The sequence below is a fragment of the Parasteatoda tepidariorum genome, chromosome 12 (assembly GCF_982258835.1).
Source record: "Parasteatoda tepidariorum strain Cologne lab strain chromosome 12, Ptep-v5.0, whole genome shotgun sequence".
In the NCBI taxonomy this organism is placed as follows: Eukaryota; Metazoa; Arthropoda; class Arachnida; order Araneae; family Theridiidae; genus Parasteatoda; species Parasteatoda tepidariorum.
Window position 1 is genome coordinate 6,051,711 of NC_141766.1, and position 72,089 is coordinate 6,123,799.

Below are 72,089 nucleotides of genomic sequence, written 5' to 3' on the forward strand. Positions count from 1 at the left end.
ATCAATAATATCTTATGAAATGCTGCAGATTTGAGCTCAGAAACCATACAATTTATGTTTTTTAATAAAAAATAATTATCTGTTTGAAAATAATAACCCTGTCTGAAAATATCGCCTCGCAGAATAACCTATAGTAGGCAGCTGTATACTTTCTAAGCGGAAAGCGAGCAGGTCAAGAGCTCGAGATTATTGTTGATTACATTTATATTGAAAGCATCATCCATAGCAAAATATTGATTTAAAAGATTTCAAACGCATTTATACAAAATTGTAAGAATAAAAAGTTACATAACTCATCTTAATTTCACCTATATTAAACAGTCCCGCAGTGGACTGCAGGTTTGGTTCCCAGCAGATCACCGAAGACAAGCATGGCTGGTTGCGGTCAGTGTGAGGGTGGGTGATCGCTTAGATCAGTTTGTGTAGGGACCGAGGGTGTGCGGTATTGGTCCTCGTTAAACTGTTCTACCGTAAAGTGCTCAACTTCGAGTGCAGGTCGTTGGGCTACCGAAGCAGGGGTGCCATCCCCTCTACAGAGGATCAAAATTGCGATGGCATATCTTCGGATCATCCTCAGGGATGGTTCCCAGACAGTCTCCAATAGTTTATTGTGCAGCTCTAGTGCGACGTAAATGAACTATAACTACAACTATATTAAAGAGCCGTGTGCCAAAATCGATTTACAACCGCTCGTATTCCAATAACCTTGGTCGCAATCTACATCCATCCATATCTATCCATAACTCTCTGTTTTGAGAGCCAGCTTTCACCGTCAAAACATATTAAAGGCGCATGCGTGAGTGCATAACAATAGGAGCCGTTTTTCTGTGGACCCTGTCTCGAGGAACTAGCTTTTGGTGACAGAATTCGCTTAGCGGCCATCCATTTCAGTAGATCACCAAAGAATGGGTGGTGTTTTCAATACAAATGTAAACAATAACAATCTCGAGCTCTATACCTGTTCTAGTTCAGGTTAGAAAGTTTGCCACTGCTTACTACAGCTTACTCTGAGAGGCGATATTTTTAAACGGATAATTTTGTTTTCAATAAAAGAAGTAAATCAGATAATTTCCGAGTTCAAATCTGCCGTACTTCATAAGATATTAATGTTATTAAGCAATTCTGGTGAGTTTGAAGTAAAAATTTGTTTCAGTTATTTATAGATATATTGCTAAAAAAGGTGACATGGTTGCTAGATTTTGAATAACTCGCTTTTTTGACAGTCCTGATTTGGCCTCTTTCCATTTGTTTGTTACTGTTAGTTCTTGTTGCAAGCTGTGCACCACCTTATGTTTGTGTAAGCACCTTTAGCATTGCAAACACAAGTATTGTTAGCATTGTAAATACAAGTAATAAGTAATCAAATACCACGTTTGCAAGAATCTCAAAACACAATTATCACATTGTGAGCCAAATGGCTTTAAAATACATTAGAAACAGTAACCCGGAAGTATAGGCGGTATGGAGCTTGCAGCGTTTCCTAGTGTGAAAAACACCATCCATAAAAAGTCAGGCATTAAAGACATTGCGTTCCTAAATAGCGACCCGTTAAATATCAATAGAGGCATAGAACAAAAAACAACTTGAACTTCAACTTGAAGTTGTTTACTTTTACGCTATATTCTGTTCAAGGACTATTTAAAAATTCTATTTTAATAATAAGGCAATCGATCATGTGGCGGTCACTAAAGCAAGCTGCTGTAAAATCTAAAGTATGATGTGTTATTTTGTTAATCTGTTGTAGATATATTTTTTCCCTTCGAAATATTGTAATATTTCATATTGTGAAGTCAAGAAATGAAAAGATTGATATTGCTGTATAAAGAGGCGATTACTTTCAATGATCGACTTTAAGTTATAATTCATTAAATATTTTTAACTTAGGGTGATCTACTAATTTTTATATTTTTCTTATTAATTAGTATATATGATACTCGATTACATTACTTGGGAAAGTAATTAGAGTAGGGTGCTAGTGGAAAAAATAAAGCCCTTAATTATAATTATAAAAATTGCAATTTTTGAAATTAAAGTCGTTATTTGATAGATTATAGTGCAATTATTTACCAACATTGTAAATTTGTGGGTTTGAGTCAAGGCCATAGAACCAGGGGTTGGTTATGTAGGAATTCAACCCTCCTCCCGAAATATTTCATTTTATTATATTAGAGAAAGTAATTTTTACTTGAGATTTTTATAAGTAATACATATTATTTATTTTTAATAACAATTACTATTTATTTGTTTTAAATAATAATATAATACATTTAATAATTATTTGTTTAATAAAAATAATTATTTGATGTTCTTCCATAATATATCAGTTGTGAGAAAAGGTTTACAATTTACTTATAAAAAGCTTTCTCGTTCAGGAGGAAACAGGACATCAGAACATTCCAACATTTGACCTTCTGCTTATATTCTATACCTGTTTGACCTACTGTAGATTTTTAAAAGTATGCATTTATTATATATATATATTTACATCCCTTCACCCCTCGAAAAAGAGATCTCGGCTATGGTCCTGATTTGAGGTACCCTGAGAGTTAATAACCAGAGTTTTCCCTAGGAATAAAAAAAGGCAGGGTGTTGCCTCTTAAAAATGGGCACTGTAAGTTTCTAAAGAGCACTCATCAACACCATAAAAATTTACCAAAATGTGGAATATTATGTATCAACTGAATTTGATCTTCAACAATTTTTAAATTATCCTTTTGTACTATTTTATGTGTATATTTTAAAAAATGATTATCTTTCATCAGAATATGAGAAAAATTTGTAGTTTATAAGAATAATTAATTGCATGCTAATAAATAATCAGTAGGCATAAATTTTTTTCAAAACAATTAAACTAAAAAAGAATTATTAATTGGTAAACCTGAAAGATTTTTTTATAATTTGAACTAAAAATTTTGAGAAAAATGAGCATTTAAAGTTGCATTTTTATTTATTTTTTTTAAAAAAAGTTATTTATTTAAAAAAGAATTTTAAAATTTAAAACCATTGAAAAATTTATTAATGTCCCCCCTCCTGAAAAAGAGATACTTATAAAAATTTAACGAGTTTAGAATAATACTAGCAAAGTAAATATTTGTAACTGTAATCAAAATACAGAACTTCTTTTACTTCAAGAAGGGGACTGACAGGAAGGGAACAGAATCGCAGCAACATTGTCGCAGAACGTTACAGAGTTCTTGCAGAAAGATTTTTCTCTTGAAAAGTAAAAATAAATAAATAAAATTACCTTTATTTATTTTTTGACAGAAATTTACCTGTTATATTTAAATCATGCTTTGAGATAATCACTTTTAGACGCGCTCAATATATGCTGATAGTATCGTAAATTGATGTATTGTATTTTCGTCAGTTATTATATTGATTTTCACCTGGATTTTAAATATCCCGATAAACAACATGGAAAATTTTAATCGTGTGTTTGAGTATTTACTTTTTAAGGCACTAATTCTGTCAAATTTTATCAGTTATTGCTATTGATTTCTCCATAGTTTTTAAATCCGATATTTTTTATACGACATTATTTTTATACAACTGCCTAATCAAGAAACGAAACACACATTTGAGGTGTCCGATTCACCTAATTTTGTTGTCTATCTTTTTTTTTCGCGAAGTACTACTACGGATTTAAGGATTTTAAATTTTTTTTTATTGTGATGAATAATTGCAAAAGGTGAAGAAATAATTTCTGCGTCCTCCCTACCAATAAAATACAAAAATGTTACCTATAACATTAGAATAAAAATTACATGTTCAATTAAAAAAAATTATATATGTTTTTTTTTGTAAACACAGCACTTTTGTTATTTTAAATTAGTAACATACATGTTTATTATTATTAAAAGTATCTTGCAGAAAGATATTAGTGCTAGAGAGTTATGTCACAGACAGCTCGAAAAAATTCTGCCACAGGGGGGACAGCCTTATACTAAGTTAAAATGATACTGAGAAACTTTTGACCTTAAGCTAAAGTGTTGATAAATAATCATTATATGTAAAAAAAATATGGGGTATAAACTAATTGAGTTGAATTGTAACAAATTTGAAAAAATTCATTAAATGGTTTTTTAAGATATTAGTTAAATAAAAGTGATATAAAATTTCGTAAAATTATACATAAGCTATATGAATTTTTGATTAATTTTTTAAAGCTTATGTATTATTAAATTTTTTAAAAAAATAGCTTTTTGGGTTTTAAAAATGCTTCAGAAAATTATTGGGCATGCGTCCCCCTGTGCTCCCCTATACTTATGTTACACAATATCCGTTTTATCATATGTTGTTTATATTGTATTACTGCATATTGTTTAAACTAACATATGTATTATTCTAATTTATAATTTATATTCATTTTAGTTTCATAATAAGAGGATTCACCGCCAATATTCTAATGAATCATCATCAAGGTATTTTGAAATATTTTATTTTTGTTTAAAAAAATTTTTAATTATAAAATTGTGAAATTAAAAAAGTTTTATTTTTGAATAAATTTAAAAATGAGTGCTTGTTTTGTACTTTAGTTATAAATAATTATTGTCATATATGTTTTTTATAATTATTTTGTAAGAACATTAATTATACTATCTCAGGTTACAAATATTTCAAACTATTGCATTTGTTCCTTTTTTGTTCAAGTTTTATATTTCTCTAAGAAAGAAATAGTAAGAGTTTGAAATTTTTTTATTTTATTATAGTCTTTGATTATATTTTACTATAGTCTTTGATCTATTATCATTAAAGAATTTTGTTGGAAAATTATTCATAAAAACATAGTTAAGAATATGGGATGGTCATTTGTGGAGAATATAGATGTTAATGGTTTAATAACTGACTAAAAATTCATAACTGATATCAGAATGCACTTGTGGGCATTAGGTTAAGAGCGAGACTGGGAAGTATAGCTGGTGACCACTTGCTACTAGAAGCTAATTTATTGTTTGCCACTTTTAGTGTCCAAAGTACTTTAATAATAATTTTGCTTCTAAATTGTTATAAAAAAGTATTTATTTTGTTTAGTTTAAAAAATACTATTATTATTAATAACTAATAACATTATTGTATAATTTCATTATATGAATAATTCTTAGCACATGACGTTAATTCATTTTCAAAAGGGATATTTTTGTTTTGACAATTTAAAATTGTTATGCATACTCATTCTAATATCTCTACTACACTACTAAAAAAATTAAAATGCAATTCCATAAAAAATATTCTTCAAATACTGCTATACACTAAATATCACTACATATTTATTACAAATTAATATTTATGACTAATTGAGATATTTGAAGTTCTGTACACAAATCGCTAATTTCATGAAAATCAATTATGTAGATATGATCTGTGGATGTATGAATGGATCCGCCCTATAAACGGGTGCGACATATGGTGTGGCAGAATTCGAATTCTTGGCCATAGATGGCGCCACTGAAAAACAAGAAACGCACACTCTGCCTTAAATTTGCTCGATTTCACCAGGCAGGCCCGTGTGGCCAGTGGCATTAGAACCAACCAACCAACATTATTTTTTGGTACCACTTAATTTTTTTAGTCGCCATTGGCGAGTGGCAACTGCTAATCTTGCCATTTAGCTATAGGATTAATAAGTTTTGTATCATAAGATTATAAATTTACGTTCAACATTTTTGAAGATATTTTTAACTCAAAAAATTGATGTTTTTTGTTTTCCCTTTCAAAAATGATGAAAAAATTATTTTTGTCTTAAGGTCCTTTTTCTTAAATTTCTAATATTTTTACTCAATAAAAATGAAATTTTATTGTTTGGACTTATTATATTGTATATTGTTCAAATAAATGAAATTAATGAATTTGTATAAATGACCAATATGTCTACACTTTGTTTAAAGAGTTATTAGACTGACATATACAATGGAAAGTCCCATATCTGGAATCATCGGGACTTCTTCAAGTCTGGGAAATAGATTTTTCTACATAATAGGTTTTTCATTTCAGGACTTTTTATCAGGAAAAATCTACTTTTTAAATATTATTCTTTTACTTACATTATATCCATTTATTACGGATCGCTAACTTTAAGATTAAAGTTTGTTTTTAGAAAAACTTTTCAAAGATTTTTTATTCATTTTGATTATTAAAATGTGTCTTGGAAGCAGAAATTTCGGGAAAATGGATGTCTGGATAATAGACTTAGTACTGTATTGTTTATTATAATTATTGGCTCTGTCTATCCTAGTTATATTGCAAATTACATTCTTATATGCAGTGCTAAGTAAAAGTTTAAAAAATTATATTTCTTTTTAATTCTAGTAGATATTTCAATTAAATAAGCTTTTTGTCATGAAAATAATTGCTTTTCGAATCTATATTTTAATTTCTTTTTTGTCGTTTCTAAAACCTACATATTTTTCAGTAAATCAGGAAAAGTAGCTCTTATAATTGCTGCTACTGGAGCTGGATTAACAACAGCTGCTGTGTATAGCAAGTATGATCCCAAATTGAAAAGTATATTTGAAAAAAATATTCCATATATTGATGAACTATACAAACTGCTACCAGATGCCAGTGAGTCTAAAAGTTCGTAAGTAGGAAAGTATTACTTTTGAACAATATGAGAATAACAGCTGTAATAGTTTTCTGACTCCCTAATTAAATTCGAGTAGGACCTAATAAATTATGGAGAAATATTTTTAAAATTATACTTAGATGATGTAATTTATTAAAGTATGTAGACAGGTTGTATGTGAGATAGAAAGCAACTAAACTAGAAAAGAATAGAACTCAACTTTTAAAAAAATACACTTTTCATTTTCTTCCTTGTTTTAATTAAAATGTTTCAATTATTAGAGTAAATATTTTTACTAAATAACCTTATATCCACTCTCTACATTACAGAGATTATTATAGTTTATGTAAGTGAAGTTAGTCCAGAAGCTTAACATTACTTCAAATTTTGTCTTTGTGTCATAAAAGATGCAGCTCTAACATGATACAGCTCTTTTACAGTCTCTAAAGTAGGCATTGCTGAAAGAACTTGCCTTTTTTTTCTTGTAAATTCTAGAAATCTCTCTGAGACTACCTTTGAATTCCAAAATTTGAGTTAGAAATTTCTTTAACACATTCTTTTAATGCAATATGCTCAAGTTTTAAAGATTAAACATTATTCTCGGATTGTTTTTTTAATACATAGTTGCCATCGATATTTAAGTTGTTTACCATTTGTTCTGAGTCAAGAACTCGAGCAGCTTTCATGAAATTTAACGCTGGTTGGCAAAACTTGGGCCCACAAATGAAGGTCAATCAGGGATAAGTTTCTAAAAGAATTCTTAAAATTAAGAAAGGTGAAGTTGCATGAAAAAAAAAAACATTAAGGAAAGTTTATCTAGCAAATGAAGACATTTTGCTGAAAAACAAAAAGTATTCATACATTTTTAATGCATTTTAGCACAATTTGTAGAGCTCTAGCCGTGAAAAAACAGGCTAAAATGAAAACTTCTTTCTCTTCTCACATAAAAAATGATGAACTCTGTAATTAGTTCAAAGGCATGATATACTAAGTGGTTGAAAATGCATGCTCTCTGTCCTTAATTGCTTTTAATTTCTCTCCAGAATTATGTATCTTTTAGCATGATTTAATTACTTGGTTCTCCTTTTTTTCTTCTTCTTCAGAAAGGTAAATCTATATTTGGGAAAGTTTCTAGAGTGGACTCTTTATTTTCATAACCTCCCTCTTATTTCATGTGTATCATAGTGCTGTTCTAGCAACAATTGGTTTTGTGAGTAAATGACAACAGTTCTTTGCATTGTCTGTGTTCACACATTTTGTTTTTTAATTTCTCTAATTGTATCATTGAATTTAATGACTTCATTCTCAACTTGTTGATTTTTTTGTTTTTTTGCTAGCTTTGTGTGGGATTTAAAGATAACTAATTTGAAAATTATTGTTTTCCTTAATAATATTTTTTCAAAAAATCAATTAAATAAAAGTTTGTGAATGAGATAAATCCATAAAAAATAATTTAGAGACTTGGGTGATAATAAAGATACATCAAAGTTAAATAAAAAAGAAATAATTGTATAAATTATTTATTCTTTATTTAACTTCTTCGTAACACTTTTTGGAAATTTAAAAATTATGTAAGATGATTTAAATGCTCTAGTAAGTCTATTAAAAAGTGTAAAACACAGAGACATAAACATATTGAGAGAAAATAAATTCTGAAAGCACAGAACTTTTAAAAAGTAAAATAAAACTGCAGAACAGTATGTAATGATTATACTTGGAAGAATAAATCCTAAGAGTGAAATAAAAAGAAAACCACACAGCAAGTTAAGCAATTGCTAGTCAGAAAATGCTCTGAAGCTCTAAATAAAAGTACTGAGACTAAAAGGTACTTTTAAAAACTTTTCTCTTTCCAGAAAACCACCCCACAAATAAAACTACTGATAGTCAGAAAGAGTTTTAAAGATCTAAATATAAATACTGAGGCTAAAAGTACTTTGGAAGACTTTTTTAAGGATTATAAAAATGTAAAATACAGGATTTTTTTAAAAAAATATGCATATATTTAGACCAGATATATTGTTTTTATTTGATAATTTTTTTTTCTCCATCCAAGTTGTAAGTTTTTTCTGCATTTTTCTCTTTTAAGTTTTAATCAGGAAATCGAGAAATGGAATAATAGGAATGGTAATTATGTTATATATCATTTACTATTTATAATTTTACTTATATTTATAACAGATTTAGGTGAAACAAAATTGTAAGACACATCTCTACGTACATTAAAAGAAAGTACTAAGAAGAAATGTTTGATAAATTTGTATTCAAATAATGTTTTAAAGTTCACAACCTTTTTCTGCTTATCAAGACTATATGACTATATTCTTTACTTAAAGGAAAAATATATTAATTTGACCTATAGACCAATTTTGACCAAGTATAGCCATTTTTGGCTCTTGTGCCTATAAACTTCAACCAACCAACCTTCAAATAATGTTGTCTGTGTATTCAAGTTGCTTTTTACTATGTTATTATTATTTAGTAAATGTATTTATTATAGTATTTATTAGTATGAGAGCCAAACTATGCCTCCATGCAGCTTATCCATTTTTGTTCTAAATTTAGAAATTATTACTTGTTTTATTTGTTATAATTATTGTTATAGTGTTGTCATATATGTTATAATTTTTGTCTTAGATTTTTTTATTTTTTTTGTAAGAACATTAAATATAATATCTCAGCTTATAATTGTTCAAAGCTATTACATTTCTGCCTTTTTTTCTTATAATATATAATAAGTTATAAAAAATAAGATTTTGAAATTTTTTATACCATCATTTGAAACTAGTAAAGTATCATTAAAGAATTTGTTGGAAAATTATCCATCAAAACATATTTAAGAATATGGGATGGTCATTTGTGCACAATATAGATGTCCATGGTTTAATAAACTCAAAACTAATATCTGATACTATAATAATAATGGATTCATAATGGACAATAGGATAGATTAGTTTTGCATCATAAAATTATAAATTACATTTAATATTTGTGAAGATATTTTTAACTCATAAATATGTTGTATTTTATTTTCTCTTTTGAAAATATTACAATTATTATTAAAAAAAAAAACTACAATACTAGGCGGAGTATTTTTTCTTGTCTTAAGTTTTTGTGCATTTTTCTCCTTTTTTTTTTTTTTTTTTTTTTTTTTTTTTTTAAAGCTTAAATCAAGAAGTTGAGAGCTGGAATAAATAGGGATGATGATGATATTATACACCATTTAATATTTATAATTTCATTTATATTTACTTCAGATTTAAGTGAAACAAAATTGTAAGACAAATTGTAACTGTAAGAGCTAAATTCTGCCTCCATGTAGCTTATCAATTCTTGTTCCAATAATCACATGCTTACAAGTTTCTTAGATCAAAAAATATCTTCATATTCAACATTTCATTTGTAATTTTTCTGATATAGGGTTAGTCGCAGTATTCACAAATGCATTAAAGCTGAGACATGATTTATTGATCCTTAAAGAGTGCTTAAAGCTCAATCAGTTAAAAGAAGTTAATATACTAACTCTGAAATTTCTTTGTATATAACAGACATATTCTTCCTCTGGCTTTTGTATTAAACTTTCACTTTCTAGCTAACAGGCAGGAAAGATCTGCACTTACTCATAGCATCTGATGCTATGAGTAATTCCTACATAGCATTTATGTGCTATGTAGAAAACATTAGCTTTTTCCTGTTTGGCATGTAACTCTCAGGAACTGAGAGCAATTTTATATAGTTTTCTTCCAAGTGGCATAAGAGAAAAAGTGGTTTTATCATCTTCCACTTGTATAATGGAGAACACACTAAACTGGTTTTGAAACTGAACAGATGCCTTATTTTATCTTTGCTTTAGTTCTATATGACCTTGTGATTGACTAGTGAATATTTTAATTGATATTGCCAATCCTTGTTGCTATATGATTCAATTTTTTTTAACCAATTAATGTCCAAGTTGCAATTATATTAATATTTTGCATAATAGTAATGAATTTCCTGAACTCAATTGGAAAATTACTAAAAAATGTCATACATAAAAAATTTTTTGTTTTGAATTTTTGTAAAATATAGAAGTGTGATGCAAATTGTGTGCAACACAATGCAATCATTTTATTTTTTGAAATATTTACAGAGTGTAATTTATTTATTAATAATTAAATAAACATTACCTTTCTTTTAGACATTAAGAAAAAATATGTTTAAGTCTATCTATGTTAAGTTGTAAATTTGTTTGAAAAATCCTTAAAATTGGTATGTGGTCTCTTACTGATAATACCTGTCATAATAACTACTTTAATAACTAGTTAAATGAAATACCTGTCTGTGTCAAAATTGTGCAATTTTACTTATATCTTTCTGTATGTGTTTCAGATCATCCAAAACATTATCAGATGACAAGAAGGAGTCTGCAATGGCACCCAGCTTATTGAAAAAGAAACTAGAGCGTGAAAAAGCTGCAATAGAGGTGTGATCTGTGTTATTTTTAAATATATATTGTGTTCTTTTTTTATGCTATGAGTTTTATTTAGTTTTTGCTGTTACTGTTTTTTCTCTCTTTTTTTTGTAGTTAAAATTAGTTTGGGAGTTTACAGATGTTGAAACTATAGTTATTTAGAGTAATTCTAAATTGTTATATATTCCACTTGAAATAGAACATTTTGTTAAATCTTCCAAGAAATTAAAATGGTATTTACTATTAAGATGCATTTATAATATTATTAAACACTCTGAAACAGCTTAATGAAAGCATTAATATTGTATGTATTTTTAATTGTACTATAATATTAAAAAAAAAAAGTTACTTTTATTGGATCGTATGTAAAGAAATAATTCTTCTAATGTGCAATTTGAAATTCGATGAACGAAATAATATTGTGTTGAAACTTTGACCATGTGAAAATCTATTAAAATGATAAAGAAAACTACATGGATTTGCGATGGAATCGTCGTTAATACAGTGGGTTGAGAAATAATTATATTAAATATTTGATTTGGAATTTACAGCATGCTATAATGGCGTATTAAACTATCGAGATTTTAAAAACCAGGTGGAAATTTACAACATTAGCTGCCTAGATTAATATGTCGTAGTAACATAGATTTACATGTCGTTGTAAAATGAAATTGACTTCAATTATCTTCTATTTGTTATTTTTTTATTAAATGAGGTTGTTTATCTTAAGGACCTTTTATCCAGAAAAATCGATTTCCTGTACTTGCCGAAGTCCCGTCGATTCCAGATATGGGACTTCCTACTGTATAACACTTTAATAGTTTATAATAATAAAAAGAGAAATCAAATCATATCAAATTTTTCTTCTTTGTTTACAATTTGTTAATAGTTTATAATTATTTTTCCTATGTATTCACCCAACGTTAATAAAGTCTTTTGCCTTTAAAATAAAGACATCATGAATATTAAAGAAAAAGACTCAAAATGACACCTTAAGTCCTGGATATGCGATGTAATCAAAATGATTCTACCTGAAAAACGGCTCTGTTAGTCTAAATACCGTACACTCTCGATTATCCGTGCGCGGATTATCCGGTTTGCGGATTATCCGTGCTCATTCAGGAGTCACACAAAAAATATAAAGAGAAATATTTTCAAGTTTTATAACACTACCAAATTTTTCGAAGCAATATTCGTTATTGAATTGCAGTATATGGAATATCAGCAGCATGGTGAAAGGTAAAGTGTTTATCACGATAGTGGAGAAAGATCATACCGCTTGATAAATAATCTTCTTCAAATATTCAAGAAAAATATGATATCAGTATTCTTGAACAAGCAAAATAAATCTAAGGTTTCGAAATTCTTGACGAAGAAAATTTAAAAGTTTGGTTTCAAAGTGATGCATGCGAGCCTGGGTTCTAGTATTTGACAGATGAAGGCATCATTTTGTTGTTAAATCAAATAGTGATAATAGTAACTGATGCAGAAGATGTAGTAAATGAGAGAAATACACTTTCTCATTCTGCTGCTCTGTGGAAACTTTATTAGATTACATGGGAGGATTTGATTACGGTGACATTACTGAGATTCGTAAAATATGTATATCGATATATGGCGAAGACTCATTACACATTTTTTTAAAAGGAAAATTACTTGTTTTATGTTAAACAGCATGCAAATGTCAGTAATTTTTATATTTTTTGTACTGATATTGATTTTTTCTTTAATAAAAGGGAGTTTTCGGATTATCCGTGGTTTTCGATTGTCCGTGCTACCTGTCCCGGTGATTAACCCGGATAATCGGGAGTGTACTGTACAATGGAGAAGAGGGAACCTGTCCAACTGATTTATATTATTTTTTCTAACTTATTTTTGATTCATTTAAAAAAATGCAAATAATTACATTGTAACAAATAAGTTAACTTTTGAATTTAACCTATTATCAAAGAGCGTTGTTACAATGCATCTATTCTTATCCTCATTACTGTTTAATTAAAAATAAGTTTTTCGAAATTATTTTTTACCTTTTAAAAACAGGTTTCTTTTTTGAATTGCCCAAAAATACACATTTATTTAAATTAATAAGACTTGCTATGAGAGCATATAGGATAGCACTGATATGTCCTTTTCAAAAATGTATTATGGAAATTAGAATGTTTTTAAAAATCGCATTTGATTGGTGTATTAAAAATGAAAAATAAATGTTAATTTTTTAGACCACTGAACAAAGGTGGTTTTCCAAATAAATATTCATATTTTCTGCATTTTAATTTTGTGTCTCCTGGTTTGTTTAGGTTGGAAAATAGTCAAAATTTTGAATGGCGATAAATCGTGCTTGTGGTGATCAGAAAGCATTTAAAAATTGTTTTGTCATCCTGTGCAGAAGTTCAGTTAAAAATTGTTTTGACATCCTGTACAGAAATTCAGTTAATATTTGAGTGCTTTAACTTGTCGAAAAATGATCACAATTTTGATTGCGAAATTCTTATTTTTGTAAAGTAATGGTTACTTAATTTTACGTTTGAGTTCCAGATTTGATTTTCTGTGAAGTAGGAATATGTATCAAGTATAAATTTAAAGGAAAGGAAAATCAAATAAAATAGAAAGGAAATAATTCAATATTTGTTTAACTTTTTTTTTTCTTTTTCAAAAATTCACTACTCGTGGAAAAAAATACTTTTCTGAAGAGTAAGCACAAACATGCTTGCAACGTTATATCAGGATGATATAACGATCAATGACTTTATATCAGAGTTTCTCAAAATTTTTGGTCTGGCAACTAGCATTTTAAATATTATAGAAATCTTTATTTTCCATCTCAGTAAATATGTAAACATTGTATTTGTGTTCTTAGAAAACTTTCTCATTTCATAAATTTTAATGTTATGTACTTTTTTTAGTCTCAGAAATCTGGAAAAGAATCAAAATCAAGAGAATCATCTCCCATAAAAGGCAGCGGTAAAGATTTTTGATTCTTAAATATTATTTAGAAACTTCTATTTGACCTATTTTATTTAAAACAGTTCACAAAAGTATGTCAATTTTCAAGGCAAACTATTTAGTGTTAATTTACTGAGCACTAAATAAAAACGGACCACCCTGAATAACTTTTTATCTAACGATTGAACTTTCACATCCTAAGACTCAATCTTAAAGGTTCGAGGAGGTGATCTCAAATATGCTAATTAATTAATGAAAACAATATTTTAACTTATGAAATCAGACACAAAACATACTTACTCTAAATAAGCATAGCTCTTCTTTGATGTATTCTGATTTTTGACCCCCTGAATTGTAGAGAGTAGCTCATAGCTTGGTCAGGAGAGCAATCCAAATTTTGTACACCTAAATGTTAATTTTATTTTTTGCATATTTTGCCATACTCGATAACTTTTTAAGCTGAATTGAAAAAATTTTGTACACAAATATTTAATTTGTTTATCCAAATATCCTTCAAAAACAAATATCTCATTGGAAGTCTGTTTTCATTCTTTCAGCTTTTGTTTCTTTCAATCAAATAAAAGAATGTGAATGTGTGATTAAAATTCCACATCAAAATAGTTTTTACGTAATATGTTTAGTTATATCTGTTACCATTATTTAAATGATTTAATCTAAGAATGTTTAATATAAGTCTAAAGCAACTATATGGTTGATTGAAAAGGTCCTAAATTTACACAGTCTTTAAAAAAAAAAAAAATACATTTCTTTTAAAAAAGAAAAAATGGTTATCTCACGTGAAAAATCTGTTAAAATTAGGCTTAAGAAGAAAAGAAAAAATTAAACTCTAAAGTTGCTAATTCGCTTTTTTTTCTTATTATTATTTCGCTAAGTGTTACATGGAAAATCTAGCTTCAAAAAGAAATAATTATTTACTCTGCCTGTTTTTTTTAAATCCAGTTTTTTCATGGCTATGTGTCAATAATATTTGAATCTAAATATGGCTTGTTCAATATATAAAATTTTTTTCCCCAAAGAGTATTGTATTTTTCTCAACGAACACATTGGAATCAGTAAAGGCTTACAATGAATTTTTTTTAACAATTTCTTTTCTGTGCTTTGCTGTTTTTATTTTGCATGTCTTATTTTAGTTTTAAAAGCATGTTTTTCATCTTTTTTTAGATCAAAAAACTGTTACAAATAGTAACGTAAATAAACTGGAAAGTGAGCCAGTGGAACAGATTATTCCAATGCCTGAAATCCCAGTTTTGGAGCATGCATGTTTGTTTCTTTTTATTATTTTTTCTTTTAGTTTTTCTTTTGATGTGAATAGCTTTAATTGATACTAATTGTTTATTTAAGTTATTATTCATTTTCTATTAATTTTTTTTTTTACGTGAATAAATATTTTTTAATTGATACCAATGAATATATTATTCATTTAATTTCTACCTTTTTTTAGTTTAAGTAGAAAACTTTTATAAATTAGTTTTACAAAAAATTGTGCTGTAAAAGAAATTTATTAGAAGTTGTTTCAGGTGCTAAATTTAGCTTAAAGTTTCGCTTTGGTTAGCATAAATTCTGCATATAAATGGGAAGCATCAGTTTGGATGTAGCGGTGATTTTTTACTCATATTTTGCAAATTCCGTATGTAAATTTTGCACATGTTTAAAAAGAACCAATTTAAACTAATTTGGTTGTGAATTTTCTAAAATGATATACTTTTTGAAGCTATTTTTTACCCAAAGGAAACTTAAATTTTGAACTCTTAAAATTGAGCCTTCTGAGACACAAGGATGCAAAATCAAAAAAAAAAAAAAAAAAAAAAAAGAAAAAGAAAAAAAATTGTTGCATAGAAAAATAGTACAATAGTTTAAAAATTTAATAGTTCAAGTAATATTTTTAATTTTAATTTGCAATTTTAAATATTTCACTTTCTTTGAAATGAATTTAAAAGCTGTAATAGAAAAGTGCCCTGATAAGAAACTTTATTATCTTGAAAACTACATTTTGTAATTTGTTCAAACTTGGTAACTAAACAATACCTAGAACAAACAATGAGTTTATACAGTAGAGCCTCAATTATCCTGAATGCGTGGGATCATCACTGTCTCAAATGTCTGAATTTCCCAGTTTTATGAATTGCTATAAAATGATTCTATGTAGCTTAACTCTATTCCTACTTTAGTGTTGAATAGAAAAAATAGCTATATTTTAGTTTTACAATAAAAAATTTGCATTTTCACTTCACTATTTTTACTTAAAAATATAAAATATTAAAAATAAAATTTTATTTTTCATATAATTTCTCTACTACCTTCTGTTCGCTGATATATCCCTCTCAATCAAAGCAAAAAATGAAATCATTAATTCAATCTCATTTAGTTTTTCATTTTTGTTTACAAGATGCTGATTTTATTTTTGAAAATAAAAATAAATAAGACAAAAATAAGCTTTAAATTAAGCAGATCAAAATTTCTTCTTTCTACCCCACGATCAATCTGGTTAAAACTGATTTGTCAGTGTTTTTTTAACAAACTTCGTCAAATTTAGGTAGGGACAAAGAGGTTGAAACAAGTTCCGAGAGGCAATAATTTGTTAAAGTTACTTAAGATTTTAGGCTTACTTTATTTTCCTAAATCTGCTGCTCCTTTCAGTTTGATTGGCAGCAGCTATTGAAGGACTACTGATACTTTCTAGCATACAGTAAAAATAAAAGATTTGTCCCTTCCCCGCCACCTCCAAGACGAGATCTTCAGGGTTAAGAAAGAAATATTGAAGTTTTCTCTCAATGCAAGGGGAGAAAAAGAATCCCCCCCGCTTTTCTGGAAAATGTTTAAAGGCTCTAAATTGTATGGCTAACTACATTAGTATTTAAAATTAAGATAATTGCATACAGCTGAGTGAAATGTTAAACTACTGCTTTGAAACAAAGATGTCTCTGTCAAACACGTAAGCGCCGGAGAAGCCCATTACCCTAAGGATGAAGGGGGCATCACCCATTTCCACAGATGAAATTTTTATTTAAACAACACTTTTAAGCTATATTAGATGTCTATCTATCTTAACTGTATTCCCTGTTAGAAATATTTTGTGAAAGATTATTTTCAGGGGATGAAATTAACATTGTAAAAAAGAATTGAAAAAAAAAATGAAGAAAAATTGATTGCTAGACATAACTGACATACAAAATGGTAATGTGCTCTTTAAAAATTTTATCAGTTTGACTCAGACCATCAAACCCAAATTTAATGTATTTAAACATGCGTTCAAATGTGACTAGATAATGTTTTTAAAATTAATTTGTGTACAAAGATCAATTTGAAGTGAGTGGAAAGAAATTTTTTAAATTTTATATTTTTTCAATTATATATTTTCATATATTATGCATCAATTAATAATACTCTCTGGGTGTTAATCTTATGATGAGTTTACAAAATGATGAAATATTTCACCACAATAGTTTTTTCTTTAAAAATAGTGTTAAGTCTTAATATTGATATTAGAAAATTTTTTAGAACTGGGAAAAATTTTGCTAAATTCCTGTTTTTTTTAACTGGAATAATTGACTGGGAGGGGGAGCCTTTTATGTGTCCAGAATATAATCAGATATGTGATTGAAGATAGAAGGAATTATCTGAAATGTTTTTCTTAGCACTTAATTTTTTTCTTTTTGTACACAGAAGATAAATAAAAGACTGTCATTTCGAAGCAATATTCATAAAATTTAAAGAGAAAAAAAACTTTTTTTTTATCTAATAATAATAAAGAATATAACGTAAAGAATACATATATTAAAAAAATTATATATTCCACTTTTTCCACACTTTGCGAGTTGTCAGCACACCAAAAACAAAATTTTAAAAACCATGAAATCCGCTGCAATAACTGAAATTTTTTTTGTTGATAAAACCTATTTTATTTATATTGAAATTTCTCCAATCAGACGCGACAAAAAAGGGTGAATTAAAAGAACATTTTGAGATTCATGTGTTGTAATAAATAATATCTAGATTTTAAAAAATATGCAAAAATCATAGTAATAACTGAAGAAAAAAAACAGTGAAGACACAATATAATTAATGCATCTGATAGGGAATACTCAGGTACTCGATTTTAATTTCCCATATCATATTAATGTCTGGATTTTTACAAACATTAAGTGAAGAGCAACAGAAATAACTGCAGATTAAAACAGTTAAATATTTTAATATGATGTATGTTTGTTGATAATGTTTACTGATAATTATAGTGTAGAATATATTAATTTAATTAGTTTAATATTTATATATCAATGCACTAAGTAAGAAATTCTTTGCACAAACATAATAGACATTTAATGAATTTTAAAATTATTACACACAAAATTATTCTGCAATTTAGAAATGTTAAAAAATGTATTTACTTACACATGTTATTTTTAGCAAAAAGTTAACTAATTTTATTAAAGCCCTATTGTTTGTATGCGTAAACCCTATGCTACAATTTTTTTTTTGTATTTAAATATTTTTTTTAACATTACCTCAAACTTTTCTTTTAAAAATAAGTTATTTTAAAAAGTTTTTATTCTGCAATTCTAGGAATGTAAAAAAAAATGTTTTTACTTACATGTGTTTAACATTGTCTTTTCAGTCAATGAAAATTTGCTTAATGATATTAAGAAAAAACTAGAATCTAGCTATGATGAGACAATATCAGCTTATGAAGATGCAGTTAAGGCAATAAGAAGACATACAAAATCATTATATGAAGCTTTAGATTTACCTGAGGTACCTTTTTTTTAATACTCCTAATTATTTTTCAATGGGAAAATAAGTTTTATAGTAATTAAAAAAATATATTTAATTACATATCTATATCAATTTAAAAAATAAAGTAACTGAGCATTGAATGAATTAATATTATTAAATTTAAATTATTCAAATTAAATATCTAATTAAATCTTGTAATTTTTCTTTGTCTTGATAAGTTTTTTCTATTAATATCTTTATACATATTAATCATGTTATTTTATATTGTATGATTAAGCATATTATTTCTAAGTGAAAACTTGTTAGATATTAATAAGTGCTAAGGTGTTAATAAGTATTTAGATAAATAGATTTTAGATATTGATTAGTATTTTTTAAAGCTAAAAACATGTTTTAATTGTATGAATTCAGTTTTAATAACTGAATAGAAGCCTAGCAACATGTTATGCATTGTTAAAATCGAAACCACTTGCAAACAATATTTAAATAAGAGAATGATTTAAAAATAAATTTGTTTTTAATACTCAGAATTTTTACAAATTTTATCCATATTTTTTTATTGTAGGGTTCTGATAGTGATATTGTTTGGAAAGAAGCCAACCTGGCTAGCACTGACAAAAATAATGCTATTAAAGAGGCACAAGATAAAGCATCTAGCACAAAGTATTTTTTTTTCCTTTCGAACTTCTTAATTTAATTGTGAGCATGATAAATATTTTTTACTGCTGTCTCTGACTCAACTATATTCTATGGACACTACTTTACTACGCATTTAACAAAACCCATGAATTTTGAAAATTGAGTATATAACCTGCTCTTGAGCTGTCATTCGAGTTTGATCCATTGGGTTGCACTTATTATATAAGCATCAGTAAAGAAAACTATGGAAAACAAAAGCAGAAAAGAATTTTAAAAGAATTTCTTTATTAGAGCTTGCTCATTACATCCTTAAACAGGTAGATAGAGTAGTCTGGAGGTTTCAGGTGGTATGGCTGAGAAAAAAAAAGGACTATTTGACGGAACAACATCCTTATCTGACTGGAACCATGGCGTGGTGGGCAAAATTGTTCACTGCTGTTTCAGCTTCAATAAAGAGAAAGCGGGAGGATCGTCTTAAATGGGGGTATATTCCCACGAGAATCCCTTGATTTAAAATCCTAGAATTTAAAAAAAAAATATATTAATTATTGTTTTAAGCATCTTAGCCTAGAGAAAATGTGTGAAATAAACATCGTGACAAATACCTTAATATTTATACTGAAAGCATACTTCTGCCCATATATGATTTGCAGCTAGCATTTTGAATTTAAAATAGCCAAAGGCGAAGCATACAGCAGCTAAACTTTAAATCTCATGACCTCTCATGTGCTAGTTAAAGAGGCCGACAAACAGGTTTGGATGAATTACATACATAGCAAGAGTGTGGAAAACTGAAGAGGGAGCATGTACAAACTGAACTTATATAAAAAAAAATAGCATTGACCCAATCTCGCAATTAAAATTATCAATATTAATTAATTTGCTCGTTTAATCAGATTATTGCTTATGCTTGTAATATGTAGTTAATAGTTCCTGCATGTTAATAAAAATATAATTTTTTAATTGGTAACTAAGAAGCAAAGTTCTAGTATTTAATGTTTAGTATCTATATGAAATGCTAGTCTATGTTTAATTGATGATATAACTGGGCCATCACATACAACAATAACTCAATTTTCTTTGACAAAAAAGTATTTATTTTTTTATATTATTTATCTTCTACAATTTTTTTTTTGTCATATTCATTTGAAATATTTTTTTTCTCTATAGAACTTTGGCTGAAAAACTAATAATAAATGCCAGAAAAGCAGCTCTTAAAGATCCCAATCATCCATTAGTTAAGATCTGTGAAGATACTGTTGAGAAAATAGCCAAAGAACTAAATATTTCTGAAGCTCAAGTAATTATAATACATATTAGTTATAAATAATTATGTTTCTTATATATTTCAATGTTTTATTCAGAGATTTATGGGGCTTTTTTGGTGTATTTTATCAACTAATTCAAACAGCAAAGTTGATTGTTCAGATATTCGTATACAGTGTTTTCATCACAGAAAAGAAGTGTTTTCATTGCAGAAGAGAGAGTTTCTCATCCTTTCTCAAAAACAGGGTGAGATTTCAAAAAGTTAAGCGAAATTTCTCAAAATTAAAAAAAAAAAAGCACAAATAGACTTAAAAAAAATCATTTCTTTAATTATTTAACATTTTTAACATCTTCTATTTTTTAAAGCATTGAATATTTTTGCTGCATCATCGTATGAAAATATTCAACATCTACTTTTTCATCAGCTATTCTCATTAGGTTGCTCAAATGCTTATTAGTCAATCTGTTGTGATATTTTGTCTTAATCCGGTTTTGTGTGCTGGAAGACTTTTCAACTGATGCTGAACTAATCAGAATTACTAAGTAAATTTGCAGCATTGCACATGTATTAGGGTATGTTTCTAAGTATGATCTTAAAAATATTTCAGCCACCTTTACAGTTTTAAAAGAATTATAGCTACTTTTTATCATTAGGTAAATATCATCATACTCTTTCAATAATTTTTCGGCATTCACATAATTTGAAAAATGTTTCGCCAATGATTTAACCTTTTCCTTTGCTTCAGAAAAGCTGAGAGTTTGTAAATACAATGGATCAAAAGCTTGAAAATTTGAAATTGTTTTTGAGGCATTTTCTGTAAATCTATTTTTAAGACCATCAGGAACAGAATTAGTTAAAGAAATCTTTAGCTTAGTAAGGCTTTCTAATGAGGAAGCTGGTATCATCTTCTATTTTAAAACTGAATAATATGCGATCCTCCTTTGGCGTTAAGAATAGGCAAATCATCATCGTCAGTCCTGATAGTAACATCTGATTCTTCATTGTTTTCTGCTGAATTGGCAAAGATGTCATCAATGTCTCTATCAGGATTATTATCCTCCATTAAATTTTGGATAAAATACTTCTCCATATCACCAGGATTATTTTTGAGAAGTGTTAATCTTGTCACAGCAGTGTCTACAGAGGGTTTAATTAAAGATAAATCTGCAGTGTCATATTGAAATAATTTTGAAAGTTTTGTTAATATTGGGGAAATGTCATTGAGTATATGAGTTATATATGTAAACCTTATGTGCCTTATGGCTTGCAATAATCCAGGGGATGTGCAGTCTTTACCTTCAGCTACTTGGGATTCTAAGAAAATAATGAGAGAATCTAATGTTTTGTAAATAACTTGTACAGCTCTATGGAATGAGAGCCATCGAACAGAATGCCGTTCGGGATACTTTAGAGCAGTCTCTTGAACCAATTTTTGTACTATCATCAGTTTTGCTGATCGCACTGCTGAGGCATTAAAATACATAAATATTGTCTTAAGGCTATCATTATATGACTTGATACTTTGAATATCTTTTACAGCATTTTGAAGTACAAGTGCTAATCAGTGGGCACTACAGTGGACAGAAATTAAACAATGATTTAATTCTGTTAACCTTGTAGCTAAGCCTGATTTCTTCCCCAGCATGACATTAGCTCCATCTGAACCTAAAGCAACAATTTTTTATATCTATATTCTTATTCTTTAACATATCTAGTATAGAAGACATTAAAGTTAGTGCTGTGCCATCTGATATATGGATATTATCTAAAAACTTTACAACAGCAGATCCATCTTTGACATATTTAATATTAACTCCAAGGTGCTTCATGTTTGCCAAATCGCATGTTTCATCACAAATGATGGCACACACTTTCCCATCATCTACATCTGCGAGCAAACGCTTTTCAATTACTTCTGCTATAGAATAGTGAAGTTCGTTGACTATATTTCCATGCTCATACTTCACACTTTGTCTTTCAGCATAGTTTTCACAGCCTTGAATTTTTACAAATTGCTGTAAATTACCGAAGAGGGAGTTTGGTAATTCATTAACAGCTAAAAATGGAGCTGACTTTAAACAACTTATTATGAAGGACTCATTTTTTCTCTCAACACTTGTTGTAGCTACTTTCATATCTTTCCAGCAGTTTTCTGGTTCAACAGCTTGCATATGTTCATGAGAATTATTATGCCTTTTGTAGAGAAGTGGTTTTGTAAGATGTACAACCGTCTAGGAAAAGAAAAAAAATTCAGTATATCTTATAAATTTTTTTTTTAAAATCAGTAAAAATGATCTTTTAATGTTTTAAAACTGCTATATTTTTGTTAGTTTAAGTTCAATTCAAAGTGATAGCAGATACAAGTGAATGAAATGATATTTTCACAGGTGCATATCAGAGTAAAAACAAAGTGATTTTTCAACTGACTATTCCTGTATAGGATAATATTACTTTGTTTCCGCTTATTTTGTTAGACCTTAATATATCGGGACTTTTTAGTTTAAAATTATATCCAGATCGCTGAAGTATGAGCTGGGCAAAAAACTAGCTCTAAACTAACAATCCAGTTAACATGCTAACTATAACAAAATTACTGAATTCAAAAATAGAATGTAAAAAGAAATATGCAGTTCGTTACTAATAATTCAGTTAATTTACAAAATGCATTCAAATTGCTGAAGTTCGAAACAAGAAAAAAAGTACGCATGACTAAATTATTAATTAATTTAGTTAAAGTACAAAATATATCCAAATCACTGAAGCACAACAATGCAGAAAAGAAAAATAAACTAATTTTAATTTAATAATACTTCATTTAAAATGCAAAATATATCTAAATTTCAAAAATACCAAAGAAATTAAAAAAAACTTAGTTCCAAATAATTATTCAGTAAAAATTGAAAATTATCTAAAACACTGAAATACAAAAATGAAGGAAAGAGGAAAAAAGGATTAAAAAGTAATTCTATTCTAATAAGTTAAAAACAAAGTACATCCAAATCGCCGAAATGTAGGGAAAAAAAGCAGCTGAAAAAATCAATAGTAAAAATAATACAATAGATGAAAGAAAAGAGTTTTAAACTATTGATTCAGTTAAAACGAAAAAATAAAATTAAAAAATTCCAAATCGCAAAAAAGGCGTGGGAAAAAAACTTAGTTCTTAACAATTAATTCAACCAAAATAGAAACTCCAAGTAAAGTACAAAAATAAAGAAAAAAATTTTTAATTTAATAATAATTCATTTAAAACGCAAAAAACATCCAAATCGCAGAAAGAAGAAGAAAAAAAAAATTTAGTTTTAAACTATTTAGTCAAAATTGAAAATATATCCAAATCGCTACAATACAAAAAACGAAGGAAAGAAATGGAAAATTTCTGATCTAGGAATTTAGTTATAATGCAGAATAAATCTAAATTGCTGAAATACGGAAATAAAAACTGTTCTAAACTACTGCTAATTTTAAACACAAAATACATCCGAATCATAAAAGAACGAAAAATTAACGAAAAGAAAGAAGAAAAAAACTTATTCTTATTTATTTTAATGCTTGAAAAGTACTTATAAGGTGCTTATTTTTTGTTGAAAAATCTGGCTGCACACCCTGCATGTTATGCATTTGCATTTTTAATTTTATATACATAATTAATATACAATTTTGAATTAAAATATTTATATTAAAAATTTAACGAATTTGATTGTTAATGATTAAAAGAATAAACTTACTACTTCCAATTGGATTCTTCTTTTTGCACATACGGCAAAGTTTGCAGAACATGTAAACCATGCTATTTCTTTCTTCTTTTTCCAACCAGTCATACATTTTCTCCCATTTCTCTTGATACTTGTCTGCCTTTGATTTTTTATTTGGCTGAATAATATCCATATTTGTTTCGTTTTGATCGTTTCTACCCACATTTGTTTCATTTTCATTTGTCCGTTTCGGAGTAGAAGATGTTGCCTTTACAAGGTATTTGTCCATCTTACATTAATGTGCAAATAATTTTAACGTCTTACATGAAGATACCTTACTTACAGTATACACGTGGTTGCAGAGAAGTTCTGAAAGGGGTTCAGTGGTTCGGAGGGATGGTGTTCTGTTGTTCTCAAAGGTTCTGAACAATATTGGTAAATATGGAAGCTAGATAATGGGAAAGATGTTGAGAATAATGAAAGATCCAGAAAGAAAAATGAAACGGATTTTATTCTAAATGGCGCAATGCAAAATTTTTTACAAAATGCGAGAAATTCGCGAATTTTGAAATTTATTTATGGAATGCGCAAATTTCTCCCAGTAATAATTTTTTAATGTGAGGAAGAAAAAAATATGCGAGATTCTTGTACTGAACATTTATGAACATTTTCTCTTTACCTGCGCAAAGAATTAGGTAATCTTTGTGATAAACTCCTACAATTTTCAGTGTTTTCACTACAGCGCGAGAACGCGGGAATCTCGCATATTTTTTTCTTTTCTCGCATCAAAAAATGATTACCGCGAGAAATTCGCGCATTCTATAAATCAATTTCAAAATTCGCGAATTTCTCGCATTTTGGTAAAAGCTTCGAATTACGCCATTTAGAATAAAATCTGTTTCACTTTTCTTCCTGAATCTTTCATTATTTTCAACAACTGCCCCGTTATCTAGCTTCCCTATTTACCAGTATTGTTCAGAACCTTTTCGAACAACAGAACACAACCACGGAACCCCTTTCAGAACACATTTCTCTGCAACCACGTGTTTACCGTAGGTAAGGTTTCTTCATGTGAGACGTTCAAATTTTTTATCTGCTAATGTAAAATGGACAAATACCTTGTAAAGGCAAAATCCTCTATGATTCACCAAAAATATTCAATGCTTTAAAAGATAGAAGACGTTAAAAATGTATTATAATTAAAGAAATTATTTTTTTTCAAGAGTTTTTGTGTTTTTTTAGTTTATAGAAATCTCACTTAACTTTTTGAAATCTCACCCTGTTTTTAAGAAAGGGTGAGAAATTCTCACTCATTTTTTGTCTATGATGAAAACACTGAATTTTATTTAAAACAAATATTTTATTTTGAATATACGTTATTTACATAGCTGCTGTTGGAAATATGATCGATAATCGCATCAAATCAACCGAATCTATGCTTGTGATTTATATCTAATTAAGCCACTTGATGATGTCGTAAAAGTTTGATGTTGAGCTTTCATCGGGAGAGGTAACAAACCACGCTTGTGAGGCAGTGTTTCCCACACTGGAGAAGCCAATAACTGCTCAACTCTTCACCTACTTGTACAATAGTTTATGCAAGATACTCAGAAACTTGTAGTTAGTCGATGACCTCGAATCTCAATGCTTAAGAGGCCAAGACTTAACCAAATTGCTTTCTGTGTCTCCTTTTGTTTGTTAAAACTACTATCTTGTAAGATTTTTCAGTAATAGAATGTTAACTTTTTCATCTAATCATTTTCAATTTAATACATGTTTCACAGTGGTCGAATGAATATTTATTTCTGTAAGAGCTTTGTTTCCTAAATTCAGCCACAGCATAAATCAGTCTGCTCCATACATTAATCTGCATAAAAATCTGGAGCAATAATTACCAGAAATGCAATCAATAGATCCACTTGGATTTACTGTAAAATTGGAGCAAATTAAAAGTATCTAAAAATGATTCTTTAATTGTACAATTCGAAATTCACTATGCAAAATAATCTAGTGTTAAAAAATAGAGATTTTAAAAGTCATATAAAAATCCCTAGCTGTTACAGTCAATGCAATTGATAAAACTGTGTAAATAGTAGTTAGATTGTCGCGAATCGAGAGCCTAATAAAGTTTTTGAAGTGTTTTCAAAATTTGTGGGACAAAATATTGTAATAACGTAGCAAGCTTTTAAAAATTCCTTCAAAATTCTTAGTAGAAAGTCTGTTAATTAAACCAGAAGGCGAATCAATATTTGTAGTGAGATGGTAGTGGGATGTTTGATAATCGATGGTGTCAAAAAGTTATTCAAATGTGCGATTCAAAATTTGTGATACATTACAGCATGTTAAAACATCAAAATTTTAAAAATCGGAAAAATCGGATGAAATTTCGTAGTGATAACTACCCAAAATTGACTGACAAAACCACCCGGACATGTGGTGAAATTAGCATGAATCAAACTTTTTAAAAAGGTAGTAATGAACTGCGGTACTTGAAATTTGCATGTTGCAATAAAGTCAAATTAAAAACAGTAAATTTCTAAAAAGTGTAGGAAAGTCATAGTGATAACTATTGAAAATACAATTTACCGATGTGCATATGAATCTGCAGGAATTAAAAGTGTGAAAAGGATTGCTCTAATGGAAATTCATGCTTCATAATAACTAGGTATTAAGAATTACAGGATAAAAATCTGCTAAAATAATTTTGTAAAACAAAGAACAAGACTGCAATCAAAATCAATCTTAAAATGCAATCGAATTGTCACAAAATAAGTGCATTACAGAGTTATTGCTAAAATTAGTGATTTGAAATTAACATTTCGTAATAAAGTTGAAATATATATTTTATAAATCACATGCAGTCCATTGCAATTACAGTTATTAGACTAGACCTTGTAGAATGCGATGAAATTATCGGTCAGTGAGAACATCAAAAGGTACTTTTAACAAGTATGCAGTTCGAAATTTTTGTGTCATAATTCAATGGTAATAAAAAATGACAGGATTAAATAACCAAATTGAACGTGTTGAAATCGGTTGCAACAACAACTGAAGAAAATAATAAAACACATATTTAGTATAGGTTCAGCACGATTTGAAATTCAAATGCGATAGAATTAAAAAATCTGGATTTTAAAACTATGTGACTTTATGACAGAATTGATGCATCTCTAAATTTGTGTGTGGTTTATAAAGAAACGCTCAATTCAGTTAATTTCAACCAAATTTAAAATGATCGGGGAAATAAATGTATTGTAGTAACTGAGTTATTTATTCTTTAGTTACAAATGAAATTCCTTTTGGCACTCATAGAGGACCTAATACTGTCTTTAATTAATCAATAATTAGCCTCATTTCAAATTATATTTTAATGAAAGGTGAAAATGAGAAAATAACACTCTTTTTAGAGCATATTATTTTTTATTTCATAATAGTTGATCATAATAGTTTCTTTTGATTTTATTAAAATAAAATTACGGAATGGAAAGATAGCAAATATTTCATTGTTTCATATTTCAGTTCTTACTTTCTATAAATTTATGTAAGATTTTTTTTAACTACATAAAATCTTCTGCATTTTAATAATTTCCTCTGCAGTTTTGTAGGGAATCTTCAGCTATTTCAAAAATTGAGTTAGGCAAGCATGTATTTATTTTCCTAAATTTAAAAAAAAATATACTTATTTTTAAAAAAATGTTTAAATTTTAATTGATAAAAAGAAGGCTAATGATTCAAACCGAATTAAAATATTTTTATCAGACAATTGAAACAGATTAAAATATCTTTACGAGTTATTAATATTACAATGAGCTGTTATAAAGTATGCTTCGCTAAGTTGCTCTAAAATTATAGCTACTTTTTAAAAATAATTAATGAATTGGTATAATTTTTTGGTTAAATTGAAAATTTAATTTCTATGGAAATAGTTTTTAAAATTGTAGTTGGTTTTTGTGATTTATAGAGCTTATACTCTTTTATTATTTTAATTTTAAGGACGTAAATAATTCTCTTTTATAAATTTCTTTAGATAAAATCCGTTGAAAATGAAGCTAAAACTGCTACTGAGTATCAGAAGCTTGTGAGTAAAAGTAAAGAAGAATTTCAAAGAGAGTTGGAGATCGTTTTACCAAATTATACTCATGGTGCCAGTGGTTAGTACTTTCTTTATTTCTTTTATTTTTCTCAATTTATTTTCATGCATAAAAAGAGTCATTTTTACACCAATATATATATATATATATGATACAATTTAAGATGCAAATACAATAATAATGAAAATTGAAGAGAAAAAGTATAAAATAATTCAAAAGTTGCGACAGCTCCTAGCTGCTAATGTCACTACTGGAAAAATATTGCTAATATGCTTTTATTTATTTGTTAACTGAGGAACAATGAAAAAAATAATCACTGTTGAAGGCGCCTTATCATATTGGCGATCGCAACACTCGAATACGCCATCTAGGGAGAGACAGGTTTCATGTCTTTAGCCCTTCTCCCTTCCCTCTCCTCCTCTTTTTAGTTGTATAGGAATGTACTACGATAATTTCCCTTTTCTTAATATTTTTCCTTTTTATTTAATAAAATTATTTTTTTAAATTTCCGTGATACTTTTTTTAGAGCAATGTTTAATGTAGTTTTCAGTTTCATATAGGTTTCCAACTTAAAAGATTTTAATCTATATGAAAATCAAGGGAGAAACTAACGTACTTCCTTCCTCTATGACTTTCCACACGCTAATGGGGAAAGCATGTGAAGTGTTGCCATAGGTAGAGAGTTCTGCTCTACGCCTCCTGCAGCCCATTTTGATCGCCAATTCGATTTGGTTGTCAGAGGAAACTCCAGTTATTACTAATAATCAATTATTTATAACTTCTTTTCTCTTGATCATAAAGAATTTATTTCACTATTTCTAATTTGAAAAAAAAAAAAAAAAATTCAGTTTTTCTTGAGAAAAAGAGTAAAAATATTTTGACAATGTGTGAGTCACATAAAAAGTAATTTTATTTACGATACTCTTTGAAGGAAAAAAGAAAATTTTTTATGTCCAATATATCTCGATAGATGGCAACATCACTATCATTTCAAACTAACATACATTTTCATACCTGAAGTAGTGCCTCTTTCTGTACTCCTCTTTATTACATTTAAATGTTCCTTCATTTTCCATGTAGTGAAACTCTTTATTTACATGGATACTATACAGTACTTGCATTTATTTTAGATAAAACTATTACTGAAAGTGATTTAAATCTTTTAATCGCTCATGCACATCGAAGAATTGAGCAACTACAGAAACAACTTGCTAGGCAACAGGTATCCATGCAATAATTTTTTTTTTTTTGGAAAATTTATTTGCTCATTAAGTATTGCTATTGATAATATAATTCATTATTTTTTAGGTCACTGAGAAAAATAGAATTGATGAAGCATTGAGACATCAAAAATTTAAAGAAGATAATGTCACAGAAGCTAAAATTGAAGCTGAATTGGAAAAGAGAAATATAGACTTAGAATCTGCTGTTACCCAAAGAGTAAGTAATAATGTAATTTTTAAAAAACATATGTGAAAATACATAATTTTATTTATGATTATAGCTGTGGAGGCAATTGTACAAGAAAAATTTTATCCTGCAAAACTGAGATTACTCTTGAAGATACCTCCTCCTAAACTTCATAAAAAGACAAAATTTTTCTCCTGCAGAAAGTTAATATACATTTGTTTTTAAATTTAAAAGTTTAAAGTGATTTCGTCAGTAAGCAGATGCTTTACTTGATCTTTCGAAAATTCACTTATAATTATGGAAATGTCACTGATAATCTGTACTTTAAAGTCAATAATAAAAGATACATTTAGCTCCATTCTAACCTCAGTCATAGAAAAGGGGGAGGGGGTATTTTTTACTCTAGAGAATCAATCCATATTCCATCCTGAATTTTAAAATGCTTTTATCAGCAATCTCTTTTCTTAATAATCTTTTATCATAAGGCCTGAGCAGAGCCGGAGAGCCTTAGAGGCCCTAAGCACTTAAAAGATTTTGATGCTCCTTAAATGTAATTAAAAATATCAACATAAATAATATTTTTCTTAAATAAAATTCAAGTGAGTTTACAAAAGTAAATCTATGTAACTGCAACATGCTGTTTTTGCAAAGGATCTATAATGGGAATCAAAATTTTTCAATTAACTCTTTGAAGAGTTTTCAATGCTAACCACATATTTTGTGATCTTAGAGCCAAACTAAAATAATTTTCACAATTCTGGTTTTTTATTTAAAAAGAAATTCTCTGATCCACAAGCTATTTTTTTTTCTTCGTTTTAATTCCATGAAATAAAATTTTTTATTCAAACTTCAGGGGGTATATTACTGTATAAACTATTACTGTATAAAACAGAATTAATAATCAATAAAAATAACAAACAACTTTTCTTTCATCTCTGAGAGTGTTGGGAAACCTCTGATGATTCTCCATGAATTTATAAAAGTTTTCTTATTACCTACAGCATTTATTATTATTATTCATTGAACTAACTCTTATGTTTAGAGTACTCAAATCTGTAATTGAACTCCATGCTTACTGAGAATACAAGTCGTTTCCTGACCATGACAAACAGAGTTTATTAACATTTTATTAGCGAACCAAGCATATCATAAATAAAAATTTTGATCACTTTCTAAGTAGCTGAAGTGCTTCAAATTCAACCAGTATTCTATTGACAAAACAAATTCTGATTGCTTCCGGACCACTGAAAACTAAGTTAATTGTCATTTTATCATTAAAGATAATTTTTGTTCAACATAACGTAGAATTTTTTCACCTTATAACTAGGATCCTCCAATTTCAACGGTGTCTTGAACTGAAACTCTGTGTCTGATGACAATTCAAGTTACATTTGTTTCCTAAAAATTGCAAAACAAAATTTATGTTTATCTTTTTGGCAATCGAAATTATGACCCTTTTCAAACATTAACAGGCCCAAAACTAGTAAAAATAAATTATAAAATAAAGCTTTTAAGAGCTATGTTTTTTAGGTGGACTAAAAAGAAAAAAATATTTTCATTTTTGTCAGACCTAAAACAAAAGATATAGGCGTATCACTTTCTTGAGATGGAGAGAGAGAGTAATTAAAATTGGTGATAATCGTATCACCAGCTTTCTTTCCCTCTCCATCTTTAGAAAGTGATGCGTCAATCATTTTTTGTTTTAGGAGTGACAAACTTGAATTCTTCCTTCTTTTTCGCTCACTTGAAAAACGTAGCATTTAAAATTTTATTTTACATTATAATGCAAGATAAAAATTTTATTGTAATCAATTATTAATCATACTCAATTCATTTATTACAATCGACCAAAAATGTTCTACACATTTAATATGTTGAATATACAATTAAAGTTCTGAATTACTAATAAGTCAACTTTATAATTGAATCCTTTTATGTTACTTCATTTTGATTTCCCTTGGGAGAAAATTAGCAACAGAAAGCGAGTCTTGTATTTAATTCATAGACTGTTAGAGCAATTGCTTTATAACGCACAATATGCTTATATTGAACACTAATTTTATTGTTAATTCACATGCAGTCAGAAAAGGAGCTTAATCAAAAAAATCTATCAGTTCTATTTATTTATATTTTTTATATTTCGTTTACATAATCTGTTGACTATAACAAAATGACTGTTGTTTGACCACATGCAAACGAGAAGAAATTTAATGATAATCAATTAGAAAAGTTGTCTTTCCTCACTCTAATAAAAGATTTTAAATCGGTTAAATTTAAAAAACAACTGTTATGAATCAATTGCATTGATACAGACCAATTTTTAAATTAATAATTAGAACAAGTCAACAATTGAACTAATATTTTTTGTTGTGTTCAGGATCTTTGATGTACATAAATAATCTAATATTATTTCAAGAAGTTTTATATTGTTCAATTATAATTTTTCGAAAGGATTAGAAATGTTTAATGCATTAATATAATATATTATATTTAGCTAATTAAATTTGAATTTACATTACAAGCAATATCACTAATGTTATTTAAATCAAAATTTAGTTGCTTAAATCTACTTTTCCCTGAAAGTAATTTGTGTGAAATGTTCTTAAATTTAAATTTAGTGTCCTCCCATCTATAACTAATTTGAACAATACCTTGAAAGTCCTTGGATAAGTATCTTATCAGTTGAAATCCTTTATATAGGTCATCAATGAGGTGTCCGGCATCTTTGGTGAGAAACCAAATTCTTTAATCTAGCAGCAAACAGACCTGTTCCTTTTCCTGGGGTGTATTTCAGGTCGAAGAATTGGTCTAGGAGTAGAATCACTCTTGTTTCAAAGTCGGCTCAAAATGTTGCTCTCTAATGTCCCACACTGCAGCACCATCAGTTGTCCCTGAGATCAAACTTCAGTATTCGGGTTCAACACTAAAAAATATTGACATGTACGCTTTGTCCCTCCTCCAGAGGAATTCTTGACTTTCTTTCTTTCAGTTTTGGATATAAAACTCTAAACGATCATATTAACCTGATAGACAAACATAACATACTCTCACAAACAGAGTGACAAATTAGCAACGAAAAGAATTGCTTGTCTTCAATAGAAGCTTAAATATTCTCATTTAAGAGATCAGGGATGAAAACATGATTCACGCATGAATGACCCGCAACAAATGAAAAGAGACCAGCCGAGCCCCACAGACCACGACGTCACCGACAATCGCTTGAAGTAGAAAAACCCATTTAGCATTTATTTATTTAACAAAAAATATTTCTATTGATAATTTTTTTTCATTGGTGCTACTGATTTCTCCCATTAGCTCTGGTGTCCTATGCACATGCTTAGAATGCTTAATGGTTAATCCGGCCTTGAGCCTGAGAGGCCCAGGCCTAGGTCCCCCACATTTCTGGGGACCCCTAAATGTTACAAATGTATTCTATTTGTGTTTTTCTTTCAGAATTGTCTATTAGAAATAAACGTTAACAAAAATTGAAATAAGTATTACCTTAAATTGTCTTATATATCATAATTTATTAATGTTATAAATAATAACTAATGAACTCTTCATAATTAAACAACTTGTAAATTTGGTTTAAAGTAGCAACCAGGGGGCTCCTGACAGTTCTGTGCCTAAGGCCCCAGTTTTTCTATATCTATGTATGAGAACATAAATGCTGAATAACTCAACAAAAAAAGTTAATTTTGCCTTGCTTTAATGCCCTCATATTTTTTTCTTGATAATCTTTTTCTTTATATTTAATGTATTTTTTGATGCATTAACTTGTTTAAATAAGTTAAATATTTAAGTCTTTCTTATTTGTTTGTGGCATCAGTAGTATTCATTTTATTCAGGTTGCATCTCTGAAAGAGAACTTTGAATATGAACTGAGGAAACAACTTCATCGACAAGCTGCAGCTCATACTGACCATATACAAGAAGTTTTGAAAGTTCAAGAGCAAGAACTTGAGCGAAAGTTTTCTCTGGATTTGGAAGAAAAGCTATTACATCAAAAAGGAATTTTCATATCGGAAGTATCTGGCTCAATGGCTAGGTTAAAAGGAATCTTAGCATTTTTAAAGGGTATGCTGTAAGAGATTATTTCTTAAAATTAAAAAAATAGCTTGATCAATACCATTTTTCAGTTATCATCTATATAAAGGAGTGTTACCCTACAAATATATATATGTGTGTGTGTGGGTGTGAAACCATAAAATGTGAACCCACTGCTAACCAGAGATGTCCTCGGTTTGAAAATAGTCTAAAAAACCGAATAATGTGAGTAATTCACGTGGAGTTGCGCTTCTTTTCACCGTACTCTTTAATTAACAGTTTCATTGACCTTTCTAATGAGCTTTGAAATATTTTTATTTTTAATTGTGAAAAAAAGGGTTTTTCTTCTTTTTTTCTTAGATCCCCACTTTACAGTCTCGATATAAGGGAGTGTGTGTTGCTAATTTCTGTGGCTTCATAAAATAACTTTCCTACTAGTAGCAAAGATAAGATAATGTATTGATATTTAAATAACTTAGAATTAACATAATTTATTTTACCTCTACATATAAATATTTTAAGCAGACAAATGAATAGTCAGGTATACAAATGATCATGTTATTAAATTATAATAAAAGTTTAATAAAAATTCTATTTATTTTAAAATTTTCTGCTTTAGATCCTTACTATTAGAAAAGTTATTTCAAATGATTGGAAGGTAAACACATTATTTTATTCACACAGTTTTAGTTAATTATTCTAAATAGATATGCTTTATTGGATTATCATCATTTTAAGTCAATTATGTGTTCTCAAAGATTAATTTGTAAGCAACTTTTCAATTGAAAAATAATTTTTCATACTGTACTGGAAATAGAGGGATGTTTTCTCATATATCTTTGTCATGAAAATTTTGCCATCCTTTGCCATAGTAAATTTTGTAATAATGCATGCAACATTTTCATTATTAAAATATTGAAAAAGTAGCATGTTGAATTTGCGCTATTGTCTTACCTTCATTCTGAAAATTTTTATCTTAATTGTTTTGAGTGTAATGCGATATATCGGTTTTTTCTCTGTTTCCTTTTCTCAATTTGGTTTTCCTTATTTTTTTCTCTGATTTTTCTTTCCTATTTTGATAGTCATCTAAGCTTGAATACTTAACAATGTGTGCTGTGCTTTTGAACCTTGGTATGTTGGTTGGAAATTAGTGTTTTTTTTTTTTTTTTCCTTCAGCATCCTTACAAACAGTTGGTGAACTTCATCATCAAGCAATCTTTTAAATGCAATTGTAGCATAAACCAAGATTTTTTCTAAAATTTGTTTTGATACATTATGCTCCTTTATTAGCATTCAATCCAGAATTTAACTATTAAAAGCACATTTATTTTAAAGTTGAAACAAGGAACCTCATTGAAAATAATACTAAAATTTTAAAAATTCTGTTTATGTGCTCAATGTTTTACAGTTTTTAAAAGTAAAGATTTTTTCTCTTTTTTTTTTTAAATTTAACCTTTTTAGTGGCTTACAAAAAATGAGTGTTTTATATTATTTATGTACGAGTTATTTTATTTGCGACTAAAATTAAGTTTTGACATTACAGAAAAAAGAAACAGTTTAAATTCCAAAGCATTCTTCGAAATAAAATTAAAGATCTAATAATAATTTAAATCTAACAGGGTTGCCACTCCACAAGGAAAACCTGTAAAATACAGGGAATTTAAAAATTACCTAAAATAACAGGGAAAATGCAGGGAATTTTGATTTTTTCTTTACCAACTGGGAAAATACAGGAAATTTTGTTTCTTATTTTTGTCTTTTAAAAAATGGTGACCACTCAAAGTGTAATCTATGGGATGTTTAACCATGATATTTCAGCTATATTAAACTATTTCATTTACTATAGCATTATTTAAGTATGTTCAGCTGTTTTTCAGCAATTAAAACTTATAAATATAGTTAGCCCAACAATAGCTCACACAAGAGCCCAGTAGTTTTTGTTTTCTCTTAATATATTGTGCATAATATGTACAGGGAAAACACAGGGATTTTTTTTCACCTGATTTTAGTGGCAACCCTGTCTAATAACCTTTAGCAGAAACTTAATAAAAAATTTGTAAAATTAGTACAATTTTACTAATAATATAATTTTACTTTTAGTAAAATTTTTTTTCAGGAAGGGGGATCCAGTTTAGCAGATATATAAGTCTATGTAATTGAAACTAATGCCTTAAGTAAATGAAATAAGAACAGTAAAAACTTAATAACTTTAATATAATATTCAACAAGTAAAATAATATTCGTGGAAATATTAGAACACAACTATAGACAAAGATCGCTAAACTCTAGTAGAACACAAAAGCTAAACTCGATCTCTTTGTTACAGAAAACTAAACTGAATTTTTTTGTTTAGTTGCCAAATCACAAAAGTTCAAAGTTAGTGCCGCCACAAACCTTATATTTTTGCTTAACATGAATTAATGTAGTTATTTTAATTAAATCTCATGCTCAAACATTTCAAACAGGCCCCAAAAACTATTTATGTAAATTATTTATACATGTGTACCAGCTTATGCTGATCACCAAACTTTTCAGGAGTCGCCTTAGACTGCAGACTGTGCACACCTATTTATCTAATGAAACATTTAAATACATAAGTTTAGAAAAGAAAGAATTTAACTTAATGAAATTATGTTTCTTTTCAGGAAAATTTTTGAATTTAAAAAAAAATTTATATCTATAATTTATCACTGTACTCATAAATAATTATAAGAATTTTATCTAGTTCTGATACTTATACATTTATGGCCAAGTCTTCATGTCTTTATTAACAAATACTTACATTTCACGTAACTATCAAATTCATAATTATTTTTAAAAATAGGTTTTTAGTTATAGTAAATTTATGAAAACTCATTAATTTTTATTCTTTGCCTTTTACAGCTAAAACGGAATTCGATATTGAATCCAAAAAAGCCCAATCACTTTGGTTAGCTTGTCAGTCTATGAGTGAGAAGATCTCTTCTGAAGCTGGCAACTTAAGTCCTTTAGGAAAAGATGTTGCTGCCATTAAACTTTCTGCTGATGAAAGTAATGTATATGTTAATACTGTGTTAGCAGGAATACCAAGTGAAGCTGTGACACGTGGTGTATTTTCTCCTGAAGTTTTGAAGCAGAGATTTCTTCATGTGAAAAAAGTTTGCCGAAAAGTAGCTATGATTGATGAAAACAATGATTCTTTATATCGTTACTTATTGTCTTATCTACAGTCTTACCTAATTATTGATGAAGCTTCCATACCTAAAGCAGAACTAGAAGGAAAAGTTGCAGTTGATCCAAGTGAATGGGATACTTATGACATTCTTTCTAGGGTTTCTTATTCTTTGAGAACTGATAATCTAGAGCAAGCATTAAGATATGCTAATCAGTTAAAAGGAGAGCCAAGAATTGTAGCAAAAGATTGGATGAAAGAATTAAGACTGTTGTTAGAAACTCAAGTAGCTGTAAAAGCTCTTTTAGCTCATGCAGCAGCTGTTGGGGTACAAGCATACCATTAATAAATTATGTATCAAGTTATAAATTAAATAGTTTTATGTTTCTTAGTTTAAAATTTTTGCTGTGTTCAATTTTTTTTCTTGAGTAAGAAATAATTCTCTCCAGAATTTTAAGAAAAAATTTTTTAATTTATTTTAAATTGCTCTAAATTTTTTTTTTAATTTTGAATATTTTTAAAGTTATAGCAAAATGATGTAAGACAAGGGAATTAATTTTTATAAAAATGTCCATATCTTCTTAAATATTTAATCTAGGTTTACGAAATTTTGTGCAGTTATTGCTTATTATAACCAAAAAATTTGTTAAAAATTACAAATTTGTTGCTAATTTTTTTGGTATTGGGTGATCAAAAAAATTATTGTCCGTTTGCAATTTATTGTCAGTCCCTCAAACCTCTAAAAGCTTAAACTTCATAGATAAGTATGAGAAATCGCATGATCTAAAGACTTATAAATTTATAAAATGTTTCTTTAAGCATTTCTTGCCTAATATGAAAAAATGTGTTAGCATAGAAGTGTTTCCATTATTTTGTCCACCCCGTGTCTTTCTGATTAGTGATTGCTAGTTGTGAAAATTGGCGCTTCAGTATAAGAAGAGAGGCAATAACATTCAAAATTAATTTCTGTTTCTACTTAACATTCAAAACATAATCCTTATGATATTTTTCCTTGTTATTTATTTTTTTTTTCTGTCACACATGTGATATAGAGTGACAAAATGCATCTCAGCATGGAACTGTTCTGTACTAATATCAAAGTATAATGGATGGATTATCAATGTTATATTTATAATTATTCTTTTTACTTATTTTTAAAATATTATTTAGTCAATGGGCAAGAATTTCTGGGAGAACTTTCAAATGTTGGTGATTTAATGAAATTTATTCTTTACACTAATCATATAATAAAGCTGTCAACTGATTTCTGTGAGTTGTAGCACACATACAATTGCTTTTGATGGTATGGTTAGTGTTAAATTGTAAATAAGTATTTGTCACATTATGATATTTTTATTAAACTAATCCTTAATTTTTGTGTTAATATTATTATTATTCTGTTATTTGACATCTTAGTAAATTTGTTGTATTTGAAGAATTTCAAAAGTACTTAGTTCTTTAAGTTTAAGTCTAATTCATTTCTAGATATTGACAAAAAATTCTTTTTCTGCGCCTTACCATTTATGTTACTATATGTTATTTCTAGTGTTACTGCTTGCCATTTTTTTAAGTTCTTATAATTTAGCCAAGAGTACTTATTTTTTATAACTAAAAATAATTGTCATTAGTGTTATAAATTAAACAATATGTTAGAAACATTGAAAAAGAAATTAGCCACTTTATCAAAAGTAGTCTACTTCATAGTATTCTAACTCAGTGGATTCTTGTTTGAACTTAAAAAAATGAGGCAGGTTTTTTTATCGAGCTAATTTAGCTGTATTTTTCCAATGTAAAAAGGTTAATCACATTGCAATCAATCATAAACAAAGATATCATTTATGCAATTATTATTTTAAATCAATTTGTTGAAATTGTACTATATACAAAAAAATCAGAAGTTCAGTTAGAAAATAAATCATAATTTATAAAAGAAGTTGTTGGCCTTAATTTTATAATTTCCTCTGACTTAAGTTCTTCATAGATCAAGCTCTGACACACCTTGTTAACTCAATACACAATCACAAATATTTTGATATTTTAAGAAATTTTCTTATATAGTTAATGATGGAAGAAAATCATTGTTTAGTCAAACAATTTTCCTTTTATAACTTGATTCTTTTCTTATACAGTACAGAACCCGTTATCCGGAAATCAGAAAACCAAAAAACCGGAACAAGATTCGATAAATTTTCTCGCCATTTTTAAAAATAAAAATTTTTTTCCTCGTAAGATTTTTCTTTCTTTTTTAAAGATGTTTACCTTACCATCATTTTGGAAATAATCATTAGTGTATTACTTCATCGTTTTTTCTTATTTTTAAGATTATTTACAATTTTTTTTTTTTTTTTTTTAGTTGTGTTTAACAACAAAAAAAAACGGCTTTTTGCAGCGATTCAGAAAACCGGAAAAATCAGTTATCCGGAATAGCGATGGTCCCGACCGTTCCGGATAATCGGTTCCCTACTGTAATAAGTATCTTTGTGTTAGATTTTGCTTTATATGTTACCAAGCAATTGTACACATGAAAATAATTGTGATGCTTATTTTAAACGATATAGAAAACAAACTTTTCATAAATTCTAAATTGTATAGTACCTTAATTTTATAATTTCCTGTCACTTCTTAAGTTCTTTACTTAGAGCAAGTCCAATCACACCCAGGGACATAGTTATTGGAGGGTAAGAGGAGACATCTGTCCCACATGAAAATAATTGTGAAGTGGTGATTAAAAAAACAAACAAAAATCTATTAAGCAAGATTAAAATTAGCAACTTTTTCTTGCATATTTCTTTTGACATGAATGAAGGAATGTTTTCACTTTAAATATGTATAATTTGCAAAGTAAGTTATTGCTATTTATCATAACTATGGCAAAACTGAGTGTCGCCAAGGGGTTGGTGGAAAAAAGGAAACCCGATCATGACATTACGGTGGAGAGAAGAGAGGATCGCAAAAGAACGGTGTTTCTGTCGTGATATCAGGAACGGGGGGAAAACTGAAGTAACAGGTACGGAAGAAAGAAAAAAAATTTCATACAGAATGTTAACATAGGAATAAACTTGTACAAGAGTGAAAAGTCAAGGTCGTACAGAAATAGAAAGTCAAAGATAAACACTTACTTACGGAATATCTATTCAAGTACTAAAATAATATGATAATCCATGTTGAAAATGATACATTTCAACTGTTTATTCGAAATAGCAAGTTCGTCAAAAGTAATAACTTTACATTTATTGTATATTATACTTTTAAGGCAACATTCTTAATAATAAAATATGTAACTACAATATTTTTTTTAAAAAAAATAATGAATTGAATTAAAATTTCACTTAGAAATGTCTAGTTAAACTTCAATTATTTATGGTTATAGAGTTCTTAAAAAATAATTACTTATGCTGAATACATAATACTTTTTTTCCCCAATATATAAACATTATGAGATACAATTTTGATGTTATTTAAACAAATTAATAGCAAAGTAAATGGTGTTTTTTTAAACATAAATTTTGAGCAAAATCATATTAACTCTATTTTTTTTTTTTTTTTAAAGTAACAATAATTAGTAAAAGTAAAGATACATTGCGTCTAAATTATATACGCAATAAGATTTTTGAAATACAAAGAAAGAAATTTACGTCATTAATGAATATACACTGAGTCAAAAGAGAAGGGGGGAAACATTAAAAACTTTTGTATACAAATCTTAAACTAACGAATAAATGCCTTTGAAATTAAAAAATATAATTATATTTATTACGAAATAGACACTTTTAATAAATTATAAATTCAAATAAACATTCTGCTGAACTTTCTACACCGCCATATTGATGACGTAAGTGAAAAAGAGAGGCTCTCGCTTGTCTATCGAACCAATCAAAATGTTTGTTTAACGTGTTAAGCGGTATGGGGCGCATGTTATCGACAATATCAACCTTCATCTATGAAAATTTACCCCAACATAGAATCAAGTTAACATGTATTTTTATACTAGTGAACTGGATTTGAATAATTGCAGTTGTAGACACGTTACTCTTCTCCACCAGAATTTTATCTGTGATAGAATTCAATAAATGGATACCACTAGTTGATTCATTGCTGTTTCGTGAGAAGCCTAGAAAGCTGTATTAAGATCACCGGACTTTGAGTGCTGATCGTTAGAGCTGTGTTAAATTCACGGTCGAGGTCTGTTTTGTGTTGTTATTAGCAGCCGAGTGGATAAACTTCAACGCTATGTGCGATTGAGTAGCAACAGCGTGATATGGACGTCACAGTCACAAATAGCACCACTATTCAATGCAGACCATCTATTGAAGTGAGCGTGTCTGTCAAGGTAGGTGTATTCAGATCACGCCCAGGTCACCAATTTTGGGGCGAGTGTTATCGACAATGTCAACCCTCATCTATGAAAAGGTACCCCAACATAAAAGCGAGTTAATATGTCTTTTTATACTAGTGAATTGGATTTGAATAATTGTAGTTGTAGACACGCTACAGGCGGGAAACTGGCCAAAGGATCATGTGATCTGTTTCTTAGAAGAGTTGCATTCCCCCTGCTTCAGGAGAAAAAAAATTCATCAATGTCAGAGTTCATCTTCTAGAAATGACCACTCAACCTCTTCCTATTCAACTGAAGCAATTAGAAATTATCACACAGCCTTCAATGGGATTTGTGGAAATTTATTACCATTGCAATTCTGAAGTCATGCTTTCATGATTGGAAAAATATTCCCTGACAACTAAATATTTTATTACCTAAATTATTTTGAAAAAGTAATTTCCATAAATAATTAGGATGAGTAAAACTCAAAATATATTTAAAAAAAAATTATAATAAGAATATTCCAACAAGTAAAAAAATATGTATTAAGACAGCGGTTCTCAAATTTTTTCGACTATGGAACCCTAAATGATCCAACTTCTCTCGGCGGAACCCCGATTTTGTGAAGATTTCTTTGTGAAAATTTAAAAGCCCCTCATGTAAGAATTTATAGCATTAATACCCACGAACTCATTTTTAGGGGCACAACATAGTTTAATAATTATTATACTCAATTAATATTTCAACATAATTTTCGCTCAAATAATTTCTCTTTATTAACTTTTATTTCGAATTTTATAAATAACACTTATATAAAGTTTTTTCTAATGTCAATAGAAAAGGGTTCAAAATTGAATTTTTTTTCATGGCGTTTTCATAAATCTAGAATTGTGATAGTTTATTAATACTTTATATCACGTCGCTAAAAAGGATCTCAAGCTTCGGGTGGGTGCCAGGAAGGAATTGCCATATAATAAATCAATGATATGCCTTTCATTAAAATTGCCCAAAGCAATATTTATTCTGGTGATCAAAAATAATGGTTCTAATAAACTAGTTTTAATGTCCTGCCTCCACGGACTCGCCCCTTTCGTTGCTTCCCATTTATTAATTTCATACAGCCGATTACAACCTTAAAAAGTTTTTGTCAAAAAGAATGAAAATCGTGCATTTGATCGTCGTTGAAGATTAATACATCCACATAGTGGTTTACCAATCTGCAGAGGACGTTAACCCATTTTTATTACATATGAACTGAAACTGAAAAGTAAACAAAAAAATTATTTTTTATGATTCAATTTTGAATAAGGTTTCTTAGTTTAAGAAACTTTAAATTGCTACTTTTACTTATAAATGTAATAAAATAAAATAAATGGTCACGATAGCCTAATTGGCAGGACGCTGTGAGAACGGGAAGTCGAATCCAGCTGGCCGAAAACTCCCCGTGTAGTAAATGGTGACTGGCGCACGTTAAATCAGTTGGATCACAAATTCCTCCATATTCCCATAACAAATCAACACCTCTGGGGGTACTGAATTGCAGATTATCGTTCTCCGGTTCAGGTCAAAATTACGATCTGTGGATGAATGAATGGAAGGGTTCGCCGTATACACGGGTTTGGCAGAAGTTGAATTCTTGGTCATAGAGGGCGCCCCCTCTGCCGTAATGGCCGACGACAACAACAAAAAATAAGTGACAGAAAGTCAACACATTAAGAGTGATGAAATACGATTCCTCTAAATTTCTCTTATCAATTTCAATTGAAAAATTCTTAAGTCTGAGAAAATGCTTTTCGATTTGATAAGCCATTTATTTTCTAGTTGCCCTTATTTTTGAAGATAATATCTTTCGTAATTTTCTATTTTGAAAAATTCAAATAATAAATTTAATAATACTAAAAGTTACATTGAGAAGGAGGACACACCCTTAAAATAATCAAATTTTTTTTAAAAATTTTTACATAATAAGCATAGTTCAGAAAATTTTATTATTCGTGTTTACCTGAAACTGAACCATAAAGGAATAATGTTATCTACCGGTAACGATCCGATAGGTTTAATTTCTATTCGGTTGAGTTCCCTTACCGACAGGCTAACAATGGACGGTTTTTCTCTTCACGACAAACACGCGTTAGAAAATTCTTCACGAAATCGAATTTTATCGACTTGGTTAGGTTGCTGAGCTTGATTTATCTTCTAGTAGGTGTAGTTGAAAATTACAATGTTAAGTTTTTAACATTAACAGCTGCAAAATAAAATCTCTATCCGATTAGTGAAAAATTTGAGTTCATGCCTTATGTAGTTTCCATCGTGCATAAGCTACGCTTGTAATTCAGATATAATGTACAAATGGATTTTTTTTGTTGCTTGATTTTGAATAACTAGAGCCAGCAAAATTTTAGGTACATATCTTATTATTAGCATTTATTATGATGTATTCAAACTTCAGATGGAGTTAATAATTCCAAAGCAAAATGATAAATACCGAATAGAATTTCACGAATCAACGTTTGATTATTTACAGAACTCATCAAAATACAGTGTTTCTCATTGTTATCGAATCGGTAAATAATTCTTTTCTTAGCAAGTCGACTCCAGGAGTTAATTTTCTTAGATAAGAATAGTATTAAAAATATGTCAGTGAAGAGACCTCTTAAATACATATATAATTTCATAATAAATAAATACCTCTCTGATAATGGATTTATAAAAAAAAGTTTTATAAAAATGAATAATTAAATTTGCATTCCTCCCCCTACCTTTTTTGAAATAGCGGCGGACCATAAAGAATTTTTTTTAACGAAAAAACATCTAAAAATTTTCTTTCAAAAAATTTAATGTCAGGAGGAATTTTAAAAATTAACGAAAGTGAATGAAATGTCTTAGAAACCAGTCTCTTAAAAAAAAAAGGTTAATTGGTCATTAAATGTTATTCTTTGAAGTTTTTGATTTGTCGAACAAAAGTGGGATACTTATTAATTTTGTTAAAAAAAATTTAATGTTACAAGATGTTTCAAAAATGACTTTTAACATTTATGAAAAAAAAAGTTCATTTGTTTTTATAGGACGTGGTGTAACGCGTAATACACGTGACCTCTCACATATGATCTTATAAATATGCGAGGGGGATACGTAAAAGTGTGCTGCACAGGAAGAAAAAAAAAAAAAAAAAAAAACAGAGATGGTCATAATTTTTGGTATTTATGTCAGAAACACTCGCTTTTTTATTTATTTTTTAGTTTATTTTTTTAAGTTACGGCACTTTTAGGATAGCATCAAATCTGAATAATATTGAGAAATATTCATTAAAATTTTTCAATTCGGGAATTGAGAAATTTTAATGTAAGAAATTTGTCAATCGATTCGGGAATTTTTTCACAAATTTGATGTAACGCAAATATTAAATATTAAGACACAAAATTCTCTTTGTAAAGTTTAATAATAATTTTAATTAAATCTTTCAAAGATAGTTTTAATCTGAAACTCTTAACTGGAATTTAATTTTTAATTTATATGACTGTGAAGAGCATTGTCTTAAATAAATAAGATAGAGTTGAGAACTGCCATAAAACCCTAAGATTTCTCTTAGTTCTTAAGAAGTAATGGTTGAAAGTAAAATTTCGAATTCCTATTTTATACTTCTAGGAAATATTTATGAGTAGAAAATAAAACATAACATTTTGATAAAAAAAATCTTTCATTTGGAACCAGTTAAATATAAAGCAGTGCTGCCATCTATGTCGGGGATAAATCCATGATTAGTTGAAATAAAAAAAATTTCCCAAATGCTGTTTTTATTTTTACTGTCATGAATTAATTTTTCAAGTATAAAAATCCAACATTATCCGATTATTTCATACAAGGGTCACAGCGTCCTATTCAAAATAATAAAGTAGTAGGAGGATTATGGCAATTTTTGAATGAAAAGAGATGTTTTAATGTCATATTAGCAATTTAAGTATTAACATTTAGAAATAAAACTACCCATAGTATCATTAAGTTGAAGAAAAAAATATTTTGTCTGCTTTAAATCAAATAAAAAATTATTGTTTGTCAGTTTAAGAGGCTACAAATTAAGACGATAATTTCATAGAGACGCAGCGATATAATACTGTATTATATGAAGTTATATAGCACTGTTGTATAATACTGTTCATATAATGTTACTTTAAATTTGATTAATTTGCAGTAATCCCATTAGTTAACACATCCTTTTTTATTTAAATTTTTCTTAGCTGTTTATATATGTAGGACCCTTTTTAAATAATTAATTAAATTCAAAAGTGAATCATTTCAAGACAGAGAAGTAAACGCAATATTTTTTTTAAAAGCTTTAATCTGTTATTTATGTAAAAAAGGTTTGTTGTTGGTTGTTGTGAAGGAGAGTTGTATCCTCCCTGCTGTATATGTTTGTGTTATTAATTGTTGCTGATCATTGTATAAAAAAATCTTCAAAAAAGCAATTAAAGATTCCTCGGTTAATTGGTCGGAAATATAGTTGCAAGTAAACAAAGACCTGCAATTAAAGGAATAAAATTCTAAACTGCATTAAATTATTGTAAAGTCTTAGAAGCATTTGTTATTAAAAAATAATAATAAATTAAAGCACATACCCGAACTGTTGCTTTTTGGAATAAAGAATAAAAATCATTCTTTTTAATAACAAATATGTGTTTTTAACTTGCATTTTACCAAAAGATTATCTATCATATTAAACAATGAAAGTAAATATATATGGCTTTTATACTTGAATGAAATTTATTCTATAGTGTGTTTTGCTTTAAAATAAAATAATTATGTTTGCCATGATTTTTTTTATTCTTTATTTCCGTAATGTGTAATTTACTCTGCAATTTTGTAATAAATCTTCAGAGATTTTAGAAAATAGAGCTTGGCAGATATAAGGTGTGCATTAAAACTTCATGTACTACTGTAACAAATTTTTATTAGTACTTAAATGTAATGAAAACAGTTAGATATCTTTAAAATTTGGTTACTTTTAATTTTCAATATATCGAAAGTATTTGTAGTTAAACATTAACTCTAGCTAGTGAGTATTTTCACTATCAGCATTGTGTTTATTACTTTAATTTTAAATTATTCAGTTGAAATTAGAGACAAGCATAAGTTGTTGGTTTTTTTTTTTTTTTTTTTTTCATTTTTATCATGTTTAAAATAATATAATTGTAAAGTAATGAAAATAGTACAAATTTCTTTGACATAATACTTAAAATTTAGCTAAAGAACATATACATTATTGTAAAAAAAATAAAATGAAAAATATTAAAAATGAATAAATCAATATAAAAAAGAATCTTGTTTAAATTTTAATTTGTAAAGTCTTTCTTTTATGGCTAATTCATCAATACCAGAAACTTGACTTTAACCTCTGCTCAATTTTTTGCAAGCACTATCTCCTGCTGGTATCGTCATTGTATGTATTACTTTTATTTTATTAGTCTGAAATTTGAGGCAAGAAGTATAGATTTCTTTCATTTTCATCATGATTAAAATTATATAATAGTAAAAAGTTTCTTTGATTGACTTATTGTTTAAGATTTAGCTGAAGCAAATATACATTATAATAATATAATAATAATACAACTCAAATCAATGCAGAAAAGAATCGTGTTTAAATTTACATTTGTATAGTCTTAGTGAAGCTTCTATTCTTTGTAAAAACAAGTTATGTAAATGCATAATATAGATTTTTATTATAGCTATTTCATCAGTACCAGAAACTTGACTCCAGCCTCTGTTCTATTTTTTGCCTTTAATTTTTTTTTATTTATAAGTCCTGTTTAAAATGCTTACATATAGCACCTAGTTATTTTTTTTTTTTTTTTTTTTTTTTTGTCAAACCCATTTACTATTTTTGTAATGTGCAATCTCTTATCAGCGAAATACAAGCAATGGAATTGTTTTGTTTCATAACTTTGGCATTAATAACTGCAGCTTTTAACATACTACTGAAATTATTTTGTTTCATTTTACTATTAATACTAAAGGCATTTTTTTTAAAAGGTGATGTGAAAAATGCATTTTATTTGTCTCATTCCTATATACAAATACATGTTTGTGCAAATTTAATTTCGATAAAGCACAAATTTATTAATTTTTTAAATTTTTTTTTAAATGTTTTGCAAATTTTTTGGCAAAGATTGTTGTTTTAGTTCATAGTAGCTTTAAATAATTATCGAATTGTTAAAAATTTGCCCATGTAAAATTATTCTTACAATATAAAAAATTTTAATATATTAAATGCTTTCCTGGTTTCACTCCCTGAAAAAAAAACTTTTTCTTTTGTTTTAGGTTTCTGGTTGTGCAAAATTTCCGAAATTCTAAAAAAAATGTTACTTAAGTATTTCTCTATCAATGTCAGTGAAAGAAAAAAATTTATGGGAGTAAGTAAATTGATTGCTCTTAAATTATTTTCCTTTGTTGTCACAATTATTACAAAAAACGACACTTTGAAAATTTAAACAATACATTTATTTTAATCTTGAAAAAGTCTTTAAATAAAGCTACGGTTTTATTTTTTGTTCGACATCCCAAACATCATGAATTTGAGTTCCGTTAGTATTGAGTCTTTGTGGTTAGCAGGCAGTGGGGTTGCTTTATATTTACTTCAAGTACTTCGCTTGAGTAACTAAAGATAAATAAAAATAATAAAAGCAGCTTGCTCTAAACTATGTTTGCTGCAAAATTTTCGTTGTTGCTGTAGGGGAGTAAAAATGTGTCAGCATGAGGAAACGCCTTGAATATTCATTTTTCAGATAAAATTTAAAGTTGAGAACTGATAGTTGTTTTGATGAGGCGTTGGAGGTGAAATGTGCAGCTATTGGTCTATATTTTTTGTCTTTACTGAAGTTTTCAAAGTTGAATATTTCGTTAAAATTGGCTGCGTTGTATTTTGAGTCTTTGTCGAAAAAAATCTGCATTAAGTTTATATATGTGCTCCGATAGAGTTGGAATTTTAAGATCTTTATGGATACTTGTATTCCGGATGAACCATCTGGCATAGGTGATTTTTCTTAGAATCTTATTTTGACACTGATTTAGTTTTTTTATGAGATGCTATGGTATTGTTGACCAGGCAGATGAGGCATTGGAAAGTATTGGACGGATCATTGTTGCAAAGAGTAATTTCTTAAATCGTAGATAATTCTGACTACACATTTCTGATTGTAAATTAGAGGTTATCCGAAAAGTTCCGTCTGTGAAACCTCTTTTTGCAGTAATTACAAAAGGGTCTTTTATAAAAGAAAGTGGCTTAAAGAGACATATGTGTACAAAAGAACATGTGTATACGCATTCGATCTAGTAACAAAAGTATCTCACAGAACTAAATGGTACGTTTGAAGGCCATATCACTTTTTTTTAATAAAGGCATATTGGGGTGGGTTCGAGCAGAATTTTCCAGTAGACCTAATATTGTGAGATTGCACTAAAACCGATCCTTTCCTATATCATAAAAATGATGATCGTTTATAGACAAGTTGTAAATCGACAATAATTATCAAATACGTATCATTTGCAGATTTTTTGATGGCCCAACAAGTAACCTATCTAGTAATGTTTGCTATTAATAATGGAGCATCATCTTTTATTTCATGATAGTTATAAAAAACATGCTTGATAAACCCTTTACATTGAATAATGATGTATTCTTCATCTCATGCTGAAAATATTTTGTACGTAATATCTTTCAACGTAAAGTAATGCTTACATAACAGTCATTTTTTACAAATACATACCTGCCAACTCTTCCGGATTTTCCGGAAGATTTTATTTTCATATTTAAAGTGGTAGTAAATATATACTATTTTTTCTTTTAAAAACTTAATTTTTAAATGATTTTGATCACCGCTATTCTTACAAAAGTTAAGCACATATATTAATATGCGTTACTATCATGGTTGTCAACTTAAGTTTTCTCAAATACAACGTATTTGTTTGCTTAAAATTGAAGTTTTAATTCCATTTTAATACCACTGGGAAAAATGATAATGGAAGGGATTAAAAGTTGGCAGGTATGCAAATATCAATTTGTTTTGTTATAAATACCAATTGTTGGTGAAATAAATTGAAAATTCATTTAATGGAAACTACCAGTAAAAGTCGATTATTTTTTTTTATGAAGCGAAAAAGAGTAGAGCGGGGATGTTATAAACACTCCCTTTGCTTGCTTCGGTGAGCAGCTAAAATGATCATCGCTTGGTAACGCATATCGTAAAAGTAAAATCCACTGTTTGATGTGAGAGAAGCCTGCTCACCAAGCCCAACATAAAGCTGGCACAATTTCAATATCGGGTGTTGGTCCATCACCTCTTACATCAGAAAGCCTCCACCAGGGCTAAAAGTCCATATATATCAAGACGGAAAAGAGTAAAAACTGGTAACAAATAAATTTCATTTTTAGCTCTTTTTCGGAAATAATAAAATATCCGTAACTACTAATTTTTGTTTACTACAATTTATACAGTGAGTCGCTTCTTCCCGAGATACAATTAAAAGCATTAAATTTTTTATTGCTTAAAATCGATTTATTTCTCCCGAATAAGGTTTATTACTGAAATAGTTCTACTACCAGTTTTTTCTTTCTTCCGTCTCACTTTCAGGCCTGGCCTCCACACGGGTTTTCATAAATAGTCTGCGCAGATTATTTAAAAAGTGAACCAGTTGTGCGCATGAACCCAAATTCTAGTATAAAAGTATTTGTGAGAAATGTATCTGTAGTGGTTGACGAGTAAATAAGACAAACCAATCATATTAATAAATTAAACGAGTTTGTTGACATATATTTGCTACCACTTTCTAATTTTTTATAGATTTTCCATTGAATGACTCTTTTGTAAACTGGCTTACCTTTATAGTGGTCTGATCGGAATACCTATATAAAAAATAGTGGGGAGGCTTTCAGTTATAGGAGGCGTTGGTTGGGCAGTCTTGTTGGTCCCAACAAAAAGTCTGATGGTTTGTGAAGGAAAATTATAATGATAACCAGTAAATTATGTTGGATCATGATGGATTGCTTTGTAGGCCTATTATAAAAATCCATCATACTGGGATGAATATACTATGTTGGCCTATCATGAAGATGAGTCAATTCCTAACTTGGGATGGTGGACAGATTTGATGGTCCCACCAAGCTGTATGATGGTTTCTGATGGAAATTCAAAATGGTAATCATCACATTTATGTTGGTCCTTCAATGGAAAACCATCATAATTTTTGTCTTGGGTTAAACAATGAGATAATCTCCATCACCCATCACATGAATACACCAACTCAAAACAAACAGATTCCCTCAATATTTAAAGTGATACTAAATAAGGTGACTCAATAAGTTTAATTTCGCTCGCACTAAAGAAATTCACTGTATAATTACCACCCTTTCTTAAAGTTGCTTGTGCAATACGTTAAAACAATAAATAAATAAACAGGCCACTCTAAATAATTTTTGATCTAATGATCAGATCTTCACATTCAAGGACTCAATCTTAATGGTTCGCGAGGGTGACCTCAAATATGCTAATTAACTAGTACATACGATATTTTAAGTTACGAAATCAGAAATAAAACCGTACGTTCTTTCTTTGCGTACACATACCTTTATATCGGCGGATTTGGATTTATGACACTCAAAATATAGAAAGTAGCTGCAATCTGGGAAATATGGTTCCAATAGTCAGGAGAGTATATCTTACAATTCAAAAATTTTTCAACTATTTTTAAATAAAACAATAATTATAATAAACATTTACTGAAAGTTAAATTCTACATGGATAAACAAATTTTATAATTATGTGGAAAGAAAATTTCAATTCGCTTAAAATGTTCTCGAGATATGGTGAAATATGTAAAAAGGAAAATTAACAATAAGGGATACAAACTTTGGACCTCTCTCCTGATTATATTGGAACCATGTTTCCCAGATTGCGGCTACCCCATTTTTTTGGGAATAAGAAATCTTAATCAGTCAAAGAAAAAAAGGTTAGTTTATACAGAGAAAGTACGTTTTTGTAATTGATTACTTAATATATCGTCTGCATTTATTAATTAGCATATTTGAGATCGCCCCTTCGAACCATTTATATTGAGTCCTAGAACGTGAAGATCCAATCATTAGATCAAAATTTATTCAGGGTGGTTTAATTTTGTACATAGTAGTAGGCAAAATCAATCTGTATCAAACTCATTAAATCAATAATAAAATGATAAAAAATCAAATTTTCTACTAGTCTAATTATGCAAAAAACAACTACTAAAATCTCCCGGAGATACTGGCAGATATGTTCTGTAAATGCGCATTTACGAAGCATGCTTACTTAACTTTTCAAATGAAATTTTGAAGAGAGCTTTTATTTGACTCTTTTTTTTACCCTAATCTGTGTTTTTAAGATATATTTGAATATTAAGTTGATTAAAATTTTGTTTATTAAAATATAAGAAAAATTCAAATTGCCAATTTCTACATGCACTTTAAAAAGGCAAATATTCAAAATGAAACATAAAAATATGAAAATAGCAGTTGACATAATTTCTTATCAGCAGCGAAAAAAAAAAATTCAATCTTAAGTTAAAGATTTGCCGTAGAAGATTTGACAGTATTGTTTACTTTGCTTAAAACAAATGACGTCGCTAATTCTGAAGTTAAAGATTTGATAAGGGGCTGTATTCATAAACAACAACAGTCCCTAATAAGAGGAGGAAAACAGTCCCTAATCTCAGCCATCTTGTGTTGGAAGATTTTAGTTTCATAGATAAGATTGTAAAAAAATTCATCTATTTGTAGTGTTGACCACAAACAGAAAAGGAAAATCAAACATCGCCCCATATCTTTTTGCAAGATAAGGGTAAACGTTGAAGAAAATTTGAAGGGTCAGATCTTCCAGAAAGTGTGTTGTCATGTTTATTTGAACCATGTTTCGACAGGTTATATTTTTAATTCATTTAATTTCACATTGAACAATGAGAAAACTTTTAAAACATTCAATTTAATATAAAATATGCATTAAAAATTAAATTTTAAATTAATTCTATTTATACTGGTCTGATCTCATTAAAAAGTATAGTTCACGAACGGTTCTAGCACTCATATGGAAGGATGCAAAGGAATATTGTGAAAAAAATATATTTATCGTTCTTTACAAATAATTCTTAAGAGATATTGAATTCTTTTACAGCAAGTATGAATTAATATGATCTTTTAAACATTCTTTCTCGAATTTTATCGCTAACTTAGCTTCTTATGAAATAAATGAACTAACAGGAATAACTTCCACTATATTGTTGTACAATATTGTATTCAGGTGGTCACATATGCTTCTATATCCCTCGGCGTCGATCAATATTAATTAGTATCTAACAATATCTCTGTGTTAGCAGAATTTTGGATCTTGCTGCTGTCTTGCTGTTTTTCGAAAGATAAATATGTCAAGCAAAAATTTATTTTGTGGTCTTGGAAATCTAAATATTTCTTGCAGAAACCTTGAAAAACTATTCACGTAAAATTTTCTTATGGAATTTCGTAGAAGTTACATATACAGTCGGACTTCTATTTAAAGAACTTCCTTTTTACGAATTTCTCTATTTAGCGATTTTTTTCGAGGACATTTCAGACATTTCTTCGTAAAATAACTTTTAAATAGCGAAGTGAATTTTCTTTTTAACGAACTTTTCTTTGAGATGCACTTTCCCTATTTCCCAAAATATTTCAGAACATTTCAAACTTGTTAAAGCATTTTATGGGGGGAATGACCTTGAATTTATTTTCGAAGCCACTTAATTTTTAGAGAAAGCAGTGAAATCCTTTTCCCTTTTTCGTTGGCATTTCAAACGAAAAACTCAGACAAAATTAACGGATTTTGTCATAAGTAATTAAATTTAAAACTACTTTCATAATAAATGTAGCTATAATTTTATACATAAATGTAGCTTTTTTTTGTTGAAAATGTATGTAGCATGATAGTGTAACACTGGTTAATGTTTTGTTCTATTTTTGCTTTCCATGAAGATTTCTTCTATGGTTAAGATTTATAAATTAAATAGTAGATACTAGTATGCAAGATAAAGGTGTATCAATTACTATTTTGATTATGTCTAGTCTTTATGAATTTAAGCCCTGTTTTGTGTTGTTTGAGAATTTCAAAAAGTGATTTTTCTATTTAACGAATTTTCCATATAACGAACTTATTTTCGGGATTTAGCGATTTCGTTAAATAGAGGTCCGACTGATCATTATATATAAATACACATATTATTATATATTGCATTATTTAATCAACTAAGAAATTAATCAAGCAATTTGTAATTTAATCAAGAAATCTCAGAACTTGCATCTCTGAGGTTTACTTGAAATAAGTTTATATCCTTTCACACTGTTTATAAAGGTTGCGCAGTTCAAAGAAGATTATATAACGTCTTTAACCATTTATTGTAATATGAGACAATTTTTTCATAGGCCCTGGACTATCCATTTAATAACATATAGTATCGTGGTGAAATGATTGACAACAAAGACAGTGACTTTTAGGTTAAATGCATGAGTTAACGAACGCTTCAGTGTTTTTCTTCTATAATTGTATCTTTTAATTACAGATAGAGTTCTTATAAATCTCTTCATTTCAGCTTATTTAGAAGGGAAAATCTATCGTTACTGTCTCAAAAAAGAGGTGGGATGTGATCTTTAACATATAGCGCTTCAATTTTGATAATTTTTTTCTTGAAAATGGCGCAAGATCCTTTTCTTTTCCACGTGTTATACGTTTACTTACAAGATGGTACAATTAGTTCTTTTATTTATTTATTTTTTTTTTTTTTTTTGAACGACGATGTTGTTTTGCTAAAAGTTAGATAAGATATTTTATTTTGTTTTATAACCGTTGTTGAACAGCCGACCCGTATTCTTTGGGTTTACGTCTATTAATGCTCAACTCCGTAGCCTTGCAGTTTTGAACCCTATCCAAAAGACAAGGGAACTCCTGGATCAAGTATTGGGAGAAATTGGCCTTCGTGGAGGACTTTTAGATGGAACTAACCTGCATTTGCGTTATATGGAGAGGAAAATCACTAAAATCTTCCACGGTTAACCCTTTGGCTAGGGGACTCTAACCAATGATCCGTCTACCACTGAAGATATTTTACGACAGCTTTATCGTCGGTGCAAGGTGGATGCGGAGTTCGTATCGACCAGCCATCGCTGGGATTCTAATCCGGTTCACCTCATTGAACATTGAAAGACGAGCGCTCTATCCCCCGAGTCATCACGGCTCAATGGAAATAATTTTGCTTTTTTTTTTTAAAATAACCGTCGTTGAACAGCCGACCCAATTTTTGGGGTTTACGGCTACTAATGTTCAACTCAGTTGCCTTGTAGTTTTGAACCCAATCCAGAAGACAAGGAAACTTCTAGATCAAGTATTTAGAAAAATTTACCTTTGAGGAGTTCTTTTTGATGGAACTAACCGCATTTGCGTTACATGGAGAAGAAAAACAGGAAAATCTCCCACTGTTAATCTGATGGTAAGGGGACTCTAATCCATGGTTCGTCTACCACTGATGATATTTTACGTCAGTACTGTGGTCAGTGCAAGCCGAATGCGGAATTCGTATCGACCAGCCATCGCTGGGGTTCAAACCCGGTTCACTTCATTAGAAGGGGAACGCTCTATCCCCTTAGCCATCACGGCTTTAGTTAAAAAATTGCAGATTTTGCAGTTTTTTAAAGTTTGAATGGCTATATCAACTAAAATCATCGATAACTCAGGAAAGAGCTGGATCCCCGAACTTGCTCTTATAGTGAACTTTAACAGTCAGTAAATAATTATTGGGGTGCTTTTGCTTGACCAAGATTTTCCGAGTAAAAAAATGCAAAAAGCCGAATTTTATTTCCAAATAAGGTACTAATATAAAATTGAAATAAATTACGTTATAATCGATGCACTAAGCACAATTCATGAAAGTTTTTTGTAAAAGTATTTTGCATCTGAACAAATTTAAATTGAGCATACTATTGAGAATTTAAAAAAATAAACTTACTAACCTTTATGAAAATTTCGCAAAGATCACCAGAAAAACATTTCTATTTCTATTAATTTAATAAGAGGTTTTTAACTATTAAAAATTCTAAGCGTTTGATGTACTATTTACAATTCTTAGCCCATCTAAACACTAATAAAATGGATTTAACAAAAACTTCTGAATCATTTTACTAGACAAAATAAAAAAGTATTTTTGCAGGCATAAAAAATAATTTTAGTAATCATGAAAAATTATTTCCTTCTATGAATACTTCTTAGTGGCGTACATAGACTTAGGTACGCACCCCCCGACAAGATTTATAAATGCGCCAAATCTTAAACTTATATTTATATTTTAACATGAAACAAAAACACTATGAAGATAAATTCATGTATTTGTAATCATTAATTTTATTTTAATTTATACATTTAAATTTATATATTTTAATTCATACATTTAAATCTATATATTTTAATTTAAATTATTTTAATTTTAAATAATAAGGTATTAATTATTGCATCGATAAAGGCGTAATTTAGAAAAAGTACTAAATTGGAACATTGTATGCACTAAACAATTTATCATATTTAAATGAAATTCATCATAATAATACGAGAAAATTATCCTGAGAAATAGTAGATATTATTGAATAGTTTGGAGAAGATAATAGTTCTCCCGATTTCAAACTGAAATACTCTTACAAGCAGCTTTTTCCCTTTCTCGTCTCGCTTGTTGTGAAAGAATATTTGACAAACAAGCTTTTACAGCCAAAAATAAGATCGCCGTTATTGTTGAAACCACTATTTAAGTCATAAGAGTGATTTAGTCGTGTTAAATTCGATGAGAGTTGGTACGCTCACCACTATTACGCACTGTCAGAAGAATTGCTCAGATTTTCGTACTGAAAAATGATACCCCCAAAAGAAACTCTTAAAAAAGCATCAGCTGTAATCGTAGGGGAACGTGATTAATTTGGAAGCACTTTTTCTGAAGAAGCATATTAATTTTTTTTCTTTACTTCATTTGATTCAAAAATAATCTCTGAAACCAAATTTTCGAAGATTTTGATAATTATGGTGTCTGACGAAATAGTAGCCTTTTTAGCTATAAAATTTGCGTCGACTAAAATGAGAGTAGTAAGTAAAAAGCTCTTTTCCATTTATTTTAAAAAAAAAAGCTTTTTAATAAAAATATTGCAATCAAGTCATGATTTCTTTTTTTAAAACCAATAGCAACGTTTGCTTGTGCTAAAATATGTCAGTAGCAAAACCAGGGTTCAAAATAGCATTTTTTAAAGAGGTATAAATTTAGGAATATAAAATAGCTACTGAATGATTTCACTCTGCTTTGGCTTACAGAATGAAAAAGATTTTAGTATAGCGTGGCACAGCATTCTACCACTCTTGAAATTTGAACCCTGAAAGTTTTAAGACACACCCAAAATTATTTTTCGAATTCAACAGAATTACCACTTGACTTAGTCTTTATTTTATATCCGGTGTTGAACAGTCGACCCAATTTTGAGTTAATGACGGTCAAAGTTCAATGCCTTGTAATTTTGAGCCCAACCCATAAGACAAGGGAACTCCTGGTTCAAGCATTGTAAACTAGCTTTCGTGGAGGACTTTCGGTTGGAACTAATCAGCATCTGCGTTACATTTGGAGGAAAACTACAAAAACCTCCCACTGTTTTCTCGATGACAAGGAAATTCTAACCCATGATCCGTCTACCACGGAGGATATTTCACGTCAGCACTGTGATCGATGCGGGAGCAGAATTCGTATCTATCAGTCACCGTTGTGATTAGAACCTGGGCCACCTCATTATGAGGCTCTACCTAGGCTATTTTGTCCTTATTTGTACACACTTAGCACTAGGATTCATGGATTACCCAGAGTTCCAACTAGACCTCAAAAAGGGCTCAAAAAACTGAATAGCATCCACGGGCGACTATAGTTTTGACAAATAAAATTCAAAATTTTATTAAAAGAAATTAAAATTAGCTACTTTTTACAGCATATTTCTTTTATTTTAGTATCGAAAATAAAAGTTTTTGTTTTAAATATGACTAATGAAAGTCTCAGTTACTGTTGAATAATTCAAAATATATGAATTTTATCACTTTTTACAACCCTGGAATAGGCACTATATCCTCAAAAAAGGTCATTGTCTTAAACATAAATGGATGAAGGGACGCATGATACTAGCGATTTTCAATTTTTATTAAGTATTGATTATTACTAAGCTCAAATCAATTTTAACCAGATACTAGAAACTATGCGTATTGTAATAATACTGAATCATCAAAAAACTATGCCCCGAAAAAGCGATTTGCAAAACGACATCGTTTTGCTGGAAAGCATTATTACTCAAGTGCGAGATTCGTATTTAGTTATAATGTATTTAAAATATCAAGACTTTAAAAACAATTATGGAAACGATATCTAGCTGTAATAACTGCTGAAATTACGATCGGTTATTTACGACGGAATAGTCAGGGGCGGATAACAAGGGCACCTGTTCTTGAAATTATTCATTTCCTTCTCTTTAAAAAACGGGATAAAGTGTTCGCCTCCCAATGAGGTGACCCAGGCTCGAATCCTGGCTGGTCGATACGAATTTTGCTCCCAGTTCTGACGTAAAATATCCTCAGTGGTAGACGGATCATGGGTTAGAGTCCCCTTGCCATCAGGCTAAGCAAGGGAGGTTTTCCTGGTTTTTCTCTCCAAGTAGCGCAAATGCGAGCTAGTTCCATCAAAACGTTCTCCACGAAGGCAAATTTCTCTCAATACTTGATCCTGGAGTTCCCTTGTCGCCTGGATTGGGTTCAAAATGACAAGACTACGGAGTTGAACATTGATAGTCGTAAACTCAAAATTAGGTCTATTGTTCAACGACGGTTGTAAAATAAAATAAAATATTGCTCGTTTGAAAAACATATTTAATTATATATTCTTAGGTTAACTATGTTTATGGTTAAAGTTCTCTATGTAAAAGTATTACTAAATAAAAAAAATGAAATAAAAAAGAAAACTTGAATGGAATAGAAAGAAATAGAATAGAAAGAATAGAAGAAGTCTGAATCGAATCGAAAGAAATTCATGTCTCAAGAAATAAGGGTTGATGTTCTCTTCAGTATTCTCGAAAGTCAGATTTTTCAGAAACCATTCACTCGATTTTCTATTTTGCAAGTTTGAGTATATGAAAGTTAGCAACTACTTTTACTAACCACTTTCCTATTTAATTTTGAAAAACTTTTGCAAAATAATCTAACTGTAAATAAATGTTTTCGGATTGCTGAGAAATTATCTTCTTACAATGATGAAAAAAAATATTTCTGTTCTAATTGTTATTTGTTTTGTTCATTTTGTTTCGTAAATCAACATTTAGGGTTGATTTTATAATTTTCTGATAGAAATATTGTAATTAAGAATGCAAAAAGTAACTTTCTACAGAAGATTACGCCGTCGAGGCAATTCAAATAAAAAAAAAAGGGGGTTTTTTTCTCTTTTTTTTTGCTTTAAAATTCAGATTTATTTTCCAAGGTTGAGGTAAAGGAGACATGATGGGGAAGTGATGCGGATTTATGACAGAATCGTCGTGAACTGAGCGCGTCAAAAGTTATTGCTCAAATTTGAAATTTGTGTGTCGTAATAAAAGTAATATCGGAATTGAAAGAAAGAATGATGTAAAAAGGGTGATATAAACAAAAACTTCAAAGAAAACAGTCAGAAAACGAAAAGAATTAAGGTTATTATTGTCGCTAATTAAGAGCGTCAAATTTGAACTTCGGAAGCTGCGATAACATACTATTAAATATATAATAATTTTAAAAACAAAATGAATAGGGTCGAAAAATAATCAAAAAGACTTGGATTTATAATGGAATCGTTGTGAATCGAGAGCATCAATAAATGATAATGCCATCTAATTAGCATCGTTTTCAAAATATAGGAGAACCGCGTGAAAAGGAACGAAAGAACGATCGAAAATAATGGCCATAAAGTGGTTACTAGCAATTTTTGCTACTTTTGCAGCTAGAGTCTGATTTCTAGCAATTTGATTGCAATCCTACAGAACGATTTCAAAATTGCTGGTATTTCAACTAGCATTTCAACCTGCATTCTTTAATGCAATGATTTTAGTCAAGTATCACTTTGAAATCCTAATAAATTCAAGTTAAAATGCGAAGTTGATAGCATGACTCTCTTTGCTGTTTCAATATTTATTATGCTGTTGTTGCCGTGGGCAATTAAAGCAAGGGTTGCGATTGTTCTTGTTTCCAGCGGTGCCCTCTATGGCCAAGAATTCGACTACTGCCACACTCATACGTCACAACCGTTTAAAGGGCGGACCCATTCATACATGATAATTTTGATCTGAACTAGAGAGCGATCAATCTCTAATTCAGTATCCCTAGAAGTATAATTTGTTATGGGAACATGGAGGACTTCGTGACCCGACAGGATTTAACGTGCACTAGTCACCATTTCGGGTCTACTAGTCTTCGCCCGGCTGGATTCGAACTCCTTTTCTCACGTACGTGAATCCACCGTGAGTGAGGCAAAATAGTTATCTGTTTTTCACTCATATTCTTAAAACTTTTATTAATATGATTATTTACAATGCTGATTTAAACTAGGTGGGGTTGTATAGTGGCCCTAAATCGATATTTAACTTTTTCATTAATTATATTTTCATGAAGAAACCGCCAATTAGTAATAAAACAATGCATAACTCTGATAGAAAAATAATGAAAGCACTAATTTTTTTTTAAAAATTATATCATTGGGGTTACTAAATGATTCCACTTGTTCATCAGAGGAGTAATATAATTTCACGAAAAAATAAATTGTTTCGCCAAATTCTCTTTATTAATTAACTTTCAAAAGAAAAAATAGTGATCCACAGCACCAACCATTACTCGTAACAGACGCTTTTAGAAACCAAGAATTCTAAAATGAGAAAATTTCCAAAAACTAAGTGAAAGCTGAAATGACAATCATGGTACATTATTATATCATATTACTAAGATTTTTCTTTCTCAGGAATTGTAATCACTTTAGCCTTCCTTGAAATTAAATATATTTAGAGAGAATATTATATTTAATACTGTTTCATTTCCTTTATTTATTAACATCCCAAAAACGCATTATTATTTATTTTTGCACTTTCATGAAACATACTTTCCTGTGGTAATCAGATAACTAAATTTCGTCGATTTGGTGGAAATTAATTTATTTCGACATCGATCCTATCTACTAAATTTTCAGATTATTTATGTATCATAACTGCTAATTCTTTCGAATTTTCCACAATATTTTATTTTTATACTTAATATGATGGTAAAATTTAAGCTTTTCTATTTCATTCGATTTATAGACTTAATTATTAATGATTTTAATTGCCAATATAAATGAATTAATTAAAAAAAAAGTGAATGCATGATAATTAAACGCTCTTGTGATTGAACTCTAAAAATTTTTTTTTACAAATATAAAAATTTCAGGATTTAATACAAAATTAAAAAAATTATTTGTCCATAACTAAGTTTTCAATTTATATCGCAATTTGAAAAAAAATTGTGGAAATAGAAAACAATGGCACATATAATGTATACGTTAGTTCAATTAATGTATCTTGGAATTTAAAATCCTTTTAAATCGCATTAATAAACGAAAAATTAGGTGAACCGGGTTCGAATACCAGCGATGGCTGATCGATACAAATTCTCACACCAATCTCAGTGCTGATGTAAAATATCCTCGGTAGCAGACGGATCATGGGTTAGAGTTCCCTTGCCGTCAAGCTAACCGTGGGAGGTTGTCGTGGTTTTCTTCTCCATGCAACGCAAATGCGGGGTGCCATAGGTAAAAGGGTTAACTCTTTCGTTTACGGGATAATTTTAATAACGTAGAATTTGAATAACTGTAATTAGACGATTTAATTATAAAAATGAAAAATCATTTTATTACCATTCAATTATGATTTTTTTCGAAATTAATTCTTTAGTTTTTTTTATTAATTAAATGGCATAAAATATTACATTTGGATTTAAAAAAATCCTGAAAATTCTGAATCTATGTAACCTTACAATTCAAACATTCCTCAACAAATTAATTAAAAACAAATTATTTATTTTCTGTTAATTCCTTATATTATTGTAAATTGGTCATTGGGCTTATAACATCCAGTGAAAGATTTATTTTAATTTTACGAAGAGTTGAAAAAAATGTGACATTTTAAAAATTTAAGAAGGGCTTTGGACTGTTAGCTTCGTTTAGCCCCCTTCCTTTATTTTAGGGGTAGAAAGACTGCGATATTATTATTATTTTTTTTAAAGTATATTACTTCTGAAAAGTTTTTTTAATTTTATTTTTTAATGTGTAGCGGTGGTCAAAATCATTCAAAATTAACTTTGTTAAAGAAAAGATAAACTACCCAGCAAGCTATATATACATTTCTTAACTAAAATGAATGTAATTCTTCAGAGAGTTAGCAGCTTTAAAAATATATTTAACCCCACTGATGCCATTTGAGTCTTTTGAAAAGTTCCTTTTTTTAAGAATATAAGAAAGTTGTGTATTTGAACATTCATTTTGTCGAAACAAGGTAGTTCTGCTTACCGTAAGTTTTTAAAATTTTCATAATTGAATTTTAAAGTTGAAGGTAATAGAATGAAATAGTTACTTAGTATAAACTTTTTTCATTTGCAAAAATCATTAAATTTATTAAATAAATAACAAAATCATAAAATTTACTCGAAATAATCAAATAAAAATGTTCCCATAAACCGGTTTTCTTCTGTCATCGGCTACTTTCGCTTTAAAGGGTCCCTAATGTAAGTACAGTCGGACCCCGATTTAACGAATTGATAGAAACTGAAAATTCTATTCGCTAAATCGGGAATAATTCGTAATATAGGGGGCTAAATAAAAAAAAAATGACTATAACCTTTTAGAATATCCGAAAATTTCTAATACGCAAATACACAAAATAAATAGAATTCTTGCACTTTTTATTCAGGAACTTAAAATACAGCGAATACGCGCTGATTAATTTGAAATTTCGAAGCATTTCGTGAGTAAGGCTTGATTACTTCCTTGATTTTTTACTTTAAAAAGATCCTTCATTTTTACATCTTGCTGCATTACGTAAGTTTTCATTATTTCCAAACAGTGCAAAGCATCAGAAAAGTAACAGTTTTCCCTGGAGATTCATTGTTATCGACTTTTGTGTCAGAGTCGTTATTCATTGTTTCCTATAAATCTACTTCATTAACTTTATAAAATTCGTTAAATCGCGAAATTCGGTAAGTAGGAGTTCGTTAAACCGGGATTTGACAGTATTAATATTATTCATGTGTAGTAGTACAGGGTTTCGATACTTCATAGTAAACAATCGCTTTTTAAGCAAAAAAATTTTTTTGGAGAAAACAGTTGATACAATTTGAAAGATCATGCTTTTAGAAATGGTGTCCTTTTTTATTACCTTACTTTTTCTGTTATTCTAGAGTCAACCTTTCTACGCGTAAAAGTAATAAAAATCTATTTCATACACACAGACATTGATAAAAATAGCATTTTTGAGTTTTATTCAACATAATGTATTTTTTACTTTTCAATAAACAACACTTCTTAAAGTTTAACTTACTCTTCGTTGCATAAAAAGAATATGCAAATAAAGAAAGTACACTAAAACGAAATGTAACAAAATCAACCCTAAGGCTTTTCTGGAATAAAACAAAACTCCTCATGCAAAACAATTCCAAAAAAAAAAATTTATATCAAAGGAGGAACGTTTACTGTATACGGAGGAGTTCCCCTGATTTCCCCCGCAGAAAGGGGAGTAAATGTCGGAAATCAGTCCCCCCATCTTGAATAAAAGGTGATATTGGAATATCTAGGGGCGAAGACAGTATCTTAATTGATGACCTTGGGTGGGTTGGCAGTTTGCCAGAAATTGTTTCCATGGTAACTATTAGACCACACCTCTACTTTTAAATAACGTCTACACAACTTAGATTTTAAAAAAATAATAATAATAATGTTTACACATATTAGAACATGGAAAATATTTTCCTAGTGTTATTTATATATATATATAGAGAGAGAGAGAAAAGGAAATGGGGGTGGAACAGTGCTCTTATTTTGAAGAGAAGATAAAAAATAGTTCGCTTTTAACGATAATTCAAATTGATTTCCTTAGTCTACCATTGCATATATTAGGTACTCAAGTTTTCTAAAAGATATTTATTAACTTATAACTTTTCCACAATTTACTGATTATTTATTGCTGTATAACATGTCCACAAAAAAAGAAAAAAAAACATAACTACAAGAAGAAAGAAAAAACCCACAAAAAAAAATGAAAAAAAATATAAAAAAAAGATAAAAAATAATTGACGTACCCTATTTTTTTTTAACGCTTTCCAGCATTATTCCAAAAATAATACAAGCAACTAAAAATGTAAAATTATTTGCTCGAAAGTTCCACCGTTTTTTAGCAATCACTACTTTTTAAAGTACATATAGAGTTCATGGATTATCTGTGCACTTGTAATTTAGGACCTCGCTCACCTAAAATATGAAGTTGAATTTATGACCTATGGTTGCAGTAGTTAATCTACTGCCCCAAAAATTGTTAACACTCTTTTATTTTGACTTTTTATAATCCATTGATATAAAGAACAGTGCGTAGAAAAAAAGAAAAAAAGAACGAATTACTCTGATTAACTTTTGATGCAATGATCGGATCTTCACGTTCTAGGAGTCAATCTTAATGGTTCGAGGGGGCGACCACAAATTTACTAATTAATTAGTGCACACGTTATTTTAAGCTACGAAATCAGACACAAAAACCTACTTTCGCTGAATAAACATTCTTTTTTTTTCAACGAATTTGAATTTCTGACCCCGAAATATAAAGGGCAATCACAGTCTGGGAAATATGGTTCCCATAGTTTAATCAGAAGAATGATCCCAAGTTTGGACCCCTTAATGTAAATTTAACTTTTTGCATATTTCGCTATAGCTCGAGAACTTTTTAAGTGAATTGAAAAATGTTTGCATACAATTACAAAATTCAATAGTCATAATTACTCATTATTTTATTTGATAATAGTCGAGAAACTTTTGAATATTACGGTATGCAATTTTTTACTTCATTTTGAAGTATGTTATTTTTCATGCAAAATACAAAATTTGAGCAAAATCCATCGAATAGTTCCTGAGAAATCGAATTTTAATAGAGCCGCGTATTTAAAATTCGATTTCTAAGGAACTACTCAACCGATTTCGCCCAAATTTTACCTTTTCCCATGAAAAAATGCCTACTTTAAAATGATGTAAAAAATTATCTAACTGACAATTCAAAATTTTCCGACTATCATTAAATAAAATAATAAAAAATAATAAATAGCTACCAAAATTAAATTTTTGCATAGAATAATTTTCGGACAAACGAATTTCATTATTGCGTGCGAAAATTTTTCAGTTCGCTTAAAAAACTCTTGAGATACGGCGAAATGCGTAAAAAAAAAAATTAACGTTTAGTTACCCAATTTTTTCTTTCTTTTGCGCTCTCTACATGCTTTAATTAAGTGGATATATCCTTTTGTTAATACCACCTTAGTTTTTAAAGATTACAACAGCTTTATAATATAGTTCAATTTTTTTTAGAAATGTGCATTTATATATTATTTAAAATAATGAACGGAGGGGGGGGGGTGTTGCGTGTTGTCTTTTCTCCGACAAACGTCAACAAGAAACAACTATACCACTATTTACTTTTTTTTAAAAAAAATATATTATTTATTTATTTTTTTAAATTTATTTACTAATGTCTGCTATGTACAGTCTCTGACCAAATTATTAGACGTACTATAGGATTCTATGTAAAATCTTAATTATCCGGTGATACTGAACAGCTTTATTGTTTTTACGCGGCTGAAACCGGTTTGCACTTGTTTACGTTCGTGTATCAGTTGGTTAAAATTGTAATGAAATGCGTTAAAAATCAATACAAATAGGAAGTACTATATAAACATTCTCCTGAATAAAAACCCATTACATGTATGTTTAAATATAAAAGTATTCATATAATCTCGTGCAAAACATGCAATTATTAAAAAACTACAGTGCGTCTAATAATTTGGCTTAATTATTATAATGTACTAATAAAATACCTGATATAATAAATATTCTATATTTATATAATCTATCGTTTAATTTATCCAATGATCAAATTTGTATTATTGTACATAGTCTACTTTAACCAATTGATACACGAACGTAAACAAGTACATACAAACTGGTTTCAGTCGCATAAAAACAATAAAGCTGTATAGTATCACCTGATAATTAAGATTTTACATAAAATCTTACAGTACGTCTAATAATTTGGCCAAGGACTGTACGCAACACTGGGTGTCAACTGGTGTAAAAAAAAGTAATACTTTCAAGTTAGAACGTAACTTACTTTTTTTGAAAAAACATAATTTTTTTTAGCAATTTTGGACCTCTACAATGGAGAGAGGGTGTTCATGGCAACCACGAAAATATAGTCCAAATAATTTGATTCCCCTTAATGAGCATTTCACTGTTTTGATTGATTCGCTCTCAATAAAAGAACATTTTTTTTCCCTAAAGAAATGGTATGTAAGACATGTTCATATAAAGATATGCAAAACATGCTTATTAAGGTTAATTACCTTTTATTATTTAATTTTATAACAGTTGACATATTTGTTAATTAAAAGGTACATAAATTTTAGCGTTATTTTAAAATGACAAAATACAAAAAATTTAAGCGAAATTGATCAACTTTGTTTTAGAGTTTAAAATAACCCTATTTATTCCTTTGTATAGAACTTTTCGATCTTATGTACCGCTTGCCATTAATGACTGATCAAAAGTAATTCCATGGAGAAATATTGTATAAAATTAGTTCTTCATTATGAGTGTTTCCGATTACCATTATTAGAGTTTAATATATCCCTATTTATTGATTTGTATAGAACTTTTCTATCTTATGTTCCGCTTGCTATTAAGACTGCATGTTAGATCAAAAGTAATTTCATGGAAAAATTTTGTATACAATTAGCTCTTCATTATGAGAGTTTCCGATTACCATTATTTGAGTTTAAAATATCCCTATTTACTACTTTGCGTAGAATTTTTCGATCTTATGTTCCGCTTGCCATTAAGACTGCGTCTTAGATCAAAAGTAATACCACGGAGAAATATTGTGTAAATTAGTTCTTCATTATGATAGTTTCCGATCACTGTGGGATCTCTCTTTTACAGCGGGCACCCCGTTTCAAATTTATACAGATGATGCGAATATTTTGCACCCCAAAATACAAAAAATTTAAATGAAATTAATCAACTTTGTTTTAGAGTTTCAAACATCCCTATTTATTCCTTTGTGTAGAACTTTTCGATCTTATGTTCCACTTGCCATTAAGACTGATCAAAAGTAATTCCATGGAGAAATATTGTATAAAATTAGGTCTTCATTATGAGAGTTTCCGATTACCGTGGGATTGTCTCCCTTTTAGAGCGGGGAGCCCGTTATACAGATGGTGCGAATATTTTGCACCCTTCACCCATCCTCGGAAGTCCATCAAATCGTGGTGACACCAATATTCTCCCATACAGCTGGGTATCAGCATGAATTGCAAATACCAAGGGGAAATTAAAGCCTTTTTCATCCGTTAATGAGCTAGTGACTCCTTCTATGACTAAGCAATTGTGTATTCATGGACATCTCAACCGTCATTTTTATAACTATTGGTATCGAATTTACAATAGTTCGTCTTTCTTATCAATGCATAATTTTGAAAAGAGAATAAATGCGGTAAAAATGCTTTTACTTCATTTTATCGTGCGGTTGATATTTCAATTTACATCAATTACGAGGTCAATTAAAATCAATTTACACGAGCATTGCTTTTACAAAAAGAGTGGTAAGACATTTGTGTTAAAAAAGAGTTCCTATTATTAGCTGCCATGATTCAAATTACCATTGAATGATTTTAGAACACTTTCTAAATATTAATAATAACAGAATATGCAAATTCCGGCCTACATTTCTCTATAGTTTATTTATTTTGAAGCTTTTGAAAACTTTTTTTAAAAACAGTATAAAAGCAATAAACATTTTTTTTTTAATCTGTTAGTCCGTCCGTATGGTCCGTTTATTTATTTATTTTTTTTTTTTTGCGTATTTACAATGCTTAAAAAAATTAATAAAATAAACAGACCATCATAAATAACTTTCGATCTAATGATGGGATCTTCACGTTCTACGACTGAATCTCAAGTAAGCTAATTAGAGCCGCGATGGTACAGGGGATAGAGCGTTCACCTTCCAATGACGTGAACCTGGTTCGAATCTCGGCGATGGCTGTGGTCGATACGAATTCCGCATTCGGCATGCACCGATCACAGTGCTGACGTGAAATATCCTCAGTGGTAGACGGATCATAGATTGGAGTTCACTTGCCGCAGGCTAACCGTGGGAGGTTCTCGTGATCTTCCTCTCCATGTAACGCAAATGCGGGTTAGTTCCATCAAAAGTGTTCCACGAAGGCAAATTTCTCCCAATACTTAATTCAGGAGTTCCCTCGTCTTCCGAATTGAGTTCAAAATTACAAGGCTACGTAGTTGAACATTACTAGTCTTAAACCCAAAAATGGGGTCGGCTGTTCAACGACGTTTATAAAATAAAATAAAAGTATGCTAATTAATTAGTGCAGACGATATTTTAAGTTACGATATCAGACACAAAAGCGTACTTTTTCTGTATGTGCATTTTTTCGAGGGATTCGGATTTCTGGCCCCCCATAGTGCTGGGGGTGGTAGCCGCAATCTGGGAAATATGGTCCCAATAGTTTGGTCAGGAGAGCTGTCCAAAATTTAGGAAACAAATTTACCCCACCTTTCGTATTCCTCTCGCTTGCCTCCTCAGTCTGCGGCCGGCCTTAATGTTAATTTTACTTATTGCGTATTTCACCATATCTCGAGAATTTTTTGAGCGAATTGAAAATTTTTTCTCTCAGTTATAAAGTTTGTTTATCCGAAGAAATTCCATGCAAATTATACTTTTTGTAAATATTTATTATTCTATATTTTTTCATTATTTTACTTAAAAATAGTCGGAAAAAATCTTTAATTGCAAGTTTTACAATTTTTTACATCATTTTAAAAAATGTAATTTTAAATGGCAAAATTCCAAATTTGAGCGAAATCGGTCGAATAGTCCTTGAGAAATCGAATTTTAAAACACTGTGCATCATTCTACTACATATCAATTGTAGGACGCGAGTCATAGTTTATTAAACTCTGTCCATATAGATGAATAAATAATAAATTATTTATTGTTGGAAGAAGCAAGCGAAGTCTTGTTGGTTTTTTAATCAAATTCAAGCGGATAAAAAATACGACGTTTTAAAATTTGATTTCTCGGGAACTATTCGACCGATTGCGCTCCTATTTTTTATTTAACAATTCAAAGTTACGTTCGTTAAAATTATGTAAAAATTGTATACCTTACAATTCAAAATGTTTTCGACTACTATCAAATAAAATAATAAAAAATAATAAGCACTTAATAAAAATTATTTCGTATGGAATTATCTTTGGATAAGCGAATTTTTTAATTGTCCGTAAAATTCGCTTTAAAAGTTTTCGAGATACACGAAATACGCAAGATACGTTCTCGTGAAATATTAAGGGGACCAAACTTTCAACTTCACATTGCGACCCTATTCCCCAGATTGCGGCTATTTATGTCAAAAATCAATTTATTTGCATTTATAATTCTTATTAAATTAATTCTTATTTACATTTGCAAGAGTATCGCGTTAGCAAATAAATAACAGTATTACCAGTTTTCATTATTTAAAAAAACTCATTTGTCTTTTAAAATAACGCTGACGAGACAAAAACAAGAATCTTTTTTGCTGTAAAATTAAAAATATATAATGTACGAGGACGCTGTTATCTAAATTATATTTTAATAATAATTCATTCATACAGTCCATCACCTAATTATTAGACGCATTATAACATTCGATGTAAAATCTTAATTATCAGGTGATACTATATAGCTTAATTGTTTTTGCGCGACTGAAACCGGTTTGCACTTGTTTACGTTCGTGTATTAATTGGTTAGCGTTGAAATGCAATACGTTAAAAATAAATACAAATAGGAAGTATATATAAAAAATCTCCTATCCCAGTAAATAAAAAATCTAATCCAATAAGAATAAAAACCCATTACATGTATGTTTAAATATAAAAGTATTGCATATAAACTCGCGCAAAACATGTAATTATTAAAAAACTACAGTGCGTCTAATAATTTGGTCTAATTATTATAATATGCTAATATAATACCTGATATAATAACTTTTCTATATTTATATAATATATTGTCTAATTTAACCAATCGATACACGAACGTAAATAAGTGCAAACCGGTTTCAGTCGAGTAAAAGCAATAAAGCTGTATAGTATCACCTGATAATTAAGATTCTACATAGAACCTTATAATGGGTCTAATAATTTGGCCAGAGACTGTAAAATTGTTGAATGGAAAAAAACAATTCACTGCCTGATTAAAAGAGTTTCTATGACAACCAGACCTGAACACAAGGGGAAAATTATGATTATAAACAGTCCTTGACAATGAATGATTTATGGATGAATGGTAATGGATAAATGCGCATGGAATCATGATTTCTAAACAATAGAGACAAAATTATGAAGCTCAGGAGTCATAGCAGTGATTTATGTCGTAGCATGACAAACGAAGTTTTGTTTTTAATGTATAATTGACACCAGACGCCTTATCTTATGAAGGCCGGCTTACGTAACGTGACGCCAACGTTACGGTAGCAAATTTTACGTCAAATGCTTTATTTTTGGTTTAATAAATCTGATTTAAAGTAAGCCGTAAAATTTCTATGCAAATATTTAAAAACTAACTATCTTTCCAAATTAATATTCTTAAAAAGCAGAGATATTCTAATAAGAAAAATATTTTTTTTTTAGAGAGTTGTCCTTTTTAGAAATTTTCCTGCCAGTTGCTGGTCACCTTAATTAAAAGTAACGCATAAATAATTCAAAGGTACATTTAAAATGACACTTTGACTCGTGGTGCAATCAAGCCCCAGGCGGGAAAGACCAATTATTTCGTGGTGAGGAGCTTAAAGCTTTGCAGAAAGTCACAAAATTCAGCAAGTTTTAACCAAGTTTTAATTAACGTGACCAGTTGCTGGTCACCTTAATTAAAATTAACGCATAAATAATTCAAAAGTACATTTAAAATACATTTTGATTACAAATACAAATACAAAAATACATTTTGATTACAAATATGACAACGATGAAATGAAAATAATAAAATGATTTTAACCATCATATGCGCATCCAGTAAGTGAAAGTGCCATGCCGCTAATATGGTGGTCTGTTAAGGCTTAATTTTTATAGCTCTAATCACGATGTAAAAATTTTATCAGAACGCGGAATAGTTGGCATTCCTGTACACGCCCCAAAAAATTCATATGATAGCGAAGATAATGTGGTGGTACTATTCTAATAAATGAAATAATACAATCCATTACTATATATATCTGATTTAAACTAATATGTGAAGGACAGATAGATAAAAGGACCCGTTTAAACCCAGCAGTATAAAGTGATCTACATATGAAAATCACTTATATGAAGAAAGCAGTAGTATGTAAAGTGCGCAAAACATTGACTATATCACCTTAATTCAAGTGATTTTTACTAACTGATTGGTGAAAGGAGTAACTTCAAGCATGTGTTTGTGCTAATTATTAACTCTTAGTGCTGCTTAATGCTATCTTAGTGCTAACTTCAGAGTCTTTCAAAGGTTAAAAAGTAGATCATTTAATGTTTACAGGGTCATTATCATATTACACCCGGAAGCTACCAAATGAAGTGATTATAAAAAATTTTATTTAGAGAAATATTTAGAGCGATAATATTTAGAAAGATAACTGGTGCGTATTTAAATCTGTTTGGTCACAAAGTCCTCCATGTTCTCGTAACTAATTATACCTCTGGGGGTACTGAATTGAGATTGATCGTTCTCTGGTTCAAAATTACGATCTGTGGATGAATGAATGAATCTATGAATAGGTCCGCCCTCTAACGGGTCTGACGTATGAATGCGTCAAAAGTCAAATTCTTGATCATAGATGGCGCCACTGAAAAACAAGAACAATCACACCCTTTGCCTGAATGGCTTACAACGACAACAACAACATTTCTTGATTATGTTATATCACTGAAAAAATTTTATGCGTCTTCTTCTCTTTTCCGTATTGCAATTTAGAGCTTCGTTAAAAAATTTCTGATTTAATTTGGTGACCTCGAATCTTTGTAAAGATCTTTATGGGGGATCTTTGTTTCGTATGAGCTATTTTGCTTAAGTTATTCTTGTCAGAAATTTATTTAGAAAAGGGACAAATTTCTTCATTTTTGAAATATTGGCTGGTGATGATGTGTGAGTATTGGTCTAATAATCGAAACAGAAATAAGTCGTTTTAGTTTGATGTATAATTTTGATTTGAAAGTTATGAGAGATTGAATTTATTTATTGCTACCGATGATTTGACTTCGATCGCTTTAGCATGGTCATTCCAAGTGAAGTTTGAATTTAGTTTCAGACCAAGACAGGTCGCTTTTGGAACTGTAAAGAGTTAGAA

At 29.0% G+C, this 72,089-nt stretch overlaps 1 protein-coding gene across 2 annotated transcripts; it reads left to right on the plus strand.

The window, feature by feature from the left end:
* The first annotated feature begins 1,494 nt into the window (after positions 1-1,494).
* On the plus strand, positions 1,495-38,934 carry LOC107453361 (MICOS complex subunit Mic60). 2 transcript variants are annotated; one of them, XM_016070163.5, is made up of 14 exons: positions 1,495-1,712; positions 4,372-4,421; positions 6,410-6,577; positions 10,928-11,021; positions 13,913-13,970; positions 15,135-15,233; positions 18,586-18,722; positions 19,270-19,367; positions 20,514-20,643; positions 28,330-28,453; positions 29,524-29,615; positions 29,702-29,833; positions 33,652-33,880; positions 36,734-38,934. In XM_016070163.5, the coding sequence occupies exons 1-14, from the start codon at positions 1,674-1,676 to the stop codon at positions 37,345-37,347; spliced, it is 2,064 nt and encodes a 687-aa protein (XP_015925649.1). In that variant the 5' UTR covers positions 1,495-1,673; the 3' UTR covers positions 37,348-38,934. The 2 variants fall into 2 exon arrangements, with proteins under 2 accessions (XP_015925649.1, XP_015925650.1); XM_016070164.5 differs by lacking the exon at positions 15,135-15,233 and having other exon boundaries at positions 1,558-1,712.
* Positions 38,935-72,089: the final 33,155 nt, after the last annotated feature.

Bases quoted from the DNA above. Each gene is read 5' to 3' on its own strand.
- LOC107453361 (XM_016070163.5), top strand. From the start codon at position 1,674: ATGTGGCGGTCACTAAAGCAAGCTGCTGTAAAATCTAAA. The intron at 18,723-19,269 runs GTACCTTTTTTT...TTTTTATTGTAG, and splicing joins AAGCTTTAGATTTACCTGAG to GGTTCTGATAGTGATATTGT. The intron at 29,616-29,701 runs GTATCCATGCAA...ATTATTTTTTAG, and splicing joins AACAACTTGCTAGGCAACAG to GTCACTGAGAAAAATAGAAT.